At 24.7% G+C, this 72089-nt stretch overlaps 3 protein-coding genes across 3 annotated transcripts; 1 reads left to right on the top strand and 2 right to left on the bottom strand.

Moving 5' to 3' along the window:
- Positions 1-41501: 41501 nt before the first annotated feature.
- Positions 41502-47642, top strand: LOC145829563 (WASH complex subunit 3-like). Its single transcript, XM_082937403.1, has 4 exons — positions 41502-41646; positions 42826-42995; positions 44025-44128; positions 47261-47642. The coding sequence occupies exons 1-4, from the start codon at positions 41531-41533 to the stop codon at positions 47489-47491; spliced, it is 621 nt and encodes a 206-aa protein (XP_082793529.1). The 5' UTR covers positions 41502-41530; the 3' UTR covers positions 47492-47642.
- Positions 47643-55931: 8289 nt separating this feature from the next.
- Positions 55932-63477, bottom strand: LOC145849867 (glycosaminoglycan xylosylkinase-like). Its single transcript, XM_082954958.1, has 11 exons — positions 63360-63477; positions 63136-63197; positions 62787-62920; positions 61468-61652; positions 60753-60946; positions 60325-60479; positions 58735-58825; positions 57919-58048; positions 57518-57577; positions 56877-57011; positions 55932-56370 (listed from the first exon to the last, which is right to left on the bottom strand). Exons 1-11 carry the CDS (start codon positions 63431-63433, stop codon positions 56280-56282), a joined length of 1311 nt encoding a protein of 436 aa, XP_082811084.1. The 5' UTR covers positions 63434-63477; the 3' UTR covers positions 55932-56279.
- Positions 63478-63837: 360 nt separating this feature from the next.
- LOC145829833 (surfeit locus protein 2-like) lies at positions 63838-68051 on the bottom strand. The gene is made up of 8 exons (XM_082937701.1): positions 67965-68051; positions 67201-67364; positions 66554-66657; positions 65901-66002; positions 65408-65485; positions 64953-65012; positions 64426-64482; positions 63838-64085 (listed from the first exon to the last, which is right to left on the bottom strand). The coding sequence occupies exons 1-8, from the start codon at positions 68043-68045 to the stop codon at positions 63967-63969; spliced, it is 765 nt and encodes a 254-aa protein (XP_082793827.1). The 5' UTR covers positions 68046-68051; the 3' UTR covers positions 63838-63966.
- Between the last annotated feature and the right edge of the window lie 4038 nt (positions 68052-72089).

Below are 72089 nucleotides of genomic sequence, written 5' to 3'. Positions count from 1 at the left end.
CGGGACTCTCTAGCACTTTTAGTGTCATGAATATTAAACAAATTGAATACATCTAAATTGTATACAAATAGGTTAGTTTAGCTTTTTGTTATTAAATAGCAAACTATTGAAAAAAATCCATTTGAAAGCTGTAGATTTGGTTTAAATGATGTGAGAAAATAAAAAAGGTAAGTGTGAGATAGGATCTTGTACTATTGAAATGGTTGTGGTGAGTCAAAAAGAACTTAACATTTTTGAATTTAACATAAGACTAATTTTAACTTTTTTGTGTTACAAAAGAGCAAATACAGACAGAAGATATATAACAAGATGAATTTTAAAGTAGATGAACCTCAAAATAAACTAATATGCATAATCAACTGTTGTTTTAAATCAAATTGACTCTCTGAGTTGAATGTTTTAAGATTAAATCTCTGTGGTTGACAAATATACAAAAATTAAAAACTTTTTAAACAGTGATGACAATATCATTTCCTGAAGTGTTTTCAAGAAGATTAGAATCTATTAAATCAGAAAAAATAACAAAATAAGACAAATATCTTGCAATTAGAAGACTCAATAGTATAACTTTTTTTCAAGAATTATAGTTTATTTTTTATATTTTAGAATTTTATTTTTAATTTAAAACTTGTTTTAAAGATTTTATAAATTTTTAGGTTAGTTAAAGTATTTATTTTTTCAAGATTAAAATAAACAAATTATAGTTTTTTAGTTATTTTAGAATTTTATTTTTTAATTAAAACTAGTTTTAAAGATTTTATAAATGCTTACCTTAGTCAAAGTTTTTATTGCATTTTTTATCATATTTGAAAGATTTAAATTGTACATTGTTGCCACACACCCAAAATACTATGGATAACGCTAGGATATTTAGAGTTTTATTTTTGAACTCAGGCTGACTCAGTATAGTTTTATTTTATCTATGAAAAACTTAGGACATTTTTAGGTTTGTAAATAATGTCCTAACACATGTTTTTCTAGATTTGAATGAGATTTTAGTGGCTAGTTTTAATAAATCTTTATTTTATAAACAATTTTGTAAAAAAAAACATTAATAAATTTGAAAAGTTAGTCTTAGTTCAATGATATAGAAAAAATTAGGACTTTTCAGTCCGTTAAAGGTCACTCAGGAAAGTTTTTTTAAATTGACATGGTAGTATTTTAAGTATTTTACAAAATTACAAAAAAATAAATGAGATTTTGCTGGCTAGTTTTAAAAAATCTTTATTTTATAACCAAATTTGTAAACTAAAACATTGATAAATTTGAAAGATAGTCTTATTTCAATGATATAGAAAAAAGTTAGGACTTTTCAGACAGTTAAAGGTCACTCAGGACAGTTTTTTTTAAATTGACATGGGAGCATTGTATGTTTAGATATATCTTAAACCTAAGAGCTAATTTTACAGTATCACGTTTGATAGTGAAGTTTCAAACTACATCATAATGAAATATTAATTTTTTTTTTATATTTTAGACAGATTTTTTTGTAGAAAAAATGAGTGGTTTTAGTTTTACCGAACCAATGACAGTTGAAGAATTAAAGGCACTTAATTTTGGCAGGTTAAGTAAGCAGGAAAAATTAAATGTCAAGTTAAGTCTTCTAAGATTAAAATTATGCAAATATAATTTGAAAGTAAAACCACCCACTTGGTACCATTGCCACTCAAAGCTATTAACAAAGTCAATCAATCTGAAGTTCAGTTTGTTACAATAAGTTCCAGATAAGTACTTTAAGAAAAAGCTCTTTGAATGATGTTTTCAGACAACTATGTAAAATATAAAGTTTGTTTCAACTTGTTTTTAAATATTACTGTAAATTCTTATTTTTCTACAAGCATTGTTGTTTACAATATGAGGATTTTTGTATTTTATCTTTTCTTTAAACGTATGCAGAATATGTATTGTATCTGTTGTTTTAAAATAAGTTTTATATAACTGTTTCAATCTAAGATAAAGAGAATAAGTTAATACTGTTTATTTTAACAAATGTATAGTTGTACTATTAATTGATAACAAGTGTAAAAAAATAACTTTAATACATTTTATGTTTAAAATTCGTTATGTTTGAATTTATCTGTATGTTTTACATTGTATCTGAAAAATATTGATGTCTAATATTCAAAGTTTGTGGTTATTTAACGAAGTTGTATTATTTAACAAGTTTGTTTTGTAAAAAAAAAATTACTAAAAATATATAACAGAATGCATTTCATTTTGTTTAAACTTATTTAAGTACTTTCAAATAGGACTCGTCAGAAATTGTTTCCTACTGGATTGCAATGAATACAAATTGAAATAAAAATATACTGCAGTTTAAAGTTTTAAGATATAAAATGACGTAATAATCAAATGTTTGAAATTAATTAAATTCTAATGCTAAACAAATTTGGTATACTAATAAAACTGTTCAAAAAAAAAATCGATTCTTTTTTACAGCTTTTATCTAACAATTTTTTTAGTAAGAAAATATTTTATTCTTTTTTACAGCTTAAATCTTTTTGCTACCAAAGCTAGTAAAAACATTTACAAAAACGTGTACTCTTCCTTTCTTTATGAATTATTTTTGACAAAATAAAGTAATTGTACATCTAAATTTTATCTAATGTTGTGAACTTTTTTTTATTTTATATCTCTTTTGTTTTTTATTTAACTCCTAAAATTTATGATTTTTATTTAATAAAAGCTACAATTTTTGCAAATGATTTCTGAACTGGGGAAACTGTTTTCAAAGTTATATATTTTAGGCCTTTCAGTAATACTATTAAAGTTAAATCCTAATTAGTATTTTCTTATTTAATGAAAGGTTTTATAGGTTCATAAAAGTTTCAACACATAAAGAATTATAGGGGGTCAAGAGCAGTACAAATTGCCTTGTACTTCAAGATTCAATTTATTTTTAAACTTTTAACAAAACTGCACACTTTCATATAAAATTAAAGGTAGTTAAAACTACTCTATTCCCGTTATGACGTCATCACACGTTATTCTTGATTTTTTTTGCTGATTCGTAACTTTTTTGAGCTAGCTACGTCCCTGCTGTATATATTTATATATGAAAAAGAAATTTGAACTTTTAAATAAAATTTATAAAGTCTCTAAGTTCCCAAAATAAAGTGTAAATGCTACCTTAAAATAAGTTTTTAAGTAGACTCACATATCCTGTTTTGATTACAAGCTCCGAATTAACTTTAAAAAACTAATTGATAGTTAACTCCATACCTAAAAAGTATTCAAAAAGTGTTTCCTCAAAAAGTTAAGATATACTTCATTTCTATAGTTTAGCATTCTTTACAGCGCTTGTAAAAACGCTTAGAAAGCCTTTTTTAAATAAATTCGTTTTTTTATAAATCTATATGGAGTTTTGGGCCAAACATAATTTCTGATCATGTTTTCCATAAATATTATTTTTTAAATTATTTAGTTTAATCAACCTTGCTTTTAGTTTTTTCTTCTTTTCATTTTTTCTTAGAAATTTTAAATCTTAGTGTACTCTCTTAATTCAAAACTAATTGGGAAATTCCTGAGCTAAGTACTAAAAGTTATTCTATTTAGCATTTTAAATTTTGATAGTTACTCGGGTATATTAACATTTATTATGTTTTTTGATACATCACTGGTTTATAACAACAACTTTGTTTACCTACTAAAGGTTAAACCAAAGTTTTCGGAACATTTTTTTTGAAACCTCATAAATTTTTATGTTACTGTACTAACATAGTTGTCACAGAGTTAGTTTTTCCTTTATTTTTGTTTTATTTTTATTACATCATTGTGTTTTTTACTACAAAAAAAATGAGGCAGCTAAAACATAAACACTCGGACCTGCAATTGCTGTGTCTTGACTTCAGCTTGTTTAGATTATTTTTAACTGTTTTTAACATTTTAATTTTTTACCCCTTATTCCGTAGTGATTTCAAATTTTTTTTGTTTAAATTTTAAAAGCGATATTAAAAGTTTTTAAAACTACAAAGTTGTTCATAGTTAAATAATAAAGTTAATATAAAATACACTATTAAAATGATAACAGTTTTATTTGATAAACAAGAATTTAGAAAGAATATTTTATAAAGGCACGCTCTCAATTGAAATATACTTAAAATAAGAATTTATTAACATAAATTAATTAATTTTTTAAAATAACCACTTAAAACAGTCTTTAACTGTTCTTACGACTTAAATAATTTTATAAGTTTGTACTTAATAAATGGTTTAAGTTTGCTTTTTAATTATAACCTAGCGCCGTGTTTTTAATTAAAAATAGTTTTTACGGTTTCCTTTGGGTATTTATTGTTTAGTTTGTAGTGTATTTTATAGAAAATAATTAGTTTTTTTGATAATTTTAGAGCTTTAATATAGTTATACCAAGACAAGTTAAGCCAGTTTAAGGTATAACGTCAAACGACTAATGTTTATTTTACTGTTTGGCTGTTTATATTTGATAAGCATTTATTGAATATTTTGACTATGAATATTTAACTTTTTTCGACAAGTTCTATATTCCACTATATATAAATATATTTTAAATTTAAAATTCTGACAATGCTTCAAAATATCATTAATCAAATTTTAAATGTCTTCATGGGTAACACATTTTTAAAATCATTCTTTAAAATTATAAATACTATGTTTTAAAACTTAATTGGTATTCTAATGATCTTGTAAGTATTGCTATGTAGCAAAAACCTAATTTAAAGCACGTCTTACGTATTGTAAAAGTGCTAACAAATTTATTTTAGCAAGCCCTCTCTTTTTGAAAGTTTAGAACAATTTTTTAATTACAAGAACAAAGTCAACATCGTAGTTGGCTAGAACCTGAAGATGCGCCAACAAGTTCATCGCATTTATCATTGCAAATTTTAAATGACTAAGCATTTAGTTTTACAATTAAGTAGTATTTTTATTTTAATTACTGTGTATTTTTTGTATATCAATGCTTTTAGTATAAGTTTTAAGGACAATTTAAAACAAAACATATTCTATTCAGAGTTATTTTTTATTGAAAACGAAAGTTTTTGGTAGCATTTTTTATGATTTGAATTGAAATAAATTTTACTTTAATTGGAAATGATGAGGTTGCAATTAAGTCACAGAGATGTTCAAAATAAAGTTATAAAAAAAAAGTTACGAAGTAATAGTTTTTAGAAATACTATGTTTTGTATAAAAATACCTAACTAAAAAAATCAATAAATGTGCAACGCCAAAACAATTATTTTTAATTGAGCGAGCATTTAATTACAGTCAAGTCCTTGTTAGTTAGTTCCTACGAGGTCGGTTAGACACTTAACAAGTAATGTTTTGACCATACTGGAACAAAGTACCATATGATAAAGTATATATAATCTACAATACAACTGATCTTAACGTCAAAATAAAACTAATTTTAATATATATATAGCGCTTCAATTTGTAAAAAATGAAAAACATTATTTTTTGATTTACTTCACTTAAACGAATTCTTATAGATATTTTATAGCTAGCATTTTTAATCTTTATTGTAAATGGAACTTTCTCAAAAAAGTCACACTGTAGTTTTAGTCATAATAGCGACTAATTTACTAAAACTAAAACTATTCTGTTAAATTAAACAAAAGTTTTCATAAATTATGTAAAGTAAATACAACTGTATTTTTCAATAAAAACAACGATATATTTAATTTTTATTGTAAAACTTTTTTTTAATTCACAAAACACTTTTTAAGCACAAATTTGTTATCCTGTCAATTTTGATTGAGACCTACATACCTAGTTTTGAAACTACTAACTAATAACTTATTCTTAAAATCAAAATAATGTACTAAAGTTATGTTCTTTTGCTTATTTGTTTTTAAACAAAAAACACTTAAGTCTTTAAAAATATAAAAGAAATTGAAAGGCTTTAATTCGCTTAAACATTTATATAATAAAATGTTTAATTAATAATAACTTTGTCCGCTCGTCAAACTTGTAAATAAATTGCACAAAGACTAAATTGCACGAAGACACTTTTGCACGAGCAGACAATTATGATGGAGAAATTTTCGCACGTATTGAACTTTACTTTTTTTAAACATAATTGTTTTTACTGTTACCCTAGCCCTTACCCTCGGTCGGTAACTTATTTTTTTAATTTTTTTATAATTTTTTTTTTCTGATCTTTTTTTTTTATTATTATCATTGTTACCCCTAACCCTTACCCTCGGTCGGTACCTTTTTTTATTATTTAACTTAATTTTATTTAGTAATATTTTTTTTTTTTTTTATTAGTCGTTTTTTTTTTTTTTTACTATCACTGTAACCCCTAAACCTTACCCTCGGTTAGTAACTTTTTTTGTTGTTTTATTGATTTATTTTTTAGTTTTTTTTATGAGTGCTTTTTATTATATTTTTTTCTGCTTTTCTTTTTACTCTCGTGCAAAAATGACCCTCTGTGAAAAATTGTAACTCATTCAAAATTGTAACTCGTGCAAAATTGACCCTTGGTGCAAAATTGTCCTCGTGCAAATTTGTCCCCTCGTGCAATTTTGTCTTCGTGCAAAATTTACCTATAGTGTTAAATCAAACTGTTATAAAACTATATAATATTTGTAATTATGAAATCTAAATTAAATAAAGTAAACTTAAATACAGAATAAATTAACAAACCATAATATAATCTACTTACATGAAATGGAAGGAATTAATAATTCAAATTACTTACGGGTTGCTAATCATTGAAAAATATATATCTAATAATTACGTTAAAAATATATGGACATTAGGATTAGCTATTTAATTCATGCTACAAAGTTAGATAATTTATTCTTCATGTTTGTAAAAAGCAGTAATGCGCTTTAGTTTAAAAAAAAGTAATATGTATTCTATTGTGAGTAAAAAGTAAAACAACAAATATTAATTATTGAATCAATAAATTAAACAACAGTAAAGACAATAAAAGCCACAGGAACTTGGTATAATGTATATTTTATTTATTAAGGGTTTTATAATGATTAAATCTAGATTAATAAATTAAGGGTTTTATAATTAATAAATGTAAATAAATTTATAATGAATAATAAAATTAATAAATTAATATATAAAGTTAGATGCAATTAGGAAGCGGATTGAGTTTAAATTAAGAAAATTAGAAATTTAAGAAAACAAAGCACAAAAAACAAACTTGTTATTAAGCTTACAAAGCCCCGACCAATAATTAAGTTACAGCGACATACATAAAACCACAATGACTTAAACTGCATATATATTGTATATAATCAGTAGAATAATTAATTATTGTTTTATAAAGGAGCAGTCGGGTATTAAAATTAAAGATCTTATACAGATATTTAAAAATATTATTAATTAAACTGTGTTACAAATTGCGGGTTTGTGTTTAATATGAAAGTTAAAATGTAAAACATAAAACAACAAGGTGGTATATATGCTAAGGTCTAACCTGCAGTAAAAAGCTCTAGCCGTTCCATTGGGCGTAGTAGGTACAAAAGCACGGTTTATCTGTGATTTGAATACAGGTTCCAACCAAACTTTGAACTTATCACAATGAAATATGATGAACTGTAGTTGTAATGGATATATGGAGGGTAAAATGAACATATAAAACGTCGTAGAATAAAAAGAGACATGTGTGAAATAAATATAAAATAATAAGTGAGTAAAACTATATTTTACTTAGGATATATAACTATATTTATATGTATTAAGTGTATATGTGTCTTTATGTAAAATGTGAATGATAAATGAAAAGTGAAAAAGCGTTAAGGTGTTATTTTAAGAAGAACCGTCGTTTGTGTACACATTTATTTGAAATATCACGTCTTTTATTTAATAATTGATAGTAAGAAGCAGAAGATAGTAAACAATTACTAAATAAAAGACTTGATATTTACTCACTAACACTTAATCTAATTAGCCAAATGTATATTAAACTATTTTCTGGAACAGTGCAGAATCAAAGATCTCGCATTTTGCTAACACTTAAAGCGCAATTAAAAACACTTCTACATACTTTAGTTTAACTTAATTCTAAAAACTCGCATTTTTACAAACATTATTTAGAGCAAACAAAAAATATTATAAAAATTAATGTTCTTAATAGGTTGCTTGATAGGTTGCTAAAAACAACATAATTTAATAAAGTGAAAATTTCTAAAAGCATATTAATCTTTATTAGCAAGTATTTTAAATGATAGAAAAAAACACTTGAAAATAAGTTATTTAAAAAAAAAAAAAAGTATTAATTGTTTAAATTACTTTAAATAAGAAAAGTTCTTTCGCTAAAATCATTTAAAGCTGCATATGAGCAAGTATACTCAATTAAAACAAATTTTATTAAATCTATAATAATGTAGAGTTTTATTAAATTCAGAAACTTTTGAAAACATAGAATATACTCTAAACTATATTTTTTACTGTTTCTAAACTATGTATGATAATAAAAATATTTTACTTCTAACTTGGTAATTTTATTTTGACTTTGTTTATAGAAGCTTTTTGAAAACGTACAAACATTTCAATACCACATAATTTTAACACGCAAACTAAAAACAGTTTTCGTTTTAATTTTTTATGAAACTTACACAAAAAGTTTTCATACGTCATTAATATTAAGAATATATAAAATACTTATTATTAAATCACCAAATTAAAACAAAGTGAAAAGTATGATAGCTAGTTCTTTTTAATAAAAAAAAAATTTAAAGTTAACTATTATAATAGAGTCACACTTTGGATTAATTTTAGTCAACAACCTACTGAGATTAACTGAATAAAACAAAAGTTTTACTTTTATTTTATCAGACAAGTCATTATATGCTAAAATTAATATGTACTTCCAAAAATAAGCTTAGAAAAAATTTCAAAAGCGTAAATTAAGTTTTTCAAATCTATGATAAAGTTGAAACTAACGTAGTTAATATTATATTTTCAGCATAGGTTTTCTTTAAAATGCGACGTCTTTTTGTAATAAAGTTAATAACTTATACATGTCACGACTTAACTCACAAACGCTGGCATCATAAAGAAAAATTTATTTTTAAACTATTTTCACGCTCATATCAAAATGAAAATGCATTTATAGCAAATCTATTTTGACAGCGTTTGTAAAAGCGCTTACAAATTTAGTTTAAAATATTCTCCTTTTTATCGAGTATCTAAATAGAACTCTGAATCTGAGTAAATAGTAAATCAAATCAATTACTTTTAACTTCTGGATTTGCGCTATCAAAACTTTAGAATCTTGTTTTTCTTAATCAATTTAGTTCGTGTTAAGTTAAGTTTCAATAGACAGCTTTTCTTTTATAGTTAAAATCACTAAAGATATTAAAGTACATCGATTTTACAATTTTTTCAAATCAGATTTTTTTTTTTATTATCATTATTTTCAGTTACTTTCATCTTCATAATTTCAGAAATTATACATTTTTGTACATTTTTTGATTTTATAAATTTGAATTAGTTTTCAACAATGGCTAACATAATTTTCAAACCTTCTCAAATATGGAAATTTTTTCATATGTATGACTTTATATCTTGGCAAATAGTTTTTATCACCGTACTACATTTTATTACGAACTCAGGAATAGTTTAATTTCTAAATTTTATTTTTTTTTTAACGATAGGGTCCTTTAGAATTTTATTATAGGTTAAGTTTTCAAATTTTTAGCACTCTTAGTTTGAAGTGTCATGTGAGCAGAAGTTTGTTGTTACATGTGCTCAGAGATTTAAAACTATAGTTATAAAAAAAGTTACGAAGTAATAATTGTTAGAAATGCTCATGTTTGTATAAAAATACCTAACTAAAAAAATCAATAAATGGGCAACGCCAAATCAGCTATTTTTAATTAAGCCAGCATTAAATTGTAGTCCAGTCCAGACTTAATTAAATTGTTCTAACGAGGTCGGTTAGACACTTAACAAGTAATGTTTTGACCGTACTGGAACAAAGTACCATATAATACAGTATATATAATTTACAATACAACTGATCTTAACGTTAAAGTAAAACTAATTCTAATATATATATATCGCCTCATTTTGAAAAAAATGAAAAACATAATTTTTTGATTTACTTTACTTAAACAAGTCCTTATAGATATTTTATAGCTGGTATTTTTAAACTTTATTGTAAATGGAACTCTCTCAAAAAAGTCAAACTGTAGTTTTTGTCATAATAGCGACTAATTTACTAAAACTAAAACTATTCTGTCAAATTAAACAAATATTTTCATAAATTATGTAAAGTAAATACAACTGTATTTTTCAATGAAAACAACGATATAGTATATTTAATTTTTATTGTAAAACTTTTTTTCTAATTCACAAAACACTTTTTAAGCACAAGTTTGTTGTCCTGTCACTTTTGATTGAGACCTACATACCTAGTTTTGAAACTACTAACTAACAACTTATTTTTAAAAGCAAAAAGATGTACTAAAGTTATATTCTTTTGCTTATTTGTTTTTAAACAAAAAACACTTAAGTCTTTAAAAAATATAAAAGAAATTGAAAAGCTTTAATTCGCTTAAACATTTATATAATAAAACGTTTAATTAATAATAACTTTGTCCGCTCGTCAAACTTGTACGATAAATTGCACGAAGACAAGATTGCCCGAAGACACTTTTCCACGAGCAGACAATTATGATGGAGAAATTTTTGCACGTATTGAATTTTTCTTTTTTTAAACATAATTTTTTTACTGTTACCCTAGCCCTTACCCTCGGTCGGTAACTTATTTCTTAAATTTTTTTATAATTTTTTTTTTATTATCATTGTTACCCCTAACCCTTACCCTCGGTCGGAACCTTTTTTATCATTTAACTTAGTTTTATTTAGTCATTTTTTAAATTTTTATTAGTCGTTTTTTTTTTACTATCACTGTAACCCCTAAACCTTACCCTCGGTTAGTAATTTTTTTTTTGTTGTTTTATTGATTAATTTTTAGTTTTTTTTTATGAGTGCTTTTTATTATATACTTTTTTCTGTTTTTCTTTTTACTCTCGTGCAAAAATGACCCTCTATGCAAAATTGTGACTCATTCAAAATTGTAACTCGTGCAAAATTGACCCTTGGTGCAAATTTGTCTTCGTGCAAGTTTGTCCCCTCGTGCAATTTTGTCTTCGTGCAAAATTTACCTATAGTGTTAAATCTAACTGATAAAAAACTATATAATATTTGTAATTATGAAATCTTAATTAAATAAAGTAAACTAAAATACAGAATAAAATAATAAACCATAATATAATCTACTTACATGAAATGGAAGGAATTAATAATTCAAATTACTTACGGGTTGCTAATCATTAAAAAAAATATATCTTATAATTACGTTAAATATATATGAACATTAGGATTAGCTATTTAATTCATGCTACAAAGTTAGATAATTTATTCTTTATGTTTGTAAAAAGCAGTAATGCGCTTTAGTTTAAAAAAAATTAATATGTATTCTATTGTGAGTAAAAATTAAAACAACAAATATTAATTATTAAATCAATAAATTAAACAACAGTAAAGATAATAAAAGCCACAGGAACTTGGTATAATGTATATTTTATTTAAGGGTTTTATAATGATTAAATCTAAATTAATAAATTAAGGGTTTTATAATTAATAAATCTAAATAAATAATAAAATTAATAAATTAATATATAAAGTTAGATGCAATTAGGAAGCGGATTGAGTTTAAATTATGAAAATTAAAAATTTAAGAAAACAAAGCACAAAAAACAAACTTGTTATTAAGCTTACAAAGCCCCGACCAATAATTAAGTTACAGCAACATACATAAAACCACAATGACTTAAACTGCATATATATTATATATAATCAGTAAAATAATTAGTTATTGTTTTATAAAGGTATTTAAATTAAAGATCTTATACAGATATTTTAAATATTAATTAATTAAACTGTGTTATAAACTGCGGGTTTGTGTTTAATATGAAAGTTAAAATGTAAAATATAAAACAACACGGTATATATGCTAGGTATAAACCTGCAGTAAAAAACCTCTAGCCGTTCTATTGGGCGTAGTAGGTACAAAAGCACGGTTTATCTGTGATTTGAATACAGGTTCCAACCAAACCTGGAACTTAACACAATGAAATATGATGAACTGTAGTTGTAATGGATTTATGGAGGGTAAAATGAACATATAAAACGTCGGAGAACAAAATTAGACATGTGTGAAATAAATATAGAATAATAAATGAGTAAAACTATATTTTACTTAGGATATATAACTATATTAATATATATTAAGTGTATATGTGTCTTTATGTAAAATGTGAATGAAAAATGAAAAATGAAAAAGCGTTAAGGTGTTATTTTAAGAAGAACCGTCGTTTGTGTACACATTTGTTTGAAATATCACGTCTTTTATTTAGTAATTGATAGCAAGAAGCAGAGGATAGTAAACAATTACTAAATAAAAGACTTGATATTTACTCACTAACACTTAATCTAATTAGCCAAATGTATATTAAACTAATTTCTGGAACAGTGCAGAATCAAAGATCTCGCATTTTGCTAACACTTAAAGCGCAATTAAAAACACTTCTACATACTTTAGTTTAACTTAATTCTAAAAACTCGCATTTTTACAAAAATTATTTAGAGCAAACAAAAAATATTATAAAAATTATTGTTCTTAATAGGTTGCTTGATAGGTTGCTAAAAACAACATAATTTAATAAAGTAAAAATTTCTAAAAGCATATGTAATCTTTATTAGCAAGTATTTTAAATGATAGAAAAAAACACTTGAAAATAAGTTATTTAAAAAAAAAATTAAGTATTAACTGTTTAAATTACTTTAAATAAGAAAAGTTCTTTCGCTAAAATCATTAAAAGCTGCATATGAGCAAGTATACTCAATTAAAACAAATTTTATTAGATCTATAATAATGTAGAGTTTTATTAAATTCAGAAACTTTTGAAAACATAGAGTATATTTTAAACTATATTTTTTTACTGTTTCTAAACTATGTATGATAATAAAAAATAAAAATATTTTACTTTTAATTTGGTAATTTTATTTCGACTTTGTTTATAGAAGCTTTTTAAAAACGTACAAACATTTCAATACAACATAATTTTAACATGCAAACTAAAAACAGTTTTCGTTTTTATTTTTTAAAAAACTTACACAAAAAGTTTTCATACGTAATTAATATGAAGAATATATAATATACTTACTATTTAATCACCAAATTAAAACAAAGTAAAAAGTATGATAGCTAGTTCTTTTTATTAAAAAAAATTAATTTAAAGTTAACTATTATAATTGAGTCACACTTTGGATTAATTTTAGTCAGCAACCTACTGAGATTAACTGAAAAAAACAAAAGTTTTACTTTTATTTTATCAAACAAGTAATTATATGCTAAAATTAATATGTACTTCTAAAAATAAGCTCAGAAAAAATTTCAAAAGCGCAAATTAAGTTTTTCAAATCTATGATAAAGTTGAAACTAACGTAGTTAATATTATATTTTCAGCATGGGTTTTCTTTAAAATGCGACGTCTTTTTGTAATAAAGTTAATAACTTATACATGTCACGACTTAACTCACAAACGCTGGCATCATAAAGAAAAATTTATTTTTAAACTATTTTCACGCTCATATCAAAATGAAAATGCATTTATAACAAATCTATTTTGACAGCGTTTGTAAAAGCGCTTACAAAATTAGTTTAAAATATTCTCCTTTTTAACGAGTATCTAAATAGAACTCTGAATCTGAGTAAATAGTAAATGAAATCAATTACTTTTAACTTCTGTATTTGCGCTATCAAAACTTTAGAATCTTGTATTTCTTAATCAATTTAGTTCGTGTTAAGTTAAGTTTCAATAGACAGCTTTTCTTTTATAGTTAAAATCACTAAAGATATTAAAGTACATCGATTTTACAATTTTTTCAAATCAGATTTTTTTTTTATTATCATTATTTTCAGTTACTTTCATCTTCATAATTTCAGAAATTATACATTTTTGTACATTTTTTGATTTTATAAATTTGAATTAGTTTTCAACAATGGCTAACATAATTTTCAAACCTTCTCAAATATGGATATTTTTTCATATGTATGACTTTATATCTTGGCAAATAGTTTTTATCACCGTACTACATTTTATTACGAACTCAGGAACAGTTTAATTTCTAAATTTTTATTTTAATTACGATAGGGTCCTTTAGAATTTTATAAAGGTTAAGTTTTCAAATTTTTAGCTCTCTTAGTTTGAAGTGTCATGTGAGCAGAAGTTGGTTGTCACATGTGCTCAGAGATTTAAAAATATAGTTATAAAAAAAAGTTACGAAGTAATAATTGTTAGAAATGCTCATGTTTGTATAAAAATACCTAACTAAAAAAATCAATAAATGGGCAACGCCAAATCAGCTATTTTTAATTGAGCCAGCATTAAATTGTAGTCCAGTCCAGACTTCATTAAATTGTTCTAACGAGGTCGGTTAGACACTTAATAAGTAATGTTTTGACCGTACTGGAACAAAGTACCATATAATACAGTATATAGAAATTACAATACAACTGATCTTAACGTTAAAGTAAAACTAATTCTAATATATATATATATATCGCTTCATTTTGAAAAAAATGAAAAACATAATTTTTTGATTTACTTTACTTAAACAAGTCCTTATAGATATTTTATAGCTAGCATTTTTAATCTTTATTGTAAATGGAACTCTCTCAAAAAAGTCAAACTGTAGTTTTTGTCATAATAGCGACTAATTTACTAAAACCAAAACTATTCTGTCAAATTAAACAAATATTTTCATAAATTATGTAAAGTAAATACATCTGTATTTTTCAATGAAAACAACGATATAGTATATTTAATTTATATTGTAAAACTTTTTTTTTAATTCACAAAACACTTTTTAAGCACAAGTTTGTTGTCCTGTCACTTTTGATTGAGACCTACATACCTAGTTTTGAAACTACTAACTAACAACTTATTTTTAAAAGCAAAAAGATGTACTAAAGTTATATTCTTTTGCTTATTTGTTTTTAAACAAAAAACACTTAAGTCTTTAAAAAATATAAAAGAAATTGAAAAGCTTTAATTCGCTTAAACATTTATATAATAAAATGTTTTATTATTAATAACTTTGTCCGCTCGTCAAACTTGTACGATAAATTGCACGAAGACAAGATTGCCCGAAGACACTTTTGCACGAGCAGACAATTATGATGGAGAAATTTTTGCACGTATTGAATTTTACTTTTTTTAAACATAATTTTTTTACTGTTACCCTAGCCCTTACCCTCGGTCGGTAACTTATTTCTTAAATTTTTTTATAATTTTTTTTTTCTTATCTTTTTTTTTTTTATTATCATTGTTACCCCTAACCCTTACCCTCGGTCGGTACCTTTTTTATCATTTAACTTAGTTTTATTTAGTCATTTTTTAAATTTTTATTAGTCGTTTTTTTTTTACTATCACTGTAACCCCTAAACCTTACCCTCGGTTAGTAACTTTTTTTTGTTGTTTTATTGATTAATTTTTAGTTTTTTTTATGAGTGCTTTTTATTATATACTTTTTTCTGTTTTTCTTTTTACTCTCGTGCAAAAATGACCCTCTATGCAAAATTGTGACTCATTCAAAATTGTAACTCGTGCAAAATTGACCCTTGGTGCAAAATTGTCTTCGTGCAAGTTTGTCCCCTCGTGCAGCTTTGTCTTCGTGCAAAATTTACCTTTAGTGTTAAATCTAACTGATAAAAAACTATATAATATTTGTAATTATGAAATCTTACTTAAATAAAGTAAACTAAAATACAGTATAAAATAATAAACCATAATATAATCTACTTACATGAAATGGAAGGAATTAATAATTCAAATTACTTACGGGTTGCTTATCATAGAAAAATATATATCTAATAACTACGTTTAATATATATGGACAATAGGATTAGCTATTTAATTCATGTTACAAAGTTAGATAATTTATTCTTTATGTTTGTAAAAAGCAGTAATGTGCTTTAGTTTTAAAAAAAGTAATATGTATTCTATTGTGAGTAAATAGTAAAACAACAAATATTAATTATTGAATCAATAAATTAAACAACAGTAAAGACAATAAAAGCCACAGGAACTTGGTATAATGTATATTTTATTTATTAACGGTTTTATAATGATTAAATATAAATTAATAAATTAAGGGTTTTATAATTAATAAATCTAAACAAATTTATAATAAATAATAAAATTAATAAACTAATATATAAAGTTAGATGCAATTAGGAAGCGGATTAAGTTTAAATTAAGAAAATTAGAAATTTAAGAAAACAAAGCACAAAAAACAAACTTGTTATTAAGCTTACAAAGCCCCGACCAATAATTAAGTTACAGCGACATACATAAAACCACAATGACTAAAACTGCATATATATTATATATTATCAGTAAAATAATTAATTGTTGTTTTATAAAGGAGCAGTCGGGTATTTAAATTAAAAATCTTATACAGATATTAAACTGTGTTATAATTAAACTGTGTTATAATTGCGGGTTTGTGTTTTATATGAAATTAAAATGTAGAATATAAAACAACAAGGTGGTATATATGCTAAGTATAAACCTGCAGTAAAAAATCTCTAGCCGTTCTATTGGGCGTAGTAGGTACAAAAGCACGGTTTATCTGTGATTTGAATACAGGCTTCATATTAAACTTTGAACTTAACACAATGAAATATGATAAACTGTAGTTGTAATGGATATATGGAGGGTAAAATGAACACATAAAACGTCGGAGAATAAAAAGAGACATGTGTGAAACAAATATAAAATAATAAATGAGTAAAACTATATTTTACTTAGGATATATAACTATATTAATATATATTAAGTGTATATGTGTCTTTATGTAAAATGTGAATGAAAAATGAAAAGTGAAAAAGCGTTAAGGTGTTATTTTAAGAAGAACCGTCGTTTGTGTACACATTTGTTTGAAATATCACGTCTTTTACTTAGTAATTGATAGTAAGAAGCAGAAGATAGTAAACAATTACTAAATAAAAGACTTGATATTTACTCACTAACACTTAATCTAATTAGCCAAATGTATATTAAACTAATTTCTGGAACAGTGCAGAATCAAAGATCTCGCATTTTGCTAACACTTAAAGCGCAATTAAAAACACTTCTACATACTTTAGTTTAACTTAATTCTAAAAACTCGCATTTTTACAAACATTATTTAGAGCAAACAAAAAATATTATAAAAATTATTGTTCTTAATAGGTTGCTAAAAACAACATAATTTAATAAAGTAAAAATTTCTAAAAGCATATTAATCTTTATTATCAAGTATTTTAAATGATAGAAAAAAACACTTGAAAATAAGTTATTTAAAAAAAAATTAAGTATTAATTGTTTAAATTACTTTAAATAAGAAAAGTTATTTCGCTAAAATCATTAAAAGCTGCATATGAGCAAGTATACTCAATTAAAACAAATTTTATTAAATCTATAATAATGTAGAGTTTTATTAAATTCAGAAACTTTTGAAAACATAGAATATACTTTAAACTATATTTTTTACTGTTTCTAAACTATGTATGATAATAAAAATATTTTACTTCTAACTTGGTAATTTTATTTTGACTTTGTTTATAGAAGCTTTTTGAAAACGTACAAACATTTCAATACCACATAATTTTAACACGCAAACTAAAAACAGTTTTCGTTTTAATTTTTTATGAAACTTACACAAAAAGTTTTCATACGTAATTAATATTAAGAATATATAAAATACTTATTATTAAATCACCAAATTAAAACAAAGTGAAAAGTATGATAGCTAGTTCTTTTTATTAAAAAAAAAAAATTTAAAGTTAACTATTATAATAGAGTCACACTTTGGATTAATTTTAGTCAACAACCTACTGAGATTAACTGAATAAAACAAAAGTTTTACTTTTATTTTATCAGACAAGTCATTATATGCTAAAATTAATATGTACTTCCAAAAATAAGCTTAGAAAAAATTTCAAAAGCGTAAATTAAGTTTTTCAAATCTATGATAAAGTTGAAACTAACGTAGTTAATATTATATTTTCAGCATAGGTTTTCTTTAAAATGCGACGTCTTTTTGTAATAAAGTTAATAACTTATACATGTCACGACTTAATTCACAAACGCTGGCATCATAAAGAAAAATTTATTTTTAAACTATTTTCACGCTCATATCAAAATGAAAATGCATTTATAACAAATCTATTTTGACAGCGTTTGTAAAAGCGCTTACAAAATTAGTTTAAAATATTCTCCTTTTTAACGAGTATCTAAATTGAACTCTGAATCTGAGTAAATAGTAAATGAAATCAATTACTTTTAACTTCTGTATTTGCGCTATCAAAACTTTAGAATCTTGTATTTCTTAATCAATTTAGTTCGTGTTAAGTTAAGTTTCAATAGACAGCTTTTCTTTTATAGTTAAAATCACTAAAGATATTAAAGTACATCGATTTTACAATTTTTTCAAATCAGATTTTTTTTTTTATTATCATTATTTTCAGTTACTTTCATCTTCATAATTTCAGAAATTATACATTTTTGTACATTTTTTGATTTTATAAATTTGAATTAGTTTTCAACAATGGCTAACATAATTTTCAAACCTTCTCAAATATGGATATTTTTTCATATGTATGACTTTATATCTTGGCAAATAGTTTTTATCACCGTACTACATTTTATTACGAACTCAGGAACAGTTTAATTTCTAAATTTTAATTTTTTTTATCGATATGGTCCTTTAGAATTTTATAAAGGTTAAGTTTTCAAATTTTTAGCTCTCTTAGTTTGAAGTGTCATGTGAGCAGAAGTTTGTTGTCACATGTGCTCAGAGATTTAAAAATATAGTTATAAAAAAAAGTTACGAATTAATAATTGTTAGAAATGCTCATGTTTGTATAAAAATACCTAACTAAAAAAATCAATAAATGGGCAACGCCAAATCAGCTATTTTTAATTGAGCCATCATTAAATTGTAGTCCAGTCCAGACTTCATTAAATTGTTCTAACGAGGTCGGTTAGACACTTAACAAGTAATTTTTTGACCGTACTGGAACAAAGTACCATATAATACAGTATATAGAATTTACAATACAACTGATCTTAACGTTAAAGTAAAACTAAATCTAATATATATATATATCGCTTCATTTTGAAAAAAATGAAAAACATAATTTTTTGATTTACTTTACTTAAACAAGTCCTTATAGATATTTTATAGCTAGCATTTTTAATCTTTATTGTAAATGGAGCTCTCTCAAAAAAGTCAAACTGTAGTTTTTGTCATAATAGCGACTAATTTACTAAAACTAAAACTATTCTGTCAAATTAAACAAATATTTTCATAAATTATGTAAAGTAAATACAACTGTATTTTTCAATGAAAACACCGATATAGTATATTTAATTTTTATTGTAAAACTTTTTTTTTAATTCACAAAACACTTTTTAAGCACAAGTTTGTTGTCCTGTCACTTTTGATTGAGACCTACATACCTAGTTTTGATACTACTAACTAACAACTTATTTTTAAAAGCAAAAAGATGTACTAAAGTTATATTCTTTTGCTTATTTGTTTTTAAACAAAAAACACTTAAGTCTTTAAAAAATATAAAAGAAATTGAAAAGCTTTAATTCGCTTAAACATTTATATAATAAAATGTTTTATTATTAATAACTTTGTCCGCTCGTCAAACTTGTACGATAAATTGCACGAAGACAAGATTGCCCGAAGACACTTTTGCACGAGCAGACAATTATGATGGAGAAATTTTTGCACGTATTGATTTTTACTTTTTTTAAACATAATTTTTTTACTGTTACCCTAGCCCTTACCCTCGGTCGGTAACTTATTTCTTAAATTTTTTTATAATTTTTTTTTTCTTATCTTTTTTTTTTTTTTATCATTGTTACCCCTAACCCTTACCCTCGGTCGGTACCTTTTTTATCATTTAACTTAGTTTTATTTAGTCATTTTTTAAATTTTTATTAGTCGTTTTTTTTTTACTATCACTGTAACCCCTAAACCTTACCCTCGGTTAGTAACTTTTTTTTGTTGTTTTATTGATTAATTTTTAGTTTTTTTTTATGAGTGCTTTTTATTATATACTTTTTTCTGTTTTTCTTTTTACTCTCGTGCAAAAATGACCCTCTATGCAAAATTGTGACTCATTCAAAATTGTAACTCGTGCAAAATTGACCCTTGGTGCAAAATTGTCTTCGTGCAAGTTTGTCCCCTCGTGCAGCTTTGTCTTCGTGCAAAATTTACCTTTAGTGTTAAATCTAACTGATAAAAAACTATATAATATTTGTAATTATGAAATCTTACTTAAATAAAGTAAACTAAAATACAGTATAAAATAATAAACCATAATATAATCTACTTACATGAAATGGAAGGAATTAATAATTCAAATTACTTACGGGTTGCTTATCATAGAAAAATATATATCTAATAACTACGTTTAATATATATGGACAATAGGATTAGCTATTTAATTCATGTTACAAAGTTAGATAATTTATTCTTTATGTTTGTAAAAAGCAGTAATGTGCTTTAGTTTTAAAAAAAGTAATATGTATTCTATTGTGAGTAAATAGTAAAACAACAAATATTAATTATTGAATCAATAAATTAAACAACAGTAAAGACAATAAAAGCCACAGGAACTTGGTATAATGTATATTTTATTTATTAACGGTTTTATAATGATTAAATATAAATTAATAAATTAAGGGTTTTATAATTAATAAATCTAAACAAATTTATAATAAATAATAAAATTAATAAATTAATATATAAAGTTAGATGCAATTAGGAAGCGGATTAAGTTTAAATTAAGAAAATTAGAAATTTAAGAAAACAAAGCACAAAAAACAAACTTGTTATTAAGCTTACAAAGCCCCGACCAATAATTAAGTTACAGCGACATACATAAAACCACAATGACTTAAACTGCATATATATTATATATTATCAGTAAAATAATTAATTATTGTTTTGTAAAGGAGCAGTCGGGTATTTAAATTAAAAATCTTATACAGATATTTAAAATATTTATTAATTAAACTGTGTTATAATTGCGGGTTTGTGTTTTATATGAAATTAAAATGTAGAATATAAAACAACAAGGTGGTATATATGCTAAGTATAAACCTGCAGTAAAAAACCTCTAGCCGTTCTATTGGGCGTAGTAGGTACAAAAGCACGGTTTATCTGTGATTTGAATACAGGCTTCATATTAAACTTTGAACTTAACACAATGAAATATGATGAACTGTAGTTGCAATGGATATATGGAGGGTAAAATGAACACATAAAACGTCGGAGAATAAAAAGAGACATGTGTGAAATAAATATAAAATAATAAATGAGTAAAACTATATTTTACTTAGGATATATAACTATATTAATATATATTAAGTGTATATGTGTCTTTATGTAAAATGTGAATGAAAAATGAAAAGTGAAAAAGCGTTAAGGTGTTATTTTAAGAAGAACCGTCGTTTGTGTACACATTTGTTTGAAATATCACGTCTTTTACTTAGTAATTGATAGTAAGATGCAGAAGATAGTAAACAGTTACTAAATAAAAGACTTGATATTTACTCACTAACACTTAATCTAATTAGCCAAATGTATATTTAACTATTTTCTGGAACAGTGCAGAATCAAAGATCTCGCATTTTGCTAACACTTGAAGCGCAATTAAAAACACTTCTACATACTTTAGTTTAACTTAATTCTAAAAACTCGCATTTTTACAAACATTATTTAGAGCAAACAAAAAGTATTGTAAAAATTATTGTTCTTAATAGGTTACTTGATAGGTTGCTAAAAACAACATAATTTAACAAATTAAAAATTTCTAAAAGCATATATGTAATCTTTATTAGCAAGTATTATAAATGATAGAAAAAACACTTGAAAATAAGTTATTAAAAAAAAAATAAGTATTAATTGTTTAAATTACTTTAAATAAGAAAAGTTATTTCGCTAAAATCATTAAAAGCTGCATATGAGCAAGTATACTCAATTAAAACAAATTTTATTAGATCTATAATAATGTAGAGTTTTATTAAATTCAGAAACTTTTGAAAACATAGAGTATATTTTAAACTATATTTTTTACTGTTTCTAAACTATGTATGATAATAAAAAATAAAAATATTTTACTTTTAATTTGGTAATTTTATTTCGACTTTGTTTATAGAAGCTTTTTAAAAACGTACAAACATTTCAATACAACATAATTTTAACATGCAAACTAAAAACAGTTTTCGTTTTTATTTTCTAAAAAACTTACACAAAAAGTTTTCATACGTAATTAATATGAAGAATACATAAAATACTTACTATTTAATCACCAAATTAAAACAAAGTAAAAAGTATGATAGCTAGTTCTTTTTATTAAAAAAAATTAATTTAAAGTTAACTATTGTAATTGAGTCACACTTTGGATTAATTTTAGTCAGCAACCTACTGAGATTAACTGAAAAAAACAAAAGTTTTACTTTTATTTTATCAAACAAGTAATTATATGCTAAAATTAATATGTACTTCTAAAAATAAGCTCAGAAAAAATTTCAAAAGCGCAAATTAAGTTTTTCAAATCTATGATAAAGTTGAAACTAACGTAGTTAATATTATATTTTCAGCATGGGTTTTCTTTAAAATGCGACGTCTTTTTGTAATAAAGTTAATAACTTATACATGTCACGACTTAACTCACAAACGCTGGCATCATAAAGAAAAATTTATTTTTAAACTATTTTACACGCTCATATCAAAATGAAAATGCATTTATAACAAATCTATTTTGACAGCGTTTGTAAAAGCGCTTACAAAATTAGTTTAAAATATTCTCCTTTTTAACGAGTATCTAAATAGAACTCTGAATCTGAGTAAATAGTAAATCAAATCAATTACTTTTAACTTCTGTATTTGCGCTATCAAAACTTTAGAATCTTGTATTTGTTAATCAATTTAGTTCGTGTTAAGTTAAGTTTCAATAGACAGCTTTTCTTTTATAGTTAAAATCACTAAAGATATTAAAGTACATCGATTTTACGATTTTTTCAAATCAGATTTTTTTTTTATTATCATTATTTTCAGTTACTTTCATCTTCATAATTTCAGAAATTATACATTTTTGTACATTTTTTGATTTTATAAATTCGAATTAGTTTTCAACAATGGCTAACATAATTTTCAAACCTTCTCAAATATGGATATTTTTTCATATGTATGACTTTATATCTTGGCAAATAGTTTTTATCACCGTACTACATTTTATTACGAACTCAGGAACAGTTTAATTTCTAAATTTTTAATTTTTTTACGATAGGGTCCTTTAGAATTTTATTATAGGTTAAGTTTTCAAATTTTTATCTCTCTTAGTTTGAAGTGTCATGTGAGCAGAAGTTTGTTGTTACATGTGCTAAGAGATGTTAAAAGTATAGTTATAAAAAAAGTTACGAAGTAATAATTGTTAGAAATGCTCATGTTTGTATAAAAATACCTAACTAAAAAAATCAATAAATGGGCAACGCCAAATCAGCTATTTTTAATTGAGCCAGCATTAAATTGTAGTCCAGTCCAGACTTCATTAAATTGTTCTAACGAGGTCGGTTAGACACTTAACAAGTAATGTTTTGACCATACTGGAACAAAGTACCATATAATACAGTATATAGAGTTTACAATACAACTGATCTTAACATTAAAGTAAAACTAAATCTAATATATATATATATATCGCTTCATTTTGAAAAAAATGAAAAACATAATTTTTTGATTTACTTTACTTAAACAAGTCCTTATAGATATTTTATAGCTAGCATTTTTAATCTTTATTGTAAATGGAACTCTCTCAAAAAAGTCAAACTGTAGTTTTTGTCATAATAGCGACTAATTTACTAAAACTAAAACTATTCTGTCAAATTAAACAAATATTTTCATAAATTATGTAAAGTAAATACAACTGTGTTTTTCAATGAAAACAACGATATAGTATATTTAATTTTTATTGTAAAACTTTTTTTTTAATTCACAAAACACTTTTTAAGCACAAGTTTGTTGTCCTGTCACTTTTGATTGAGACCTACATACCTAGTTTTGAAACTACTAACTAATAACTTATTCTTAAAATCAAAATAATGTACTAAAGTTATATTCTTTTGCTTATTTGTTTTTAAACAAAAAACACTTAAGTCTTTAAAAAATATAAAAGAAATTTAAAAGCTTTAATTCGCTTAAACATTTATATAATAAAATGTTTAATTAATAATAACTTTGTCCACTCGTCAAACTTGTACGATAAATTGCACGAAGACAAGATTGCCCGAAGACACTTTTGCACGAGCAGACAATTATGATGGAGAAATTTTTGCACGTATTGAATTTTACTTGTTTTAAACATAATTTTTTTACTGTTACCCTAGCCCTTACCCTCGGTCGGTAACTTATTTCTTAATTTTTTTTATAGTTTTTTTTTCTTATCTTTTTTTTTTTTATTATCATTGTTACCCTTAACCCTTACCCTCGGTCGGTACCTTTTTTATCATTTAACTTAGTTTTATTTCGTCATTTTTTTAATTTTTATTAGTCGTTGTTTTTTTACTATCACTGTAACCCCTAAACCTTACCCTCGGTTAGTAACTTTTTTTTGTTGATTTATTGATTAATTTTTAGTTTTTTTTTATGAGTGCTTTTTATTATATACTTTTTTCTGTTTTTCTTTTTACTCTCGTGCAAAAATGACCCTCTACGCAAAATTGTGACTCATTCAAAATTGTAACTCGTGCAAAATTGACCCTTGGTGCAAAATTGTCTTCGTGCAAGTTTGTCCCCTCGTGCAATTTTGTCTTCGTGCAAAATTTACCTATAGTGTTAAATCTAACTGATAAAAAACTATATAATATTTGTAATTATGAAATCTAAATTAAATAAAGTAAACTAAAATACAGAATAAAATAATAAACCATAATATAATCTACTTACATGAAATGGAAGGAATTAATAATTCAAATTACTTACGGGTTGCTAATCATTGAAAAATATATATCTAATAATTACGTTAAATATATATGGACATTAGGATTAGCTATTTAATTCATGTTACAAAGTTAGATAGTTTATTCTTTATGTTTGTAAAAAGCAGTAATGCGCTTTAGCTTTAAAAAACGTAATATGTATTCTATTGTGAGTAAAAAGTAAAACAACAAATATTAATTATTGAATCAATAAATTAAACAACAGTAAAGACAGTTAAAGCCACAGGAACTTGGAATAATGTATATTTTATTTATTAAGGGTTTTATAATGATTAAATCTAAATTAATAAATTAAGGGTTTTGTAATTAATAAATCTATATAAATTTATAATAAATAATAAAATTATAAATTAATGGATAAAGTTAGATGCAATTAGGAAGCGGATTGAGTTTAAATTAAGAAAATTAAATGTTTAAGAAAGCAAAGCACAAAAAACAAACTTGTTATTAAGCTTACAAAGCCCCGACCAATAATTAAATTACAGCGACATACATAAAACCACCATGACTTAAACTGCATATATATTATATATAATCAGTAAAATAATTAATTATTGTTTTATAAAGGAGCAGTCGTGTATTTAAATTAAAGATCTTATGCAGATATTTTAAATATTTATTAATTAAACTGTGTTATAAATTGCGGGTTTGTGTTTAATATGAAAGTTAAAAAGTAAAATATAAAACAGGGATTCCCAAAGTGGGCGATATCGCCCCCCTGGGGGCGATTTTAGTATGTCGGGGGGCGATAACTAGTAAGGGGGCGAAAAGGGGGCGATTTTGAAATTTTGGGCTGCCATAAAATTTTAAATTTTTAAATTGCTAATTTACTAATTTTAGCTTGCTAGTAAATATTTGACCCTGAAGTAAAACTTAAACAAAAAAAAGTTTGTTTTATTTATGTAAAATATAGAGAAAAAAATCAAGTACTTATGACTCCTACTTTCAAGTAAATTACATATTTTCATTCATATATTTTCTTATTTAACAATTACATAGATCATAGACGATCGGAATCCCTCTCACCATTTTATAACCTGACATATATGTTATTTGGGATCATAAATTGTTCATAAAAATCTATGTTATATATTAATAAGTTTCTGGGTAAATTGGCAACCCTGTATAGTTTTATTTCTTAGTCTAACTTAGTGACTTTTCAAAAAACAATTGGAAATATCATGAGGTGATAGTTATATCACCTCAGGATATTTCCAATTGTATTTTGAAAAGTGACTGACCTTGAACTAAAAGTGAATTTTTCCAAAGAACGAAATGAAAGCTTTTGGACTCAACAAAAACTAAGGCAAAAGTATCAAATCATTTGAGAGTAATATAGATTATTGTTTATAGTTTTTCCTTCTAGCTATGTTGTTGAGAAAGCTTTCAGATCAGTTATCAACATCTTGTGCAAAAGATCTAATCTAGATATTTGTAAAGGAGGCTTTTTTTTTACTGATTAAGAATCAGATTAGAAAAACTTGCAAGCAGTCATGAACCTCATCCTACACATTATATTAGACGTCAGTAGCAGATATTATTTTATGATTTTTTTTTGTTTTATTTAATCTTTTGAAATACTTTTTATTTAACCTGGTTTGTATTGTATTTAAATAGTCTTTTTATACTAAAATTTTATTAAGTTATTTATTCTACAACAGGTTTGCATAATGCCTAATAAATATTAATTACGGTAGACTTCCTCTTGAGTTCGCACTTTTTACCCAAAAAATTGCAAATTCATGTTTTCTAAAATTTAACTTAAATAAAGCCTATTACTAACTAAGTATTAATAAAACAAAAAAATCATAATATTTAATATCTTATATAGATCTACTTTTTTAATGAATGTTTGTTTTATGTTTTAGTTGATTTTATGTTTATACATAACGTTATTGCATATAACATATTCAAGTTTATCATTTTGTAAAAAAAAGGTAATAATTTTTGAGTTTGCACTTTTTTATTTCGTTCAAAGTGCCAACTCAAGCGGAAGTCTACTGTATTTATAAATCATTTATGTTTTAAATCTGTTATTAATTTTATTTTGACCTGGTTATTTTCGTAGTTTATATTTCGTATAACATTACATTGAAAGTTTTTATAGCATAGTGATTAAAGTGTTTGTTTGAAAGAAATTTATTTGAATTATTTTTGTTATTACTTGTTTAATCTGTATAAATAAATAAATCTTGATAACCATTTAAGTTTTTATTTTAATTTTTTTTTTGTTTTAAAAGAGTATAGACTTAAGGTCTCTATTTGAAATTACTTCAAATTTGTCATTCTTTAACTCAAACTCGATTTGTTATTGTTAGAAAACCTCTACATTAAAGAATTTTAAACTATTAATACAAATGTTTTTTGTTTTATCTTAATTTTTAATATATTAGCAATTAGAATGTGTTGTTTATTTTGTTAGTTAAACACTAGCTTTTCGTTTTTCACTCTTTTCTTCTGGTAAATTATTATAGGCTAATGACTAGAGAAAAAATAAATTTAAACAGTATTAAATAAGCCATTAAAAGACTGCTGCAGTTACAAAACAAAATTTTAAGCTAATTAAAAGAATTTTTTAATCGATTGCTTTCTGTTCACAGAATTAACTGTAAAACTTTTGATTTTTTTTTGAATTTAAACTAAAAAAAAAGAAAATGTTAAAACTAAGGTTTAGTTTCCTAAAGGTTATTTCAAGTCAAATACTGTTTAATGGTATTCTATTACAAAACATGTAGTTTAAAAGGTTTAAAATTAAGTTTTTAACTTTACAACTAACTTACTTATAATATATCTTAGCATTGAAATTAATAACTTTACTACATTATCTGAAGCTGTTGATGAAACCACTTTTCATGTGAGATAATCAACCAGTCGGTCAAACTTCCTTAAACTAGATCAGAAATTATGTTTTATTATTTATTTTATTATGTGTAAAATAAACTGTTCATTTTATATAGTTTCTTAATCTCTGGTATAGTAATTTTAGAATATGCCTATTTATAAAATAATTTTAGTACTTTGTGCGGTTTAAACAAGTTACTTAGTTTCAACTTCTAAATGTCCGAAATTCGTTATTTGAGAGATTATTATAATGTCAAGTTTAAATTAAGATTTCAGATGGTTAACGTACGGTTAAGATCCAGTCAAATATCGACATGCTAAGTAACTTAGAAGCTACTTGTGCAAAAGAAACAAAATTTAATTTTTTGATACTAAATATTTTGAAATACACTTTCAATTTGGTTTTCAGTTCACAATAGTATTTCCTAGATCACAATAATACTAAATCATTTTATTACAATTTCGCTCGAGTTTTTCAATTTTCTTATATTTTATTTTTTTAAGTTATGCAGCCCGCAATTACATTTTTTAAACGAGTTGAAACTAGAAAAGATTTTTTAGTAAATATGAATTGCAGACTACAAAAGTTGTCCACCACTACCCTAAAATTTTCATTAGTTTCAAAACAGTTCATATCTAAACAGGATTAATTACAGGTTACACAAGGCTTTTTAATAATTAAATATTATAATACACTTAACTGGGCTTATAAGAAAACAAATGTAACTTATTTTCTCAAGCCCTGTAAACTACTTTGAACACAGCTCAAAAGTGCATGCATAAGAAGTACCAGACTAAATTACATTTCGAACACAACTTTTTCGGCTCAAAAGTTTCTACTCAAGAGAAAAACTACTTTGTAAAATCGTGGGGGGCGATTATTTTCCGAATTTCTGAAAAGGGGGCGATTTAGAAAATGAGTTTGGGAAACCCTGATATAAAACAACAAGGTGGTATATATGCTAAATATAAACCTGCAGTAAAAAAACCTCTAGCCGTTCTATTGGGCGTAGTAGGAACAAAAGCACGGTTTATATGTGATTTGAATACAGGTTCCAACCAAACTTGGAACTTAACACAATGAAATATGATAAACTGTAGTTGTAATGGATATATGGAGGGTAAAATGAACATATAAAACGTCGGAGAATGAAAAGAGACATGTGTGAAATAAATATAAAATAATAAATGAGTAAAACTATATTTTACTTAGGATATATAACTATATTAATATATATTAAGTGTATATGTGTCTTTATGTAAAATGTGAATGAAAAATGAAAGGTGAAAAAGCGTTAAGGTGTTATTTCAAGAAGAACCGTCGTTTGTGTACACATTTGTTTGAAATATCACGTCTTTTACTTAGTAATTGATAGTAAGATGCAGAAGATAGTAAACAATTACTAAATAAAAGACTTGATATTTACTCACTAACATTTAATCTAATTAGCCAAATGTATACTAAGCTATTTTCTGGAACAGTGCAGAATCAAAGATCTCGCATTTTGCTAACACTTAAAGCGCAATTAAAAACACTTCTACATACTTTAGTTTAACTTAATTCTAAAAACTCGCATTTTTACAAAAATTATTTAGAGCAAACAAAAAGTATTGTAAAAATTATTGTTCTTAATAGGTTACTTGATAGGTTGCTAAAAACAACATAATTTAACAAATTAAAAAAGCATATACAGTAACCTCTCGCATCTTTACGCACTTGTGACGTTACGCACTCTCGTTTAGTTACGCATTTTAGAATTCTAAAAAAATTAAAAAAGAAATTTTAATTTTTTTAAATATTGCACAAATTAGGTTCAATGTATATTTTTATATTAAAATATGTTTTTGAATACTAACTCACCTCTCTATATCTTTAGACTTTGAAAACTTATGTTCCTTGACTAATTGATAAACATTTAGTTAGACATCAGTATATCAGAAATTTTGTTAACAATAAGAGATTAAATTAAAATTCTGAATAAAATATGATTGTGTGAAAGTCTTATGTGTGAAGAAATCCATTACAACTCTAAATGCATATTTTTGTAAAAGGCTATAGAAACAATTTTTAATATAGACACCAACCCATTTCTTAATTGTAAACAAATGCTTAATTATAAATTGAATTTGCTTAGTAGTATAGAACAGTGCTTCTGAACATTTTTCTAGTGGCGGAACCCTTTTCCAAAGTTCAACTTTTCCGCGGAACCCATAATTTAATTTTACATAAAATGTTTAATATAATATTTCCTGCAAAAAACAAAAGAATATCAGTGAAAAAGGATTTTTTTTGCAGAACTATATCATTGTTAGAAATCATACCAATTGTAATAGTATTAAGTCGAAACAAACTCAAGGTGCGCCAGAGGCAATAGGTATTTTATAATTCTATAATAAATAAACGAAAACAAACATGATTAATCGCAACGTCATAAAAATCTTTCCTTGGATAATAAAAACAAAATGAGAGCTACAAGCAATAACGAAATGAACATGAACCTAATCGAATTCACAGATTACTGTAATAAACGGGTAAGATGCCTAACAAAAATAAAATAAAAACTATTTAGTGCGAAACTTGAACTTGTCTCTTAGCAACAAGCATGTCAATGCGCGGCTGGATTTTGGATAGACTGAGACGGAGACAGGCAAATAAGGTTGGAGTCAGCATACAGTTTCTTAGCTTTGTTTCAATGTTTGTTACATGCGAAAACCGGACTCGCAAAGATAAGTGGTGGTGAATGGTAAAAAAAATTTACTGCACGCTTTGCTAAGACGGGATACTCTGAAATTGCACGTATCCAAAAATCTAAAAGCTCCTTCCCTTTGAAACTCAATTTTAAATTGCTATCTTGAGATAGTTGCGGCAATATGTTTTCTGTATCAGTAGGAACATTCACTTCTTATAAAGCAATATCACACATAAAAGGTAAAAAATCCATAAATTTCCGATCCATAAATAACAAACTTTAAAACTTGGCTAACACTTGGCATTTAAACATTTTTATTATGTAAATTTAAAAAATTATTTCAAACTCAATTTCTGTTAAAACTTTAAAGACCTGGCCACAACTTTTAAAAGTTAGAGTATCATTTTTTATCATGTAAGTCTAAAAAAACTGTATCAAACTCAATTTCTGTTAAAATTTGTAGGCCTGGCCAGATTTTTTTAAATTATACTAGCAATTTTTAAGTAAAAAATAAGCTTTTATACATATTAAATTTTAAATTAAGCTAATAGACATCTTTTTTAACATTTTTACAGCATTTGGAACAATATAATATGCCAGAAAAAAGTTTCTGATAAAGATTTTTTTTAAGTTTTATTGTGTAAACCTTTAGAATTTGTTTTGATTGCTCCTATATTGTTTGCTTTAGTGATAATACCAGTACTTTCATGACTTCACTAAAAATATAAATTCAAAAAATTTGCTAAAATTTGCGCAACCAGGACAACTAACAATAATGAATACCCATTAAAAGTCCTACAGCTAGATACACACTAAGCAGATCAATGAATGTTATGATTATATATGTTTTCCATTTTATGTGTTCCATTTTTTTTTGAAGTTTTATGTTTATGTTTTTTTTTTCTTTCAAATTTCTTTTTTAATTTCGAATAGCTTCGCGGAACCCTAGGGTTCCGCGGAACCCTAATTCAGAAGCACTGGATAGAATATTAATGTTAAGTATCAAATAAGTCACATATAAATAAAGACTAAAATCTACTTATTATTGAAATTAGCAAAATTTTTCTAAAGGTATTATTATTTTATATAAATTTAAATCCTTTTTTTTAATATATGTGTAGTTTTATCTTTTGTTTTCATATTTATAAATAAAGTAAACAAATTGTTAAAAGTGAAAGTTCCCAGTCTGTTTTTAACTAGACGCAATATCAAAAAACAGCCATTGTAGTAAGTATATTTGGTACCTCTCGTATCTTTACGATCTCTCGTATCTTTACGCACTTTTTCTGTGGACATAATGTGCGTAAATAAGCGAGAGGTTACTGTAATCTTTATTAGCAAGTATTTTAAATGATAGAAAAAACACTTGAAAATAAGTTATTTAAAAAAAAAATTAAGTATTATTACTATATTATTACTATATATTAAGTAAAAATTAGTTGTTTAAATTAATTTAAATATGTAAAAGTTATTTCGCTAAAATCATTAAATGTTGCATATGAGCAAGTATACTCAATTAAAACAAATTTTATTAAATCTATAATTATGTAGAGTTTTATTAAATTCAGAAACTTTTAAAAACCTAGAATATATTTTAAACTATATTTTTACTGTTTCTAAACTATGTATGATAATAAAAATATTTTACTTCTAACTTGGTAATTTTATTTTGACTTTGTTTATCGAAGCTTTTTGAAAACGTACAAACATTTCAATACCACATAATTTTAACACGCAAACTAAAAACAGTTTTCGTTTTAATTTTTTATGAAACTTACACAAAAAGTTTTCATACGTAATTAATATGAAGAATACATAAAATACTTACTATTTAATCACCAAATTAAAACAAAGTAAAAAGTATGATAGCTAGTTCTTTTTATTTAAAAAAAATAATTTAAAGTTAACTATTATTATTGAGTCACACTTTGGATTAATTTTAGTCAGCAACCTACTGAGATTAACTGAATAAAACAAAAGTTTAACTTTTATTTTATCAGACAAGTCATTATATGCTAAAATTAATATGTACTTCTAAAAATAAGCATAAAAAGAATTTCAAAAGCGTAAATTAAGTTTTTCAAATCTATGATAAAGTTGAAACTAACGTAGTTAATATTATATTTTCAGCATGGGTTTTCTTTGAAATGCGACGTTTTTTTGTAATAAAGTTAATAACTTATACATGTCACGACTTAATTCACAAACGCTGGCATCATAAAGAAAAATTTATTTTTAAACTATTTTTCTCATATCAAAGTGAAAATGCACTAATAAAAAATCAATTTTGACAGCGTTTGTAAAAGCGCTTACAAAATTAGCTTAAAATACTCTCCTTTTATCGAGTATCTAAATAGAACTCTGAATCTGAGTGAATAGTAAATCAAATCAATTACTTTTAACTTCTGTATTTGCGCTATCAAAACTTTAGAATCTTGTGTTTCTTAATTAACTTAGTTCGTGTTAAGTTAAGTTTCAATAGACAGCTTTTCTTTTATAGTTAAAATCACTAAAGATATTAAAGTACATCGATTTTTCAAATTTTTCAAATCAGATTTTTTATTTTAATTATGATTATTTTCAGTTACTTTCCATCTTCATAATCTCAGCAATTTAACATTTTTGTACATTTTTTGATTTTATAAATTTGAATTAGTTTTCAACAATGGCTAACATAATTTTCAAACCTTCTCAAATATGGATACTTTTTCATATGTATGACTTTATATATTGGTAGATAGTTTTTATCGCCGTACTACATTTTATTACGAATTCAGGAACAGTTTTATTTCTAAATTTTCATTTTTTTTTAACGATATGGTCCTTTAGAATTTTATAAAGGTTAAGTTTTCAAATTTTTAGCTCTCTTAGTTTGAAGTGTCATGTGAGCAGAAGTTTGTTGTTACATGTGCTCAGAGATTTAAAAATATAGTTATAAAAAAAAATTACGAATTAATAATTGTTAGAAATGCTCATGTTTGTATAAAAATACCTAACTAAAAAAATCAATAAATGGGCAACGCCAAATCAGCTATTTTTAATTGAGCCAGCATTAAATTGTAGTCCAGTCCAGACTTCATTAAATTGTTCTAACGAGGTCGGTTAGACACTTAACAAGTAATGTTTTGACCGTACTGGAACAAAGTACCATATAATACAGTATATATAATTTACTATACAACTGATCTTAACATTCAAGTAAAACTTTAATTTTAATTTATTTATCGCTTCATTTTGAAAAAAAAAAACATAAACTTTTGATTTACTTCACTTAAACAAATCCTTATAAATTAAATCATTTTATAGCTAGCATTTTTAAACTTTATTGTGAATGGAACTCTCCAAAAAATTCATAATCGCATTTAGTCATAATCGCGACTAATTTACTAAAACTAAAACTATTCTTCTTGATTAAACAAAAGTTTCCATAAAATAGATAAAGTAAACATTACTGTATTTCTCAATAAAAACAATGATATAGTTTTTTTTTGATAAACAAAACACTCTGTAAGCACAAATTTGTTATCATCACAACTTTAATTGAAAGTTACATACCTATTTTTGATAACAAATTAATACTTATTCTTCAAGGCAATTAGTATACTAAAGTTATATTCTTTTGCTTTATACTTTTTTATATAAAAGTAACTAAAGTCTTTGAAGTATATAAAAAACTTAAAATCTTTAACTCTTTTAAAAATATATATAACTAACGGGTAGGTGTCAAACTTGTACGAGCGGACAAAATCGTACGAGGGTTTAAATTTCACGAATCACTTTTGGACGAAAAAACTTTTGCACGAGCAGCCAATTTTGATGTATACATTTTTGCACGGATTGAATTTTTTTTTTAAGTTTTATTTTACTGTCACTGTTACCCTTAGCCTCCTTTGGTCGGTAACTTGTTATTTTTTTTTTTTTTTTTAATTTTTTAATTTTTTATTATCACTGTTACCCCTAACCCTCACCCTCGGTCGGTCGGTAGCTTTTTTATGTAATTTGGTTTTATTTATTGCTTTTTTTCATAAAAGTTTTTGTTAGTCTTAATTTTATTTTTACTATCTCTGTAATCCCTAAACTTTACCCTCGGTCAGTAAACTTATTTTTGTTGTTTTATTAATTTTTGTTTTAGTTTTTTTTTCAGTGTTATATAGTTTTTTTTTCGTTTTTTTTTTTACTTTCGAGTAAAAATGAACCTCCTTGCAAAATTTTGTAACTCGCGAAAAGTTTACCCTTGATGCAAAACTTTCTTCGTGCAAATTTGTCCCCTCGTGCAATTTGTCTTCGTGCAAAATTATCTTCCTGCAAAATTAACCCTTCGTGCAGTTTTGTCTTCGTAAAATTTTGACCCGTTCCCACAATAAACATCCGTACCTATACAACTAAATTTTATTGTAAAAAAATTTAGTTTTATTAATCATAATTTTGAATAATTAACTAAAACTAAAACATTTGAAATTGACATTATATGCTAAATCAGATAACGAAAGTATTAACTTCAATAGGAATTTTTGATAACGCATGTTTAGTTTCTAAAGTTTCTAACCTCCTAAAAAGGTGTATATATCATCTCTAACTAAGTTTTAATGTAGATTACATAACTAGTTTTGACTAAAAATTAGAAAAATTTTTAATCGCAAAACTAATAAAAAAATTAAGGAGCTAAGTGACGTCATTATTTTACTCACATACGTTCACTTCACAAATTGATATATATTTTGAAGCATTTGTTGAAATATTCTCCATCGAAATATACGTTTTTCAATAATCTTTTCAGCGTTTATAAAAACGCTTACAAACCTTGAAACAAACAAAATAAAACTGATGCTTACATAAGTAAGTTTTGTTACAATAAGTTTTAGTTTTAACAGTCATAAATGTGAACAATTGACTAAAAATTAACTAATTTCGCTAAATTTTGATTAGAAATTTAATTCTGTATATATATATATATATATGACAAACATTATTAGAACTTCTAAATGAACTTTTGATAACGAATGTTTTTTTTTTCTAAATGAAGTCTCTAAGTTCCTAAAAAAAAAGTAAATATAACTTTAAATTAAGTTTTTAAGTATTTATACATATTCTGTTTTGATTACAAGTTCCGAATTAATTCTAAAAAACTAAACAATAATTAACTTTACACCTAACAATTTTTTCAAAGTGTTTTCTTACAAAGTAAAGATGAATATTACCTTAAATTAAGTTTATACGTAGGCTCGCATATCCATTTTCGATAGCAAATTACGAATTAATTCTAATCTATTAATTAACAACCAACTCCATACAAAACAATATTTTTAAAGTATTTCAAGCTTAGCTTTCATTTCTGTAGCTGGGTAATCTTTTCAGCGTTTGTAAAAACGCTTACAAAGCTTTTTAAAATAAATTAGTTTTTTAACAAATCTATAACGAGTTTAGAACCAAAGTTGTTACTTCTGATCATGTTTTCCACAAACAATTTTTACAAATTATTGCAGTTAAATCAACTTTGCTTTTAAATTTTTCTGCTCTTTTTTGTTCGAAAGTTTAAATCTCAGTGCTCTTTCTTAATTGAAACTAAATAAGATATTCCTGAGCTAATAACTAAAAGAAATTCTTTCTGGCAGTATCAATTATAATAGTTATTTGAGTTTCTATTAAGTTTTTTTAATACATCGTTGTTTTCTAGTAACAACCCTGTTAACCTACTAAAGATTAACCTTCGCTGTTTTTTCAGAAGTCATAAACTGTTGTGTTACTGTATTAACATAGTTGTCATAGTTGTCATATTATTTTGCATTTATTCTTGTATGCTTTTATTTAACATCATTGTGATTTTTACTAAAAAAAACAGAGGCAGTTAAAATGTAAAAGCTCGGACCTGCAGTTGCTATGTCTTGACTTAAGCTTCTTTAGACTTTTTTGGTACACTTTTTAACGTTTTTATTTTTATCATCCCTTATGCTGTAGTGGTTTAAAATTTTTTTTATTGTTTTTGTTTAAATTAAATTAAACAGTAGTTAAATATGTTTTGTTTTATGTTTTTTTGTAAATATGTACTTAATACACGGTTTAAATTTTCTTTTTGAATTATAGTCTAGCATCGTGGTTTTCATTAGTTTTTTTACTGAATCCTGTGATTATTTGTTGTTTAGTTTGTAGGGTAATTTATTGAAAAAGTTCAATTTTTGTTATAATTATAGAGCTTTAGTAAAGTTGTTATCAACATTAAGACAAATTAAGCCAGTTTAAGTTATAATGTCAAACTACTAATGTTTATTTTACTCATTGGCTGTTAGTATTTAATAAGCATTTATTGAATATTTTGATTATGAAATATTTAACTTTTTTCGACAAGTTCTATATTCCACCATATATAGTTTTGCTGGAAATTTTATAATTTATAATTTTGACAATGCTTTGAAATATTATTAATTAAATTTTAAATGTCTTCATGGGTAACATATTTTTTTAAATTATTCTTTATAAAGTTATAAATACTAAGTTTTAAAACTTAATTGGTACTCAAATGATCATTTAAGTATTGCTATGTAACAAAAACCAAATTTATAGCACGTCTTAAGGTAACTGTTATAACAAGATCTATCTAATTATTTTGCAAAAGTTGTAAATTAGTCACCAGCTAGAAATATTGCTATAAGGTCCCTTGGTTTTTGTGGCGTACCTTGCCCCTATACATTCTAGCTTTGCTGAACCTCCTTTTAAATAAAAAGTAGTAATTAAAACAGGAAACCCGGACCGCGGGTCAAGTATGACTTTTCAATAAAATAATATTGGAACTCCATGTTTTTTTTAGATTAAAACTTATGCTGTAAAAGAAGCAAAAGTTTTTTAAAGTAAAATTTTTAAAAAGTATGGCTTGCAATTAATTAAAAAATATTATCTAAGTTTATATTGATAAATAAATAATTACACAAACATAACTCCTAGCAAATTTACAGATTATATGCTATCTAAACTAATATAGTAAGTAATTTGAATGTAAAATGTATGTAAAGAATAAAAATGCTATATCAACTATCTGCTCAGCGATTTTTTCAAAGAAAGTACTATTTTTACTAAATAAAATATTCTCTACAAGCCATAATAAACGGAAATAGTCCTTCAAGGAATACAGTAGTTTAAACATTTTACTTTTAAAGCTATAGTTTAATAAACGGTATAAGTTGTTCTTGATCTAAAAAGTACACGGAGGGCTAACATAACAGTCTTACCTTCGGGTTTTAATTTACTGAACCTTTTTTTAGGAGTGCTACTTATTTTCATTTTTATATTCAAAGCTGTATAAGTTTAAATAAGCAAATGTTTCGGTAAAAATGATAATGTATTCAAACTTAAAAAAAGTTTTAAACAGTTCGTGATTTAGTATAGTATAACTTTTTATCTTTTTTTGCAGTTAGTACTTCAAAAATTTGTTAGTTTAAGCTGAAAACTTTTAATTAGCATCTGTAAGTTTTCTTTATTGACATTATTAAGACTGTAAAATTTTTGTTTTATACCAGGTGAATTTAAAGTTAAATAAGTTTTAGACTAAAATAGAAGAACATTTACAATACTGAACACGTAAGAAACCTAAGAGAAGTAAGAAACTCATAATGTAAGAAACCCAAAACCATTGATGAATAAAAAAGTAGAGTAAAAAACAATTTATAAAAAAAGCTTGCTTTCAAATTTTTCTTATATGATATATATTTTTAATTAACATAGAAATATTTAAGAAAAGCAATAAATACCAATGATTACTTGATTCCAAAAATTTTCAAGAAACAAACTTAGTGATATCTATTCAACCAGATGAAGAAAGAAAAAATCTGAACGCTCCCAACTAAGGTCAAGCACTCTTTTTTAACCCATTGTTGCCAATATTGACCATGGAAACCATAGTCTACCATGGACTCCACACCGTCTCCCCTAGACTTCAATTTTTATGATCATGTACCGACACATTTTTCTTGTTGCCCTCTCTACAAGAGCACCCACAAAAAATGCAACAAATATCTCAAAGTTGAATAAGAGGGGAGAGTTAGTAATGTCAGTATACATAAAATATTTAGTGGTGTCATAAAACTGTACACTCACCATGCATTTTAAAATAGTGTCTTTAAATTTCTAGTGTATGTGTTTGTAGGTTAATGAAAGTTAGAGCAAAAAAAAATTGTTTAATTGTTTTGTAGATTTGTAAGCAATTCAGTTTTAATCAATAAAATCTAGCTTTAATAATTGATACAAAAACTACTTAAAAAAATCACTCCTAACACTAAACAGCTAAATTTAGAGAATAAAATAATAAAACTTGACAAATATTCTGAAACAATAAAGTAATAATGAAAGTTTTTTAATTGATTTAAATAAGCTGTTTGTAAACCTAAAACTAATTTTTAACAAATAAAATTAAATAACCAGAATATCTAAAAAAATATCAAGTTTATAGACTTAAATTTAGAATCTCTATCTTCTGAAACAAATAAACACTTAATATATAGTAAACAAAAAACTAAAAATTAGAATTAAAAAAGTAAAATAATTCATATACTTGTTTAATCACACTTTCAATGAGGACGAAACAAGACTATTAAATTTTATATACAAGAAACAAATTAAAAAGTATATATAATAAAATAAATAATAAAAATAATAAGACCAACCTATACCAATTTAACTCTACTTACACCCAGTTTATGAGACCAACAGCAATCAGCTCAAAAAAAGTAGAAACACCAAAAAGATATAAGTTTAACTATTGGTAAAGATTAAGCTTGATATTTTTCTGATTGTCTTTTAAGTAAGTTTTCTCTCATTCCATATTGCTCCAAGATAGCTTTGATTTACTAAGTTTCGAGGCAATTCTTACCATAGTTTACAACCACAGTAAGATAATGTTTTAAGACCATAAATATTGTTTACTCTTAGAAAAACATAAATAAAACATAATCGTAATAAATTTATTATAAATTATTTACATATCCAGTACAATATTTAAAAGAAATCATGTGAGCCATTTTCATGAAAAAATAACTAGATGTTAACATTGTTAGGCATAAAAAAATAAATTGTGACACAAACTGTAAGGTGTGATGACCAAAAGGTCTTTTTCCACACCAATTCATTGACCTTAGTTGTGAATATTCAGATTTTTCTTCTTCTTTTTCTTCATATTTCACACAAGGTATTACTTTTGTCCTTAACACATGTTATAAATATTAGTATTTAACACATAGAAATACTTGTTTTTTTCTAACATTTTTAGGGCATAGGGGGTCCAACCTTTTTTTTTGCTAAAAATAAATTGGATCTTATATGAAAGCTTGAAGTACAAACTACAAGCCAGTTTTCAAAAAATAAAAAAAGTTTTATTTAACTTTTGTTATATTGAGGTTTTTGTAAACAGTTTCCATTGGAACCTGTTCCAATACAAACTTGTGGACCACAATTTTTTTGGAAATTTAAAAAAATTACTAAAATCTATCTTCTTCATTTTTTGAACTAAGGACCTTAAACTTTCAGGAAACATTCCTTTTATAGTTTTAAATGTTTTGAATGTTGCAATTTAAAAAATATTATAAAATAAAAGTTTAAGATTAAACAAAAAAAAAAATTAATAAATTTTATTTTCAAAATTAAAAAAATTCTGCATTCAATCTTTTTAAGGTTCAAAATTGAACTCTCTGTAAAGATTTGAAAAAGATTGCTTAAAAAATGAAGCAGGAGATAGATTTTTGGTAAAATTTTTTTTTTTGAATTTTTGTTTCCGCCTTCCATTAGGTACCTATTGAGGACACCAACTTTGGTCTCTTACATTTCAAAAATTACTTTGAATTTTTTCAAGTGGTTAAAAATGTCTGATAGCTCAGATAAAACTCTATTAAATAAGATCAACTTGTAAAAATTAAGGTTTACTTCCTTATGCCCTTAACTTTTATAATATGTTTGGTTACATTTGTATATGAACTTAATTTTTTTTTTCATTCAAAAAAATCAGAAATAACTCTTTCTTTTTGAATTATAAAAAATTTGCAAATGTCAGGCAAGTTTCTATAATGTGTATCTTAACCTGCCCTTTAAAATTAAACACAAATGCGCAAAATCAAACTAAAAAGGTAATGGGTTAAAAATAAAAAAACTTTTGTTGGCAAGTCATTTTGGCAAAGAATCGCAACATTGAAACCATTACATTGGCATTTCTTTAAACTTAAATCCCCATACATTGAAACTAATAAAATTTTCAAATTGTGTGATCAATGCTACCAGATTAAAACCACAATTTAACTAGAGTTAAATTTTAACTTTATTTAAAAAGGTTTTCCACTATAGCTGGAATCCTGGAAAATCCTGGAATTTTAAACAATTTTTACATGTTAAGTATAAAAATTTTGATTGACACATAAAGTCTATCTTATATTTAAAATTTTTTGATTTCACCAAAAAAATATTTTTTTTCAAACACAATTAAAGTAGCTTCTATTTAATTTTGTTATATTTTTTGACTCAGTTTTTTACCTTAAACTTGACTTTAAACTAAAAATAGTCCCTAAAACGTGTACTTTCAAAAACCTCAAAGAAATTTCTCTAAAACCAGTTGCCACCCTGCTAAAATATATGTTGCTTTCACAGTGAAAACTCTGGCATGTATTAACTATTGCTACTGAATTGTATTGTAACTATTGCTTTTGAAAAAGTTGTAATAAAAAAATTAGTTTAAAACAAAATAATAAATGAATTATGTGTTTTTATAACTTGGTTAATTTTTTAGATTTTGAATTTATCAAAAGTAGTTAATGCTGTAAGCAGTTGGAAATCGTAGTGTGAGAAATAACTTATTTCTTACAAAGTTAATATATAAAACCAAAGAGTACATTAAATTTATAACACTTTTTGTAGCTTATTACCTTAAAATTTGTAATTTCTCAAATAAAATGGACAACATAGCAGATCCAAATGTCAATTTGGAAGATGTGAGCGCCCTGAATCACAGCAGATCAATTTCTTTTGTCAACAACTTTGTTAGCAGGACTGCTGAATTTCTGAACAGGTATTTAATTAAATTAAAACACAAATATTAATATATATATACTTAAGGCTTTGGGTAATTTTACAAGTTACAGTCAAGCAAAACAACTAAAGTACCTATATACTTGGTAAAAGTTTTTTAATGTTTTTTTAAAACACAGTTTGATTTGTTTTATTACTTGTTTTATTTTATTTGTTATTTATAACAACAAGGTACAAAATACTTTGAAATTTTTGAAATCTCTGACACTCAGGATATTTTGAATTGTTTTTTAAAACTCAGGCTGACCAAGGATAATTGTATTTTATTATAAAAAACTCAGAATAGTTTTAGGATTTTTAATAATATCAGGTCATATTTTTTGCTAGATTTTGTATGAGATTTACTTTCAGCATATTGTTATTTAATAACCAATTTTGTTAAATAAATTGTTTTTTATTGATTTTGAAAAATTTATTAAAGATTTTTAAAATCTCAGGGTGACTCAGAACAGTTTAAGGCCTACCAGGACAATTGTTTTGTAATTTAAAGTGGTAATCCTTTAACAAACAGTACAAAAAAACTATGTTACTTGATTATAATCCATTAATGAATTTATTTCAATTGATTTTTTACAAAACTTTAATTTATTTATGAAGGTGCTGTACTTATAGTTTTGGTACTTACAAACCATATGTAGATAAATTTGAATAAACTATATATCATTTGCTGATGAAGGATTTTTAGTAAATTTATAACCATAGGGTTACAAATGTCAAAGCTGCTAACTGTGTATAACTAGCTTGATTGTATTTTCCTAAGTTTTTAAATTTATAAAAATACAAACTTAAGCTTATAAATTTAAATCTGAACTGTTTATGTTAAAATTTAGCAAAGTTATTTATTGGTAAGTTAAAAAATATTAATAATTTTTAAGGAAATTTAATGTTTTATTACAAGTTTAAAAAAATTATTCAGTTTTTTTTTTAAACCACCAATCTTAAACATTTTTAGAAAATCTTTTAAAAATTCAAATATAAGACCAATATTTTGTTCTTTTTATCTAACTCCTGAATAGATAAATTATTTAATGGTGTTATTTTTACAATTGTAACCATTTGCTCCTTATTAATGTTCAAAATTGGCACAAATTAGTAAGCTGTTGAAACTATTTTTTGAAATACAAAAACTACAATAAAAAACAATGCTATTATGAATCAGGTATGCTGCAAAGCAAGAAGAGAACTTAGCAGCACAAACCCAAGAGATGCAGAAACTTGAAATTGCACTGAACTTGATTGAAGAAAAACTCTCATCAATCCCGTACTTGAAAGATTTCAAACCGAGTGGGAATGTTGAAGCTGAAAAGAAAGAAGAAGCTGCACCAGCAGGTAAATTACAATATAGTTAGTCTCAAAGTATTTTATTATAAACTGTTGTGTTGTAGCAAGTAATTTAAACTTTTTTAAACACTTTTTTGCTCATAAAAACTTAGTGTATTAAACTTTTACATAAGTAGCTTAAGACCATAGGTTTATGATAACTCAATGCCATAGGTTTTTACAAATTAATTTTATTTTGTAAAGTTTATATTTGCTATCAAACAACTTTCATCGTTTGTCAAAGTTTAAAATTTTTCAAATACTTAATATTTTACTCATAAAAAATAGTGTATTAAAGTTTATGATAGCTTAAGGCCATACATTTTTTACAAATTGATTTTATTTTATAGAGTCTTTGCTATCAAACACTTTTAATTGTTAAGCTAAGTTCAAAGTAACTTTTGAGATAAAAGAGACAAAATTGGGTGAATTAGATAGGTTCCTTATGATAATCGCAAAATAAAAAATAATTTCATAAAAAATATATGTCCTTTTAATTTTTTAACCTAACTTCATCTAGCTTTAACAGTCAGACCATGAACTACTTATTAAATTCACCTGAATTAGTTTTTGTTAAAAAAAATCATGAAATATCACCTTTTTTTTTAAGTTTTTCCTAACACAAAAAAAACATGGGCTTTTAAAAAGGTAATAGGCTGTTCAAGAAATGTTTTCTAGAAATTGAGGACTCTAGCTTAGAAACCAAAACAGTATTTTGAGTTTAAATGCAGGTTGTACATGGGTATCATAAACGTTATCTCAAACAAAATATAAAAAGTTAAAAAAGTATGTTCTATAAAAAAAGAATACAGTTTATAATTAATTAAGCTCATCAGTGCTAATACTAACCTTTGCACAAAAAAGGTTTACTTAATAAACATTTTCATAAACCCTAACTGAACAGGTTATTTTTATGTAACTCATTGTTTTTGGATAAAAGTAGTTAATGGCTCTACTGAAATGAAATAAAAAAATAATTAATCAACTGAAATATTAAAAGTTATTTAAATATTAATTTAATCATTATTATTACAATAGCTCCGCAAGAGTCAACTCCAGCAGCAGCACTTGCAGCACAAAACAACAACAACAATCAAGCTGTAGAACAACCACAGCAAGCAGAAAATACTGAACCAGCGCAGGTGGTGATTGTTTAAGATTTTTTCGTTTTATTAAATTACATATTTGGTGTGGCCTAAGGGTTTACGGGTCCTAACGACATAAAATTGAATTACTTACTGAGTCAAAACCATTCACACGTAGAAAAATATATATGTATGTAATTGTTTGAAATTAATGCGAAGCTCTTATAATTTGTTGAAATATATTTTATATTTGAAATATTATATATAATTGTATATTAATCTATTACTATGATCACAGATTATTTATTAATTATAAATAAACTAAATTAATCAAATAAGCAGTTATTCTTTAATGATAGATAAAGTAGATATAAAACTATTTTTAAAACAAAATAAATATTTTGTTTTCATCAACACTTAGTATAGTAATGCAAAGTTATATAAATACTCTTTGCATTAAACCAGGGTTGCCACTCTACCTGGAAAAACCTGGAATATGAGAAATTTTGTAAAAAAAAACTGGAATTTTAACAATTTTCACATGTACAGTAGTAAGATTTTCATTTGACTCAAAAAATCTATCATATAAATAAAAACGTTTGTCATCATCATCATTTTTTTTATTAAAAAACATATTTAAAGTAGCTTTACAGTATCTTTGAATGTTATTATACTATTTGACACAGTTTTTTACTTTAAACTTAGCTTTAAAATAAAAATAGACCCAAAAACGTGTACTTTTAAAAACCTTGAAAAATTTTTGAAAAAACGGGTGGCAACCCTGATTAAACTCTTGGTAATAAATTAAAAAAAAAAAAAACTTTGTAAATAAACTTGCAGAATAAAACAAGCTTTGAGGGCTTTTTTTAAATTATGTACAGTACAGGTAGTTGATTTAAAAAAATAATATTTATTAAGTTGTATATGTGTAAAATAAATGCTCCAAAATAATAGTAGCCATAGTATCCTGAATTTTTTTAATGAGAAATAAGTTTTTTTTAAACATTAGTTGTAAAACATATAACTTATTTTATATAAAATATATACGTAATTTCCTTTAAGGTATACTATTTTATTCATAGTTTTTTTGAAGATAGTTAGATGTTAACAGGGTTCGTGCGCGTCAGGCTAAATCAGGCTAAATCAGTTTTTTTCAAAAAAGTTGAAAAACGTCAGGCTAAATCAGTTTTTATGTTTAAAAATTTGAGAATCTCAGTTTTTGTCAGTTCAAATGCATGAAATTTTTTAAATTAAGATCAAATTGAGATGTGAATTTATTTCTAAATAAAGATTTAGTTATTAAAGACAAAATCAGTCAGTATTTGTAAAAATAAGTGCTTTAAACCTTTTGTTGAATCTCTAAAATTATTTTAAGAATCTTCATTATTTTGTTTTTAGTAGATTATATACGTCATAATTATAAAAATTCATAAAAAAGTACAGTTTAAACATTACAGTTTAGTTCAACAACTTAGCTGTTTGTCTGAATTTGTTTACATGAGCTTTGTTTTTCAGAGCTTAGTTGGTTGAACTGTTTTAATTTCTAATATAAAGGCTTTATACCAAATACTTTTTAGATTAATACTCTTAGCAGTTTGTTAATATATTTTATTTTCTGTTAATTCAAAGTTATTAGAGATATATTCACAAGACTAAAACTTAGCTTAAAGATATAAGTTTCATAATTAGTAGAATCATATTTTGCAAGTTAATGAGTTGATAGTAATTTATATTTTACTCTTTTTAAATGTTTCAGTTTATTATAACGCTTAGATAATTTTACGTTTATTTTTCGTTCAAAGACCTTTATTTATTATAACAGTTTTAAATATAAAATTATTTTTAATATAAATGTTTTTTTATTCATTCGTTTATAAAGATTTTTTTGAATAGTTTATGTAGTAACATTAAAAGCTTAAACTGTTTTTTTACTTTGAGTAGTTATTTTAAAAAATATGTTGTTAATGAAAAGATAAGTTTTAGAGTCCAGATCATGTGTTTAATACTTATCTTTATGTATTCGTTTTAAAGGATTCTTTGAAATAACTTATGTAATATCATGATTAGTTTAATTAGTTATTTTAAAATTTAAGATGTTTTAATGATAACATAAAGTTTTTGAGAGATGTGTTTAATTACATTTTGTTTTTCTTTTACAGACTTATTCACATTTCTGTTTTAATAAAAGCTTCTGGTCCAGTCATGTAACTTATAATTGACGAATTCAAGTACTAATTGACACTAACCCTGTACATGGGTGATAAGCGGTGGATGTAACTAAGCCCCAAAATTTAATAAAGGTATGAATTCATTGAAGCAGCAATTATAATGACCAGTTTAAAAATATTCAAGTTGCTGGGTAAGCGATTGATAGATGTTGAAAATAATTTATTTAAATTTTAATTTTCTTCAAAAATAGTGTTTGTGAATACTTTTATTGCGTTAATTTGCTAATTAAGACCCTCCGATACACAAAATGCCTTCTGAAGGTGATTTTTTCTACTTTGTAAAAATGTCAGGCTAAATAGGTCTCTGTCAGGCTAAATGAAAAGGAATTTCGCGCACGAACCCTGTGTTAAAATGTTAAATCTGAAACTAAAAAACCATTATTTTATTTTGCTCTACTATGTTTGCTTTACACAAAGCAATTAACAACTAAAGCTAAACAAAAATCATTAATAAATTTTTAAATTTTTAGTAAACAACAAAAGTTAAAATCAACATTTTACTTTCATAGAAATGTGTAGTTAATACTGTTTTTCATTTTATCACACATCCAGTAGTAGAGGACAACTTCCCAAAGTGAAAAATAACCCTACTAATAATCTAAATTTTCATGTATGATGAGTATTACTATAGGACATAATGAATTTAAATTCAACTTAAAACTTTCCATACACTTACAAAAAGTTCATTTTAAATTATAGTGATTTTATTTGATTACTTGTTATATCTAATCAACTTTTTAATCTTAAATCACAGCCAGCAGTCGAGGACAACCTCCCCAAAGTGAAGTAATAATCTAATATTAATAATAATAATGTTAGTAATAACTAATAATATGATGAGTTTAGTATAGGACATAATGAATTTAAATTAAACTCAAAACTTAGTAACACTTACAAAAAAATCATTAAAAATAATAGTAATTTTAAAACTGTAATTTTAACTTTTTAATCTTAATAACAGCCAGCAGTCGAGGACAACTTGCCCAAAGTGAAGGACGACCCGCGCTACCAGAAGTTCTTCAAAATGCTGAATTTCGGGGTTCCCAAGCAAGCGGTTATGAACAAGATGCGGGCTGAGGGGTTGGACCCCGAACTGATCGATAACCCGGATGCACCGGTCACCGATGGTGGTGCGAATGATGACGATGAAAGTGTTGGGAGCGGTAGCACTGCTGATGAGTTCAGTGATTAGATTTTGTTTTCTGATTTAGATTAATCTATGTTTGCTCATAATTATCATTGGCTGATTTTAAACATACCATAAAAACAGCTGAATTTAGTTTATACATATTTATTACAGAGTTTATTGAGTCTTGTAAGTTACATTAGTGTAGATAAATTGCTTTGCCATAGCTTTAAAATTATTAAGAGCTATCTCGAATTTCATTGCATTTCTAACAAACAATTGACTTAATAAGAATTCTAAATAGATTTAGTTAATTGCAAAACTGAAAAATTTAATATTATAATTTCAATTAATAACTTTTCAAATAAATTTTAGTTTTGGTTAAAGAATAACAAAACGTTTGTGTCGGTAAAGTTTTTTTAATATTCTTACTAAAATTCCAGCTTATATTATTAATTCACTTATTTTGTTTAAATTTTATAAACACACCTAAACCCAACTGATATATTTCAGTGAAGAATATTTGATTGAAAACATTATTTATTAGATAGTTGTACAAGATTTTCCAGATAGCATAAGCGAAAATTGTTAAGATTCGGTTTGTCTATATCATAATTTGATTTTTTAGTTATGAAGTATTTTATGACTTGTAATTTTCATGTGCAATACATTTTCACTAATACTTATTTTCGTTGTTGTTTTAGATTTATTGTTTTATAGTGATTAAGTTTTGTCTCATTATCAATTTATGAATTATTTTTTATAGGAGTTTACACATTTTATAAATGAATGTTAAAGTGATTAATTTAAAGCATATTTCTTTGTTTTTAAATAATGTAATTATAAAAAGCTATTTTTAAACTAAACTACAAGTAACTACCAGAAAAAAAACTATTTATAAAACAAAGTGTTTTTAAAGACAAATCTTATAACCATCAAAACAATTTTTGATTTATTGAAAAATCTTTTTTGAATTGTTATTTTTTGTTCAAGTTTGTTTAGTGTAATTTATTTTATTAACTCTGCTCAAAAACTCTCAGAATATTTTGTTGCATACATACTAATTAGAAAATTAGTTTAAGATATAAATGTTTATGTTTCCAATCTATTAATCCTTCCTGCTTGCATATTTAATTTTTTTCTTCTTTTAAAAAGTTGTTTTTAAGATAAACATTACATTAAAGTTACAACCTTTAAATAGAAATATAATGTTGCTGCTATTAATTTCAGTAAAAATGAACTAATAGTTGGTTGCAAAGTTTGTAAGTATTAAAGAAAGTTTATTTTAAATTGTTTGGTGCTTTGAAACCAAATTTTAAAAATTTGCAATCATTAAAATTGAGATTAAACTTATAAAGTACTTGATTATTTATTTTCTATATATTTTCTTCATTATTTATATTGCTAATCGAAACATTTTTCTAACATGATTAAAAAAATCAACTTACTCTTTTCTTTTGTTTTTACTACATAGTTAGATATTTTATTGTTTATATTAATGTTTTTTTTTAAATTTTCGTTTCAGAGTATTTTTATTTTTTTTAAGAATATGTAAAAACACATTTACTATATATAAATAAGCTAATTATAACATTATATAATTATATATTATGGGTTTTAAAAAGTTTACTAATAACTCAGAGTTATGAATAGTAACTGTATTTCTTCATAAAAGTTTAAATTTCAAAGATTTCAACGTTTTTAGCAAGTCTCAATCTATAAAAATACTTGCAAAAAGTATTTTGATCCATTATTTGAAAAAAACATCAGCTTACATGTATTTATATTTTTAAACATTTTTATAGAAATTTAAATTTATTCTGTTTGTACTAGAAGAAAATTTAAGGTTAGATACTTTAAAACTATAAGCTTGGCTATGCAAACTAAATTTTAGAGTACAAACTTGAAAAACTACAATGTAGTTAATTAAACTATATTAATATTTACGATGTCCTTTGGTTGTAAATAACTAAAAATATTTTATTCTTACTGCCATAACCAAAATTTTAACTATACAAAAAATTAATTAATGGGTATTTTCACTTTGGTAATAATCCGTTTAAATGAGGTCATAATTCAGATAAGTAACTTGGAATGTATTCAGATAAATAATTTATGATAAGTTAATATGGAGTTTACTTAATTTTACCTTAAACTTATATGACTGTATTTAGTTAAAAGTTATTAGTTTATGTCAATGGTTTTAGATGTATTATAAAGTAGTAAAAATAAAACAAATCATCAAAAAATAGTATTTGTATAGATATGATAAAAAGTATTGTTGTTTTTGTTCGGTATGAAAGTATCAAAACATATATTTTTTTAAGTGAAGTCAGATAAAGTTACTAACAAAACATATGTGCTTTAATTATCAAGAAATGGTCTATCTTATTTTTAAAAATTATGTGGTCGATCTCTACCAATCTTCGCTAAAATTAAATAAATTTTCAAAAAATTGAAATAATTATATTTTACTAATTTTAATAAAATGAACCTTTTAAGCAGCATAACATGATTCCTACAAATACAAACCAATTTAGAATTTTGAGACATCATTTAAAGTTTAAGATAGTCAACAAGTAGAGAAATTTCATCACTCCAAAACTTGTGTGTAACAGTAAGGAGCTTATTTGATACTTAGTGTTGTCACCCAATGAAAAGTAATAGTTAATTAAAGTAACAAATCTTATAACTAAGACAAAAGTTTAATAAAAAAAGACAATATTTAAATGTATTATTTTAGACGGAAAGCTCATTTATTCTTATCGTTAAACTAAAAAAAGTATTGTTATAGTTTTTTAGCAAAAATGAATTTGAAATATATACAGCAAAGCATAAAAAAAAACTATTTTGATCCAACTATGTACTAAATAATAATTTACAACTTTATATACCGTCATATTTTATCCGGAAAAATAAAAAAAAAACAATTTTTGATGAAAGTAAGAAACAATATTGTTATTTATAATTAATAAAACACAAATATCGATACCTAAAACCAAGTTTTCATGCACACACTAACCAAAATTCGCGAGCACATACTTGTTATTTATTACTTTAGTTTAGTTTGACACAAAAATTATGATAAGCTTTGAACCAACTTTTTTAAAATCGAAAGTAATAATTAAATTCTTAGTATTGAAATATATAAGATCTTATAAAGTTCTGAACTAGTTGTATTTTTTTTCCTAAAAGCAAATAACAATAAATAACTTAACTTTTGGTTAAGTAAATCTTGGGATTGATAGCTGAAGTTTACAACTTCTAGTTTTTTTTAAAGACAAAAAGAACGCTATTAATATTTGGTCCGAGGATCTTTCGGTTATCGAAGATCCTTTCGGTTATCTAGTCGCACACCTTTTTAAATAACTTTTAACGTTTTGTCCAGGACAATGCAAACTTGTTAAAAAATTAGTTTTTATTAAGAAATTAAAAAGATTAGAGAAGTATAACTTTACTAAGAAAATAAGTAAGCTGTTTAAGTACTTTGTTAGTCCAAAATGAGCCATAGGCTGTAAAGGGGGGAGGCGTGACTAATAAAGGGGCCACAATTTGGAACTTACATGAGATATTATTATTTACTATTTTTGAGAAATATTATTAGAGGGGGATATTGTTTTTGAAAATTATTTAAAGAGGACTTAATGTAAAAAATGTTGGTGCTTTTTTTATGATGTTACAGCATGAAAAAAGTACAAAGAGTTTTCAGCAACAAAAAAAATTAAAATAATTAAACTAGTGTATGTGTATACTGGTTTTGAATTTTTAATATTTTAGTTGTTAAAGCTGTATCGTTATGTTATCTTACTAGCTTGAAAAATTTTATAATTATTTATAATCGTTTTGGTTAAATACTGAACTCGCAGTAATTTTGTGAATATGTGTGTTTATAAAGTTTTTATAGGTTTAGTTGTTATATACGTTTTTTTTATTGACAGTTATCAGTTTTTTTTTTTGCTTAAAGATCTTATTTACAACTTGCTTGTCATCAAATATACCTAAGTATTAATTTCTTGTTCACAAAGTTACTTTCTAAAAAAAATGGTCAACGCTTTTTGCACAGAGTTTTTTCACTGAAACCTTCTGAATTTTTTTTTTAATGTGAAATATTTAACTCAATAAAAAAAGTTCATGCATTTAAAAAAACTGTAATTTTGTCTATTAAAACTTTTAGAGGATTCTATTAGGTTGAAAATTATTTATACGATTGCAACAAAGATTGCCAATGATTTTATCAAAGTTTTTTTACACCTTTCCTGTGCTATTTTCTACAAAGTTTTTTTTACACTAATAACATTGCTCTAAGTACTTTAAAAACCGTCATCAACAAGCAAGTTCTTCTTTTATATATAGCAATTTAGATAAAGACAAAAAATTCAAGATTAATCAACATATTACCTAAATGACGATTTAAAAACCTTAATTATTATAATGTTATTACTGTGCTATTTTCAAAAAACTTATATATAAACCACAATTTAATTAAATACTCCAAAAAATGTAAAGAGTTTAAATTATAAAAGTTAATTTGCTGCTTTTAAAATATTTATTTTTTAAAGCGACAATAAAGCTAAGTAAAATAATAAAAGTGTACTACAATTATTCAGTAAAAACTAAAGATGTTAATTTAAAACAAAAACCCTATGATTATAAACATCTTCAAAAATAATCTGGTAAAATAAACAATAAAGAATTTTAATTAAAGATAATCGTTTAGTTTGACTATTAAATAATAAAATATAATATAATTATAATGATAAAAATTCTTCCTGATTTGTCAAAAAATAGAATTATTATCGCTTTCAAATTATAAAAAAACAAAATTTGCCTTAAGATTTTGCAATAAAATCAAAATGATCAAAACCAGGGAATTTTGCCGATTTGTAATGTTAGATGGTTTAGTTTAAATTTTCTCATGTTATGGTTAGTTATATTTTTCACTTATGCGTTAATACGTTTTTAGAACAAGTGGAAGTTAATATTTCTTTTTTTTGTTTATATAAAGTTTAGAATTTTTTTTTAAATTTAAATTTGTAGTTAATAAAAAAATCTTATCCCTAAAAAAATTCAGGTATTTTTACGTATTGTTTTTTTTTTGAATTCGAATTTTAATCAAGTTGGATGTAAACAAAGAATTTAATACAAAAAACAAGCTTTTTTTGTAGTTTGTTTTTATATTTCTTTAAATTACAACTAGTTTTGCTACAAACTGTTTTAGAAGTTACATTGCTTCTGACTAAAAAATAAATATTTTATTTCTAGGAGTGTTAGATAGATTTATTTTTTAGTTTTAAAGTTGTAACTTTCTTATTTCATGTTTTTATAGTTCACCTAAAATCAGTAACTTTCTACCCATTTTAGGTTTTTCAAAAGTAACAAAGTTTTTTAGTTTCAGTAATAGATTCATTGAATATGTTATAATTTAGATTTGTACTCTTATATTGTTATTTTAAAACTTTAAAAGTATTTGTCAGTTTGAACTAGGGACGACCATCAAACCGAATCCGGCTCACCAACTAAAAGTTTTTTTACCTTTGCTGTATTTTTACAGCTGTATTTTTACAGCTTGAAATTATTCTATGCAAAACAAATAAGATAGAAATTTACGAACGTTTACAAACATTTTTTGTAACACAACAGCAATGCAATTTAGCTTTAAAAAAGTTTTTATTTATCGTTGATTTTGTTAATCTAGACTTTATTCTGATTGTTAATGTTGTAATAACTTTATTACTCTGATTGAAAAAGTTTTAATAAATTTACTCAACGCGAATACTGTTTTGAAGAAGTTAAACTCAATAAATGGCTTAAGCACTCTGTGTGTCATTTTTTTATGAAGACAAACTATTTTTTAGAAAGTTTAATTTAGGTATCGATGGATTAAGAAAAAAACTTTTATAGTAAATTCTGAGGAGATATAGCAATAAAAGGCTGAAGGTATAGATGCATTTAGTGTGCTCATCTTTTAAAACTTAATAGCTACATCTAATTGAAACAATTGGTACAGATGAATTGTTTTCTGTATTTATTTATTAGCGTTCAACTGTATTCCGATTAAGCGCTACTTTTTAACCTGAGTATTGTTTATTGAACGATGAAAAAACGCTCAAAATATTCGGTCCTAACACCTAGTGCGCAAAAATACCTTTTGGTTATCGAGCCGTACACCACGAATACCTTTTAACGTCTCTTGTCCATGATTAGTATAAGTTGTTTTAGTATATTTAGTCAAATACAATTATAAGAAAATTGAGAAAACACACCTTGATAACAACTTTTTTTCTAATAAAAAAACTTAAGTGCTAGGCTTGTGTTTAGAATTGTGAAACTTAGACATTGTTTTGAAACAAATTCAACGGTTTTTAATTTTTTAAAGTTAAATATATTCTAAAGATTTGGAAAAAATTAATTTTTTTTTACAGTATAAGCACTTAAAGATTTAATTATCTCGGAAACGCAGTACTTCTTTACTTTTTTTTTAAACATTTTGAAGTAACCAATATGTTAGAATAAGGAAAAATTAATAATTTAACTTGTAAGTTCTAATTACAGTAACCTCTCGCATCTTTACGCACTCGTGACGTTACGCACTCTCGTTTAGTTACGCATTTTAGAATTCTAAAAAGTTCAAAAAATAAAATTTTAGTTATTTTTAATATTGCACAAATTAGGTTTATTATATTTTTTAATTTAAAATATTTTTTTAAATGCTAACTCACATTCTATATCTTTAGACTTTGTAAACTTATGTTCCTTGACTAATTGATAAATACTTATACATTAGTTTATCAGAAATTTTATAAACAAATTTAAAATAAAAAAGTTGTTGTAACGTATATAGTTTTTATTAAAAATGTTTCATATATTTTTGTTCAAAAGAAGAAATCCATTAAAGCACCAAAAGCATATTTTTGTAAAAGGCTATAGAAACAAATTTAAAGATAGACAACACACCATTTCTTAAATATAAACAAGTGCTTAATTATAAATTGAATTCGCTAAATAGAATATAAATGTAAAGTATCAAATAAGTCACATATAAATAAAGATAAAATCTACTTATTGTTAAAGTAAGTAAAATTTTTCTACAAGTATTATTATTTTATATAAACTTAAATCTATTTTTTTATGTATAGTTTTATCTTTTGCTTTCATATTTATAAATAAAGTAAAGAATTGTTAAAAGTAGAAAGTCCCTAGTCTGCTTTTAATTAGAAGTAATATCAAAAAACAGCAATTATAATAATTATATATAGTACCTCTCGTATCTTTACGATTTCTCATATCTTTACGCATTTTTTCTGTGGACACAATGTGCGTAAATAAGCGAGAGGTTACTGTATAGAATTATAGAGCTAATTTTATTAACATGTTAAATTCTATTGTATTTATTTAAACTTCATTTGGTTATCTTTTGGTAATATAAGTTTTTTAATTATTAGTAATTTAGCAGATGATAAACGAGAGTTATACTTTATTTATCTGAAATTTGAGCATATTTTATATATTAAGTTGGTTATAAAGTTAACGTTAATAACATAAAATCATATGTATTTAGGTAATTAAAATTTAACTACTCCTTAAAAAAAGAATAAAGACAATTTGAGTTCTGCAAAAGTTAAAACTTAGCATTTTGTTATTTATAGCCTTAGAGTGTTTTTTCAATTAATTATTTTTGTACTCCAAACTAAAAACTATTCTTTCAAATTTTGTGAATATTTAAATTTAACTGTTGTTAATAAAGTTTCACAAACCTAGTTACAACTCAAAAAAATAATTTACGAAAGTTTAGCATAAGTAGACCTTAAGTTTTTTTCTTAACTAAAGAAATTAACTTCATATATCAATATACTTTAGTTAGAGCTAAAAAACAAAAGGAATAAACTGATTTTAACTATCATTTGTTTTACTTTGTTTTTGAACTAATTGCATTTTCTAACATTTTGTAGCTTTACCAAAAAAACTCTATACTTAGATATAGATCTTTTATACAGGTAACCTTAAAAATAAAACTCTTCAGATAACAATAAGTATAGTATAGTATAGTAATGCTTTCCGATTTTAAAATAAATAATAATATCAAATTTATAAAATGTCTAACTTTTAATTAATCCGTATTACAATATGAACAATACTTAAAATATCGACTTTTATTCATTTTTGTTAAAAAAACCAAAAAGAAAAAAAATGTACTAAAAATAAATAACAAGAACAAAAACGTGTATAAAACAAAAAAAAAACTTAGTAATGCATTATTAAGGGTGTTGGTAAAATATACTTGGTTAAAAATTTAACAGTAAAACCTCAGATTAAAAAAAAATTTACTTTTTTTATATGAAAAAATAAAAAAAGAAACAAAAAAAATGAGCAAATCAAGTAGTAAATTGTTTTAGAATAAGTTTTATTTTGCATAATTTTTTGTTTAATATAGTCTTGCACGCTTTCAAATACTTTTAGTGACAAAAAATATTAACATCATTTGTCTTAAATTACAATAAGTTGCTTTGTTTTTGCATATTGTTAAAAATTACAAATTTTGTAATCATACCAAATGATAAATATCTAAGAACTAATAATCTAAGCGACTACAGTGAACAAAAAAAACTTGTGTATTTGAGAACGCTTGAAAAAAATCTTTAATTGAATTATTAAACTACAGTCATGAAAAAATATGAATAAAAGCTAAAAATAGTTCAAAAATAAATAAATCTATAAAAGTTCACGGTAAAATATTGCATCTTAATTAAAAGTACTTGAAAAATCTACTAATAAAAGTGTAATGAAGTATTAATTTAAAATAACTTAAATTGGCTAATATTTTACATAAATAACTAATACAATAATTAAATTTATTTTATGTGATTCCGTTCCATTTGTTAATTATAACATTTTCAATTCCATTATTTTCAATGCACACATCTATTTCGTTGAGCATGAATTTGAGTCTAGAAAAGATGTGACTCAGTAGAAAATATACAATTATTAACTAATCAACATTATTTGTAAAACATGAGAAACTTTACTTTTTTCATTTTGTACCAAATTTAAACTTAGACGTAACACTTTAAAACGTACAAGAAACCTTTGATTTTTGAAAACATTTTAAAGTATTACTAAAAAGCATTTCTTGAAATTTAAGTTAATAAAACATTAAATAGGCATTTATGAAAATGTATAAAAACAATAGAAAAACATAAAGTTATTTATTTGAAAATATGTAGTAGTAAAACACTTCTTAAGTTTTATGTTGTAAGAAAATAATCTCAGTATCCAAAACTTAAGTAAAACTCATTAAAAAAAACAAACCAAAGAAGTATGTAATTATTTGAAAGTGTATAGTACGAAAACATTTCTAATAATTTAAACTATATAAATTTTTCAGTACTTTCATTTCAAAATTGTAATTCAAAACTTGTGTAAAACCATTAAAATAAAACAAGTAAAAACAAACCTGTACTCAATTGCACGCATGTGATCTTCATGCAGCAGTGGAAATATCGGGTCGTGCAATGAAGATTTTCTTAATAAATGTGTCAGTATGCCGTTTTGCACACCAACTAGTCTATTGTAAGTTGTGTTTCGCAATCTGTTATGAAACATTTATTTTTATTTATTTAATAAATGTGTTAAAACACCACTATACATTTTTGTATTTGTTAATCTGCCAAAAATTTGTTCGCTCGTAAACATATCTACTTTTCCTGATTTAAAAATCTATCAAGTCTCAGAAAGAAATTTTAAAAATAAAGTGTGTATGTATAATAAATATTTGATAGGGTAAAATATGCACCTTAAGAATAAACAAATTCTAATTTATAACTCTAATATCTAAAAATAATAAAATTCTAATAACAAACAAATTGTTATTAAAACAAATTTTAAACAAATAATAATGTTTAAAAATTGTTTTGGAGTTTGTAGAAAGTTTAAACAGAAATAATTAAATATCAGTTTGAGTTTTCAATTATTTTGGAAGCGTTCCAGTGAAAATTAGATCAATAAGTTAATAAAATTAAGATTTACGTAGAAGCCAAAACAGTTAACTCATGAAAGTGTTTACTGATTTAATTATAAAAAATATTCAAAACTTACATACAACACTGTCTCAAAGGAGCTAGAATGGAAGAATCGTGTAGTTCCGGATTTCCAAAACTGAACAAGTAAAAAAAAATTTAAATATTGAATTGCATATCAACATAAATACATCTTAGAAATCAATACTAAATACACATGTTTAAAAGTACGCACAAAAAGTTATGTATTGTGCATGTAAAAACACTTAAATGTACCAAACTTTAATCAAATAAGTTTTTTTTTCTAAAATTTTAGCATTAACATTAATTGGTAGACGAAAAAAAAAATTATACATATTATCACCAAAACTACTATATTAAAAAAAAAATTATAATAAAGAAGTAAGAAAAAAAAAACACTAGACGTGTAAAAAAAATAGTATATTACACTAACACTTAGTATTTTCAGAAAACACCAACCTCTTAGCATTATCCAGCATAACAAGCATGGAATCTTTCTTGTTCTTGAAAGTTTCGTAGTGATGCCGGTCACCGTTACCTATCAAGTAATCGAATACCGAAGCGTCAGTAACATCAAGCAGCATTTCACCTGAAAGATAATGATAAATAAACATATATGATAGTGATAAATTTTATAACAGATATAAAATAATTGAACACACAAGCATCAGTAACGTCTAGTACAGGGTTTCCCAAACTTTTTTGCAAATGGCCCCCTTTAAAGAGTTTGAAAAAGCAATGGCCCCCTTCAACATATATGTTTCTCATAAACTACAATAAAATACACATAAGATCTTTTTTTTTTTTCTCTTCATCTGCAACTCAAGAATATCTAGTGTAAGTTTTAAGTTATGGCCTCATGGCCCCCCTGTGGCTCCTTTGCTGCTCATGGCCCCCTGAGTATCTGTCATGGCCCCTTAGGGGGCCACTTGGACCACTTTGGGAAAACCTTGGTAACATTTCACCTGTAGAAATAAAAATTACTAATGGTAAAAACAATAGATAAAAAGTAATCGAATACAAAAGCGTCTCTTACATCCAAGAAGATGTCACCATAAGTTACAATTATAGATTAATTAAGGTTATAACAACAAAAATAATAATAGTAAATATCAAGTAATGGACTACAGAGGTGTCTGTTACACATAATAACATTTCACTAGAAGAATATTCTAATTAAGTTAATTTGGATATATTTAAATTTAAAAGGTGGCAATTGAAGAATAACTTCTTGTTTAATTCTAGTTAATTTATAAAAACTTATTATTTATTTACCCTTGTCATACGGTGGTTTGTGTTTGACTTGATTGTTGCAATATTGGTCGTCTGTTTCCCAGTATGCCTTCTTACCTTTCTTGTATGTTCTCTGTTAAGTAATGTTAAGATCAAAAAAAGGTATGCAATCTAAAAGTTAATTTTATAACTTTTGTATCCTTGTAACATTTTTTTTAAGTATGTTTTCCTGCTTTTTTGTATGCTTGTATGTTCTCTATTATTTTACAATAAGATATAAAGTTTGTATACATAATTTTTCAAGCTATTTATTTCTACTCATTTTACAGCTGCTCGATATTAAGTTTTATTGTAACACATGAATGTTTTGTATACTTGTTGTGTTGTAAACTTCTTCTTTTTTCTGAGTTTTTCATGTTCTCCGTAAAATTATTAATAAAAATAAAATTCATGCATAGCAAGTTTTATGGTGTTTAATAAAATCTGAGATACATTAATTATAACTGAAGAAAAACATAAAAATAATGTCTTCTTATGCACAGCAAGTTAAATGGTTTTTCAGAAATAGCTAAAATACATTTATAACTGAAAAATAATGATTTTATTTGCGGTACTTTATTCAGTCTTTTCCTACACCAATAGCCTATCAGATGATGCAATTAGCCATCAACAATTTTTTTTATTAAAAACAATTAAAAAAAACAAACAAAACTGTCTTATAATAAGATAGCTATTTCTGAATTTCCTGCTTTTGCGAAACTAATTAAACTGTTACAACATGCCGTCAAAGATGCGTCGAACGGAAGCAATCAAAATAAACTTTAATCAATAGATTTCTAAAAATAAAACGTTTTATGAAGCATATAAGACATTAATTGCAACGAGTCAAAATTTTTATTGCTTTTGTCTGTCTAATTTTAACAATATTTTTAATGTTCCATCATAAAGCTTTACTGAAACATAATTGTCACACTGAACAAAAATGTAATATAGCCGGTACAAATACAATCAAATACTGCAAGTAAACAAGTTTACAATAAAAAATATTACTAAATATAAAGAGACTATCCTATCTTAGGATCAAACCACTTTATAGATATGCCTTTTTAGATTAATTTGTCTTAAAATACTATAAAAAATATAAACGTGAATCATTTAGTAAAAGAAAAAAAACTATATACTTTGGTGCGAAATTACTTAAAGAATTAATTTAAAAACCATACTTTAAATGACATTCAGACCAATGATTAAATTCCTAGATAGAAGATCACTTTTGAAAAAACTATCAAAATTTAAGAAAATAAAAATATTTAAAATATTCGATGAGAACCTGTCTTTGGTGAAATAATATAAATTTGTTTAACTTTTTCATTTCTTAAATTTAACTTTTATAATACATTCAAACTAAACTTTATTTGCACTTGAATTTTATGTAAAGTAAGAAAAAAAAAACTTAAAGAACTGTAAAAAAAATATTGTATACACCTAATTAAGGTTTCTACACACATATAAATGTTTTTTTTTTCAAACCTGGTGAAGATGCGTACTTATAGCAAACTGTGAATATTTTTGAGGTAGCCACAAAGTAATTGAACTTTTTTAATTAAAAATTAACAAATAATAGTATATTACCTGATATGGGTGCCTGCTTTTAGAGTATTGTGAATATTCTGGGGGTAGCCACAAAGTAATTGAACCTTCCAACTTGTAATTATCATCAGAACAAACTCTCATTTCATCCGTGTCTCTGCAGTAATAACATGCTCCGTAGTAGCAGAGTTTTCCATCTACAATGAAAATTAAATTAATCAACATAATGAAGTCTTTATACTAATAGCAAGCTCAACAGTAGCGGAGTCTACCATTAAAATGTTAATTAATTAAATTCAATAAATATCATTTGTAATAGTTGTATATTGCAGTAGTTACATTTAAACTTAGTTTAATAAAAATTTGTCTTTTAAGTATAATAATAATAATAATAGTGTATTTGACGAACACGTACAAGTAAATAAAAATTATTTTATCTTTTTATTAAGGATTATGTAACAATTATTAACCTCTCTCACTAAAGGTGTTCTTCAAAGCATCTGAAGCCACCTTCAAAACTTCTCTCAAATCGACAATTCTACCAACCACTAGAGGCGATCTCCGCATGTCAAGAACTCTAGTCAAATGAAACGAGGCGATTTCAGCGTTGTGTCGGTCGAACCCATCCCAAGAGTTGCCCTGTACCACATAGTCGCGTGAGTATCTGTGTAATGGTTTTTTTTAATGAATAACTATTACACTGTTAGATGAATAGAGTTGCCAAATATATATGTTTAGGGCTTTAATCAGTTTTTAAACATCAATTTGCGTATTTAAATTTGGTACGGCTATGCAAGTTTACCTGTAAAAGTTTTAGTTAGATAAGGGTTTCTCTAAGTGGGCCATAAGCAGTAAAGGGGCCAAAGGGGGCCATGAGTAGTTGTACATAATTTAAAACTTACACTAGATATTCTAGAGTTGATGGTGAAGAGCAACAAAAAAATTAGGTGGATATAGGGCTAGTTTTTGAAAAGTTTTCTCATGGGGCCATAGCTTTTTTTTGTTTCTTTAAAAGGGGTCATATGATAAAAAGTTTAGGAAACCCTGTGTTAGATAGTTATTGTTGAAAGGTATTGACTAAATCTATTTGAAATGATTTTATTTATCAAAAAAATAATTTTCACATTTTCAGCATACTTTAAATTAAAAGAAAACACTGAAAAACAAAACAATATTTTAACAAACCGTTTTTGCTTGAACACGACTTTCTGGCCACCTTCCAACGTGAACAGCAGTTTCAGCTGGGTTCCCTTCCTAAGCACGTCCGCGTGAACTATCTTCAGCGATGCCATCAGGTGCAGGCACTGAGCCATCAGGTTGTTGTGGTTGTATGGGTATATTTCGCGTGGTGTTACCCAACTATGGACTTCCTGATTGAAAAATAATAATCAATTAAATAATTAAAATTGAGATATGAGATTATTAAGTGGGTACATTTCGCATGGGGTGACCCAACCGTGGATTCCCTGTTTTGATATTAAAAAATTTCAGATATAAAAGTATAACTCTTAATTTTAAATTTTAAAGAAGTATTAATTCACTTTGTTTTGATTGTACGGGTAGATCACAACAAACCCAGCTATGGACTTCTTTAAAAATGTTAATATCAAATAATTACACGTACTAATCAAAATAATTGTTTCTTTAAGCCGAGAAATAGTTTTATTTTGTGTATTATGGTATGTTTCGACCGTGAGTGATCTAGCTGTTTGAAGAAATTAAGGTTAAAAAAGGTTTAAAAAGGGTGTGCATACAATTAATTAATAGAACTGACAAAATTAATTTTAATAATATTTTATTTAGTTTGCACATGCCAGGGTTGCCCATTTTTTTTTAGATTCTTCCAGGTTTTTAAAAGTACACTTTATTGGGTCTTTATTAAGTTAAAGTTATGTTTAAAGTTAAATATTGTGCTAAGTCGTAAAGCAACATTGAAGAGATACTGTAAAGCAAATTTAAATGTGTTTTGATAAAAAAGTTTTGATGACGACAAAAGTTTTATCAACATGGTAAATTTTACTACTTAACATGTAAAAGTTGTTAAAAATTCCAGGTTTTTTCGTGGCTTTTGTTCAAAAATGTAGATTTTTAGTGATTTTTATTTAAAATTTCAGGTTATTTTTCAAAACTTTTCAAATTTCAGAATTTTCTGGCTTAAACTGTCAAGTTCTAGTTTTTTTCCAGGATTCTAGTATTTTTGGCAATATACCAGATCTGCCACAATTTTCAGCTGTTTTGATAGTTTTTTAACTAATTCTCGTGATCAGGGGCGTGATGACGTAACAGCAACAACAAACTCAAAGTGCAGTTTCAAGTGCTTTTATATTGATCCAGAAATTTAATAAAAAAAAATGATAACATATTTAAAATTCTCACTCCACATGACTTCAGTACACGTCTCCTCGTGTGTAAAATTATTAGAAACCACTATAAATTAATTTACTACTTGCATGAAAATCTATTTAAGTTTTAAAAGTACATTTTTCAAATTAAAAAACATTTACCCTAAAAACTTCGTTAGGAGTTTTACTGAAATTTCTGTTCATCCTCAGTTGCAGTCTTTCAATTTCTTTGTCAACGTCTAACAATTTGTTGTCAACTTTTTTTGTTGGAACGTCGTTCATATCGTCATCAGCTCCTATATAATGTTAAATTACTTATTACAATTTCAAACTTGCGACAATAAAAATTTTGTCTGCAAACTTTTTCGGGTTTATTACTAGGGCGTGTAGTACAGATTAGTGAAACTTTGAATTAAGTTAACTTGAAAATTTTTAATAATGACATTTACAAGTTCTTTAAATTTTTATAAAATTAACTACAATAAGGTATAATAATATACTTGTTACTCACCTTCTTCAAAGTCGTAGTCCAGCTTGTTTCGTTTGCCAACAGTCGAGTATTTCTTTAGTTGCCTGTATTAATTTTTTTTTAATAATATAGACAAAAGTCTTAATTGTTTTTGTTAAAAGACAACTTTATGCAATAATAATCTATTAAGATATTGATCTTAGTTTATTACCAAAAACACTTTAATTTTCACTGAGACTAATTAAAAAAACTAAACAAAATCTCACTTTAGTTTGAAAAGGCATATTCCAATAGCAAAAACGAGCAGAATTCCAACTATTATTCTATGGTAGAATTTCATTTTTTTGTCATAAAATTATCATTATAAAATTTAAAACAAATCCTATAAGAGACAAATTTGTTCATTTTAAAATTATCTAAAATTTAACTAGTTAAATAAACAAAACATTTTCTAAAAATTCTTAAGTTTAGGTGTGTAAAATAAAAATCAGTTCAAATTTAAAAGCTTCTAAAACTTGTAAAAGTCGAACTAAAGCAAAACAAACTTAACTTTAAAATAGAATCATTTATAGATTCAAAAAAATATTTAAATAAAACTATCAAAATTAAGTTATTCAAAATGTTAAAAACAGTAAATACTTCAATTAAAATTTTTAAAACACCAAAAAACTGTTGTATAATTTCAAATGTATTTAAATCAATATTTAAAATGCATCATTAAAACAACAATTTTATTTACCCAAAATAATTTTTTATACAAATAAAAACACTTCTAATAAAAATGCTTTAACATATATATATCCTAGTAAATTGTCCTATACAACTAATATTCCACTAATAAAAAGTCAAATAAATATTTATTCGTTTGCATTCCTATTTCTTCATTTTCTTAGCCTTCTGCTTTTGACCTTTTCCTCGGTTCTTGCGTTTCTGCATACTTTTTTTCACTTCACCGTTTTCAGCTTTTCCATTGTTGTTTTCAGGTTTCTTACCTGACAAAACGTTATGATAGAATATCAATATTTTTTTTCCAGTAATTAGAGTATTGAATTAAATACTGATCTCCAAAAACTTATCACATTGATGAAATATGTAAGCTTTTGCCAACTTAACGTTTAATAATCTCAAATTAATCAATTACTTTGCGGTTGATTGTTTTTGTAAAAGGTTTAAGGTAACTAAATTAAAATACAATAGGTTTTTGAACTATAAAACATTTAGCTTATCTAATATACTTGATTTCTCAAAGCTGCTTAAAGTTAGTTTACAATAATGTCGCAAACTACTTATATATGTAAGAGTTTCAAAATATTGCATAATAAAATAAAAAACCTGAATTGATGACAGCTTTGAGTTGGTCTTCAACCGTACTAGCACTGCTTCCATTACCTGAAAATATTTAAATTAATAAATAACTATTGTTTGAAAATATTAAATTTAAATACTAGTACGAAATTTTATTATGAAGTATTAAAGGATATGGTATAAATTTTCATAAGTATAAACTACAACATTTTCTATTAATTTATATCTTAAGCACAAGTAATTATAGTTGAGTTTAAGGGAATTTATTTTCTTACTTGGAACAATCTGCCATTGCTTTTAAGCTTTAAATATATATAATCAAAGAAATCTTTAAAATTTGCAATAATCTGTAGAAAATTTTTAAATCAAAACAAAATTATTTAATTAGAGTGTGTAATGAACCTAATTAATTAAAATTTAAACAAACTTTAACATTTGAAAAAAAAGTTTTTTATTTAATATAACGTACAAAAACCTGAAATTTAAATCTTGTAAAACACTAGTAAAACCAAAATTTTTGAAAATATAGCAGAAAAATTAAACCAATTAAGAACCTTGTTTTTTAGCTGCAGCAGAAGTACAAGGTTCATCATCCATTTTCTCAACTCCATTTCCTGTTAAATTGTTTATAAAATATAGCATATCTGTGTTTACAAAATTTAAAAATTAGCTAGTTTACAGGAAATCTACAATTTATCAGCTTCAGTGTGTTATACAATTCTCTTTTTTTTTTCAAATCATATGTAACAAATTACTATACATTAATTAAATACGTTAATATTTCAACTTTAGCAATTAAAATATGAAAGGATTAATTTAATTATGGTTTAAGTTTTATTTTAAAAATACTCATTTAATTTTATTTAATTTAAAATTGCACACAAAACCATTTATTTTAAAAGTATCTTTATTCACTTTGTAACATGTAAAGAAACTACATGACCTTTTTTTTATTACTTACTTTATAATAACGAACCATTGTATTTATTTCATGTTTACAATAACAAACCATTTTTGTTCTTTTTATCAGGAATTTCATCAATGATTTCTTCAAATGCCCCATCAGAATCTGACATCTCTTCTAATGCTGTGATATAAGCAAAAATAAATAATCAAAACTTACTTGACAATAATTAAATAAATGAAAACAATGAATATGTTGTATAAAATCATACTATGGAAAAGTTTAATTCTATTTTACTATACAGACTAACCTACAATTTTTTTAAAGATAGTTAAAAAAAATATTTTGTTTATTTTTACATCATAATAAAATATGTTTAAACTTCATATTTATTTCTCAATATCTTGATATCAAAGCACAAAAAAGTATCAGGGTGAAAATGAAAACAGGTACTTTTTAATAGTAAAGGGATAATTGTTTATTTATTAAAAACTATACAGTAACTATAAAAACAATTTGGGAAAAACTTGTATTAAAAAAACTCATCTAGCTTTCTTATTAATATTTCATAACTTAATTTACAGACAACAAAATAAACCTTTTATTTCCGCTTCAATGGCTTTCTGTTTTTCTATTCTTCTTTTCTGCTCCAACACTGGAAGTGGAATGAATTTCTCCCCAGTCTCCTGACATTTCAGCCCTATAAACAGTATTAAATAATGTTAAGTTTTTTTAAAGAACTTACTGCTATAGATTGTAACAGCTTAATTAAATCTCTTAATTTTTATTTTCAACAATACAGCATAGTATTGTCTACCTCACCACAGCTGAATTTGCTGTTTTTTAGATACAATTAAGTTTTTTCTATGGATAAGGTTATACAACAATATTTTGTAATTATTACAATAAAGTTAAGGTTTAGTTTTAAATAATGTTAAAAAAATTTCAAAAGTTACTGCTATAGATTGTAACAGCTAAACTAAATTGATAAAATTATTATTTTCAACAATATAGTATTGTGAATTTGCTGTTTTTTTAGATACAATTTAGTCATCTTTATGGATAAGGTTATACATCAATAGTTTAAATTATTACAATAAAGTTAATATTTAGTCTTTTTATTGGCTGAGAAAAATTTAGATTTGAACCATGCTAACTCAAAACAGCCTAAAAAGTAAAGTAAGAAGTAATCTATTATATAGCTTCAGTTTTTAAACACCACAACAACAAATAATTTCAAAACAGACTAACATCTTTCCTTAGCAGCCTTGAACCTTTTCCCATTCACGTGCCTGAGAATGTGGTCTGGTGCGTTGTTGACGTACCTCTGGGTCAGTTTGCACTCTAGCTGGTATCTGTTTAAAGTTAAGTATTTAGTAAAAAAATATTTTACAGACAAATTAAAGCCGTAGAGTTTAAAGAAAGCATTTTGAAAAAACTAACATTGAAATAACAAAATTCAAACTGTAGTTTACTTAAATATCAAAACTTCTTATTTTAAGTTACACATGTCAGATGGCTGTACAAAGTTTAGTACAATACTAAAAGCTTTTATATCTTTGACAGTTGAAACAAATACTAACTATTATTAGTAAAGTTGTACAAAATTGTTCACTGATCAATCCATATTAAATACAATCTCAACACAGATTAACAATTGTTCTAATACAATCTCAACACATTAACTAAAATATAACTTACTAAAACTAAGTTACATAAAGAAAATTAAATTTAATATCAACATTTTTATATGTCAACACCACATAAAGATGTCAACTTGATACATTAGAAACAATTGCTTTTTAGATTTGTAAATTATTATGTACATGATAGGATTAAATAGCAACACAATAAAATGTACAAATTAGAACAGAAGAATATATATCAATTCAACAGACTTTTTAATCTTTTCCTTGCAAGGCATCAGCCACTGACTGTAGTCATCAAAATTGAAAGGTTTCACAGCCAATTTTGAAAGCCTCTTGTACTTTTTCGCACTGATGTGCTGCAGTACAACTTTTTCTTTGCACGGCATCTCATGTTTTGTAAGTGTGCATTTCACCTGTAAGTAGAAAAAATAACTAAATTGTACTTGTTTTTTACCTGGAAGATATATAAAAAATTAAATTGTACTTGTGATGGTTTAAAAATGTGTAGGTGTGAAACAAACAAGGGCAGTGGGCACTTTACAAGGAGGAATCTTAATTTTGTGTAACTTTAAACTTGTATTTGTAAGAAAGTTTTATTTAAAATAGTTTACATATCATATATACATGAATGAATGTGAGTTATTAGTTGTTACTGAAAGTGATACCATGTCAGAATGACTGTCTTTTTGGCTGATAAAGACCTGGTGGCAAAAAGCCAGCTTGAGTTACATTAGGCTAACCTGCATTGGCCTGAGTTTATGAGCAAATTAAAAATAAAATTAGTCCAAAACTAAAGAATTATACTGTCAATCAAGCTTAAAGATTTAAATAATATTAATAATATAACTTAATAAAAACACAGTTTCCGGAAAAAATCTTTAGTTAAAAAACTAACTTTGAGATTGAAAATTAGGAAAAATGTCAAAACTAGCCTGAGTTTGTGGCAACTTTGTAATAAGTAATAGTTTAATAACATTTTAACATTTTATATAACAAACAAAACAAAAACATACCCTTCCATTGTCATTGATAACAAGGGCTGGGTTTTCCTTCAAAATTTGCTGAAGGCTTTCACTCATTGATTCCATATTCATAATTATTAACACTGTTTAAAAATACAAAATTTAGTTAAATAGCTGTTTTTCTTATAAAAGTTATAAAAAAAATAAAAAATTGGAAGCAAATTTGGTCTTGCTAAAAATGTTCATTAAATTATTCAAGTAACTTTAAACTTATACTCAATTATTCTGTCATGAAGGTTATAAAACTGTTTTTATTAAATAAAAATTAGTTTAGATTTTAAATATTTTGAAGTACATATATTGCAACATTTGGTGACACCATAGGTTTTGTTTGGCAGCTTAGTAACTATATGAGCTACTGAACTAATAGTAAACTTAATAATTTAAATTCTCTTCTCTGACTCTGCTAAATCAAATTTTAATTTAAGCATATTTAAAAATAAATAACAAAAGACTTGAAATTATGTAAAGTTTTAATTGTTATATTTTTACAGGTTAAAACAACAGTTCTTTCACTGGATTCAATCATATAACCACCATTTGAACCATTTGTGCATGATCAATGTATATGCAATGAAAACTTGTATCTCTGCCACATAGTGAATACACTTTTGAGATCATTAGATTTTGTTAGGAAATTTTATATACTTCAAAAGTTCAATTAGACCCTAAAAAATTAATTTCAAAACCAAAACTTTCATAGAAAAAAACATTAGCAAAATGCAGTTTATAATGATAATATACTTCTGTTTAGAGAGCATTTTTATGTCAAATTTACTGACATTTTTTCAAAAACCCCAGTTTTTTCCTGATATCTGTCTTTTTTTTCTGATCTTTCAGCATTTTCCTGACTTTGTGGCAACCCTGTATAAAATACACAAAAACACTAATACATAATTATTTAAGAGCATAGGATAGTCCAACATTTTTTTTTACAAAAATTACCATTAGACCTATAAGAAATAATTGAGCTATACTATAAGAGATACTTTTCACATAATAAAAAGTTATTTTTTTAATTTTGAGATACTGTCAGTAAAAAGTTTCCAATACAAACGTATGGAGGAATTGCCAATCTTCTCAAATTTGTTTTTATTCACCAAAAATATATCTTCTCTTTCATTTTTTGGTTTAATAATCTCAAACTTCTGGAAATGTTCCTTGCATATAGAAAATAAAAGAATTTTATAATCAAAAAAAATAAAAAAATAAAATAAATATAAAGTTTTTACTCAAAATATATAAAAAACCTACCAATAGTAAAGTTTATCAGTTAGTTAAAATTAAACTGATTAAGTTTTAGAAATATTGTTTAAAAACTGTAGGAGAAAATAGAATTTTACAGGGTTCCCACTAAAATTTCAAAAAAAAATTATAGGGAAATCTATAAATTATAGCATACTTATAGAAAAAAAATTATAGGGAAGTTATAAAAAAAAAATTGCTTAATAGTGTTAGAGAACAACTATATTAAGTTACTGTTCATACTTGTCTTAAACTTAATTTTAATATCAATTTATATATTAATATAACTATACTTATATCATCAAAGTTATTAACTTTACATTTATTTTAGAATAGAGTTAGATGTTTCACAGTCTATATGTCCATATTATATAGCTCATAGCATATAATGAGAACTTTATGCTATAGACAGTATTAAACTAAGTGCAGGAGTAGTATTCTAGTAGATCAATATTATATTTATGAAAGAAGAGACATTTGTAAGGCCTAATTTATTTTATATAAAAAAAACTTGAGTTTTTTTAGTTCTAAATAACAATATAGTAAATAAGTACATAAAAAAGTATTAAAAACAATAATTTATAAATAATACTTTGACCACTACAATAATCTTTTAATTATGCATCACCTGATACAACCTTTAACTATGTTATAAATTAAAATACAAATAAACTACTTAAAAAAATATGTTGAGTAAACAAAGTTTCTAAACTGTTAAACAATGTTTAATTAACAAATGTAATGAATTATGTAATATTGTCATTTTAATGTTTTTCTATTGTTATCAACTGTTTTTATAACTTCTTAAACTTATATTATTAAAGAAAAATGTATAATAAAATAAGGTTAACCTTTTGAGGCAAAAACAGTCAGCATTAGTAAGTTAAGCATTAAGCATGTTACATCAATAAACAGTTTTAATGAAATTTTTTTTTTTTCTCACAAAATCATACAAAATGTGATGCTTAAATTTTTAAATGTACTTTATGTTTTGCACTCTAAAAATAAATGCATATAATTCTAAAATACAAATAAAATTATAACAATAAAAAACATTAATGGTTTTATTATTACAAAAATTTCAATAACCAAGCAAAAAACTTAATTTATAGGATTTTCACATATCTTCAATTTTATTTTGGCATTTATAGGGATTTTTCAATATATTGCATATTTATAGGAATTTTTAAGAAAGTAGGAACCCTGATTCTAATGAAAAGTCTTTTTTTGCCTTTTTACTTTGGTCCTTCCATAAGGAACCTATTAAGCTTTCCGAATTTGTACTCTCATACATCAAAATCTAATTTGAATTTTACAAAACTGTAAAAAGCAAATGCTAGCTTAGTTGAAAATCTTTAACCTAAGATCAAAGTGTAAAAATAGTGCCTTGCCCTCCATATGCCATTAATATACTTTAAAACAATACTTATGTATAACATTTAAAAAAACATAATTCTTCTCTTTTCAAAACTACTCACTTACTCATTGACATAACTAAAAACATTCTAAAAGACATAATTCAAAGATTTAATAGTTTCTACCAAAATCCACTCAATTTTTTTTTTCACTATCACGGCTAACCCTCAATCAGTAAGAGTTCTCTAATCTGATTGGGTGGATGATTTTGAAGCAGGTGGACTGTGAAAGTGTCCCAATTTTTGTGTAAAGCTCTTTATTTTACAGCTTTGATATGATTTTCTTCAAAATAGCTCTATTGAAATGCTTCAATAACTACAAAAGTTTAACATTTTGTATTCAAAATGATGTAAATATTAAAAAGCATAAGAGTCTAGAAGGAGTGTAAATTGTGCTAAATAAAGTAAACAAGCTAGACGCTACAGTACAAAAAGAACGATCAAGTTTAAAAAAACATAAAAGAATAAACATGCTAACAAAAAAAGTTTAAACGAACACCCTAGTTTTTACTTATATTTAGATTTAGAATGGTAGTCTTAATAAATGATCAGATTGCTAATTTATTAAATAAGTTTTTAACTTCAATGTAGTAAAACTTTGATTAACAAATTAAGTAGAAGCTGTTTTAGTGAATAAAAAACTATAATTAAACAAAATAAATTAAAAAATAACTATGAATAAGAATAAACTATAAAAAACAATAACATACGAATGTATTAGTAGTCTAGACAAAATTAAAAAGTATATGTTTTTTTTGCGTACATGTTTATATATTAAAGTTCTTATTGTTTGTGAAATTTATTCAAATTCTAAAATAAAATGTTTGTAGCAAATTTAAAGAAAACTAAAAGGTGATTTTAATAAAACAACTTGGTATCGATTTTTATAAATGGTGCGCAGGAAAGGTCTTTCTGCACACCAATCCATCGACCTTAGTTGTGAGCCTCACATATTATTCTTTTTCTTTTTTAAAAATTGTTAAGTTAGAGATTGAAAATGTGTTTTTTTCTGGTTGCTTATAGACTTATATTTAAGACAAACTTTGTATGAAGTTTGAAAAGTTGAATTTTTGGTAAATATCTTAGTTTATGATTATAAAGTACTAACTGTTTCAAAAGAACAGACTTTGGAGTATATTCTTACAAGAAAAAAATAAACAGAATGGATCTATTCTGATACAATGTGATATATATGTTTTTTTAATTCTACCTGTTGCTACACTATTGCACGTTTTAGTTTTTATCTTAAATTTTTATAATCTAAGTTAAATGTGTATAAGTGCATGCAAAATTCTTTCTGGCCAATTTTCTTTAAATAACATTCAAAACAATTACCAAAATTACTTTTGGACTTTTCAATGTCACTTTGAAACCTTTGCAACTGTTTTGTTCAGCTGTTGTTTTTAATGGTGGTTGGAAAGTATTGACTAAAACAATAGATTTTACTTATTTTGCA

The sequence above is a fragment of the Thalia democratica genome, chromosome 2, assembly GCF_965202585.1.
Source record: "Thalia democratica chromosome 2, ktThaDemo2.hap1.1, whole genome shotgun sequence".
NCBI lineage: Eukaryota > Metazoa > Chordata > Thaliacea > Salpida > Salpidae > Thalia > Thalia democratica.
This window is presented reverse-complemented; position numbering and strand designations above follow the sequence as displayed.

What these genes read in the sequence shown, in the direction of transcription:
- LOC145829563 (XM_082937403.1), top strand. Translation starts at nt 41,531, where the DNA reads ATGGACAACATAGCAGATCCAAATGTCAATTTGGAAGATGTGAGCGCC. An exon ending in AGAAGAAGCTGCACCAGCAG is followed by an intron (nt 42,996 to 44,024) that starts GTAAATTACAAT and finishes TTATTACAATAG; the next exon opens with CTCCGCAAGAGTCAACTCCA. An exon ending in AAAATACTGAACCAGCGCAG is followed by an intron (nt 44,129 to 47,260) that starts GTGGTGATTGTT and finishes TCTTAATAACAG; the next exon opens with CCAGCAGTCGAGGACAACTT.
- LOC145849867 (XM_082954958.1), bottom strand. Translation starts at nt 63,433, where the DNA reads ATGAAATTCTACCATAGAATAATAGTTGGAATTCTGCTCGTTTTTGCT. An exon ending in AAAGCAGGCACCCATATCAG is followed by an intron (nt 58,826 to 60,324) that starts GTAATATACTAT and finishes ATTACTTAACAG; the next exon opens with AGAACATACAAGAAAGGTAA. An exon ending in ATGCTGGATAATGCTAAGAG is followed by an intron (nt 57,578 to 57,918) that starts GTTGGTGTTTTC and finishes TTACTTGTTCAG; the next exon opens with TTTTGGAAATCCGGAACTAC.
- LOC145829833 (XM_082937701.1), bottom strand. Translation starts at nt 68,045, where the DNA reads ATGAATATGGAATCAATGAGTGAAAGCCTTCAGCAAATTTTGAAGGAA. An exon ending in TTATCAATGACAATGGAAGG is followed by an intron (nt 67,365 to 67,964) that starts GTATGTTTTTGT and finishes TTCTACTTACAG; the next exon opens with GTGAAATGCACACTTACAAA. An exon ending in CATTGAAGCGGAAATAAAAG is followed by an intron (nt 65,486 to 65,900) that starts GTTTATTTTGTT and finishes CTTATATCACAG; the next exon opens with CATTAGAAGAGATGTCAGAT.